The sequence below is a fragment of the Glycine soja genome, chromosome 17, assembly GCF_004193775.1.
Source record: "Glycine soja cultivar W05 chromosome 17, ASM419377v2, whole genome shotgun sequence".
Taxonomy (NCBI): Eukaryota; Viridiplantae; Streptophyta; class Magnoliopsida; order Fabales; family Fabaceae; genus Glycine; species Glycine soja.
The window spans coordinates 38,754,958-38,824,724 of NC_041018.1; the positions used below are offsets into that span (position 1 = coordinate 38,754,958).

At 32.7% G+C, this 69,767-nt stretch overlaps 8 protein-coding genes and 1 pseudogene across 14 annotated transcripts in view; 4 read left to right on the forward strand and 5 right to left on the reverse strand.

Moving 5' to 3' along the window:
* Nucleotides 1-3,674: 3,674 nt before the first annotated feature.
* LOC114392335 (uncharacterized protein DDB_G0287625-like) lies at nucleotides 3,675-12,870 on the forward strand. Of its 4 annotated transcripts, XM_028353424.1 has the most exons (8): nucleotides 3,675-3,872; nucleotides 3,974-4,084; nucleotides 4,163-4,379; nucleotides 5,471-5,740; nucleotides 5,852-5,922; nucleotides 8,905-9,250; nucleotides 12,464-12,556; nucleotides 12,675-12,870. In XM_028353424.1, exons 4-8 carry the CDS (start codon nucleotides 5,471-5,473, stop codon nucleotides 12,723-12,725), a joined length of 831 nt encoding a protein of 276 aa, XP_028209225.1. In that variant the 5' UTR covers nucleotides 3,675-3,872; nucleotides 3,974-4,084; nucleotides 4,163-4,379; the 3' UTR covers nucleotides 12,726-12,870. The 4 variants fall into 4 exon arrangements, with proteins under 4 accessions (XP_028209225.1, XP_028209222.1, XP_028209224.1 ...); XM_028353421.1 differs by having other exon boundaries at nucleotides 5,471-5,922; XM_028353423.1 differs by having other exon boundaries at nucleotides 5,471-5,922; nucleotides 12,464-12,541.
* Nucleotides 12,871-20,132: 7,262 nt separating this feature from the next.
* LOC114393985 (glycosyltransferase BC10-like) lies at nucleotides 20,133-24,440 on the reverse strand. The gene is made up of 2 exons (XM_028355518.1): nucleotides 23,300-24,440; nucleotides 20,133-21,022 (listed from the first exon to the last, which is right to left on the reverse strand). The coding sequence occupies exons 1-2, from the start codon at nucleotides 23,801-23,803 to the stop codon at nucleotides 20,381-20,383; spliced, it is 1,146 nt and encodes a 381-aa protein (XP_028211319.1). The 5' UTR covers nucleotides 23,804-24,440; the 3' UTR covers nucleotides 20,133-20,380.
* Nucleotides 24,441-28,391: 3,951 nt separating this feature from the next.
* On the reverse strand, nucleotides 28,392-31,350 carry LOC114392228 (CXXC motif containing zinc binding protein-like). Its single transcript, XM_028353281.1, has 4 exons — nucleotides 31,080-31,350; nucleotides 30,870-30,977; nucleotides 29,825-29,992; nucleotides 28,392-28,725 (listed from the first exon to the last, which is right to left on the reverse strand). The coding sequence occupies exons 1-4, from the start codon at nucleotides 31,179-31,181 to the stop codon at nucleotides 28,603-28,605; spliced, it is 501 nt and encodes a 166-aa protein (XP_028209082.1). The 5' UTR covers nucleotides 31,182-31,350; the 3' UTR covers nucleotides 28,392-28,602.
* A 1,108-nt stretch (nucleotides 31,351-32,458) lies between these two features.
* LOC114391743 lies at nucleotides 32,459-40,060 on the reverse strand (annotated as a pseudogene). Its single transcript, XR_003662171.1, has 13 exons — nucleotides 39,678-40,060; nucleotides 39,285-39,376; nucleotides 36,709-36,764; nucleotides 36,434-36,490; nucleotides 34,794-34,870; nucleotides 34,627-34,711; nucleotides 34,418-34,514; nucleotides 34,108-34,204; nucleotides 33,552-33,623; nucleotides 33,315-33,381; nucleotides 33,103-33,228; nucleotides 32,878-32,932; nucleotides 32,459-32,720 (listed from the first exon to the last, which is right to left on the reverse strand). The product of XR_003662171.1 is annotated as a phenylalanine--tRNA ligase alpha subunit, cytoplasmic-like (transcript).
* Nucleotides 40,061-40,964: 904 nt separating this feature from the next.
* LOC114393884 (pyruvate dehydrogenase E1 component subunit beta-3, chloroplastic-like) lies at nucleotides 40,965-44,717 on the forward strand. Its single transcript, XM_028355362.1, has 4 exons — nucleotides 40,965-41,333; nucleotides 41,674-41,774; nucleotides 41,872-41,918; nucleotides 43,442-44,717. Exons 1-4 carry the CDS (start codon nucleotides 41,243-41,245, stop codon nucleotides 44,412-44,414), a joined length of 1,212 nt encoding a protein of 403 aa, XP_028211163.1. The 5' UTR covers nucleotides 40,965-41,242; the 3' UTR covers nucleotides 44,415-44,717.
* A 937-nt stretch (nucleotides 44,718-45,654) lies between these two features.
* LOC114391744 lies at nucleotides 45,655-49,502 on the forward strand. The gene is made up of 7 exons (XM_028352702.1): nucleotides 45,655-45,804; nucleotides 46,053-46,139; nucleotides 46,276-46,593; nucleotides 47,432-47,593; nucleotides 47,870-47,923; nucleotides 48,135-48,281; nucleotides 49,081-49,502. Exons 1-7 carry the CDS (start codon nucleotides 45,655-45,657, stop codon nucleotides 49,456-49,458), a joined length of 1,296 nt encoding a protein of 431 aa, XP_028208503.1. The 3' UTR covers nucleotides 49,459-49,502.
* Nucleotides 49,503-50,244: 742 nt separating this feature from the next.
* On the reverse strand, nucleotides 50,245-55,079 carry LOC114392288 (protein EARLY FLOWERING 3-like). Its single transcript, XM_028353357.1, has 4 exons — nucleotides 54,675-55,079; nucleotides 53,024-53,898; nucleotides 51,654-51,705; nucleotides 50,245-51,516 (listed from the first exon to the last, which is right to left on the reverse strand). Exons 1-4 carry the CDS (start codon nucleotides 54,882-54,884, stop codon nucleotides 50,512-50,514), a joined length of 2,142 nt encoding a protein of 713 aa, XP_028209158.1. The 5' UTR covers nucleotides 54,885-55,079; the 3' UTR covers nucleotides 50,245-50,511.
* Nucleotides 55,080-59,490: 4,411 nt separating this feature from the next.
* Nucleotides 59,491-66,721, forward strand: LOC114394124 (egalitarian protein homolog). Of its 3 annotated transcripts, none has more exons than XM_028355702.1 (10): nucleotides 59,493-59,668; nucleotides 59,950-60,125; nucleotides 60,827-60,958; nucleotides 61,142-61,192; nucleotides 63,899-63,995; nucleotides 64,154-64,200; nucleotides 64,581-64,797; nucleotides 65,621-65,753; nucleotides 65,866-65,908; nucleotides 66,306-66,721. In XM_028355702.1, exons 1-10 carry the CDS (start codon nucleotides 59,605-59,607, stop codon nucleotides 66,378-66,380), a joined length of 1,035 nt encoding a protein of 344 aa, XP_028211503.1. In that variant the 5' UTR covers nucleotides 59,493-59,604; the 3' UTR covers nucleotides 66,381-66,721. The 3 variants fall into 3 exon arrangements, with proteins under 3 accessions (XP_028211505.1, XP_028211503.1, XP_028211504.1); XM_028355703.1 differs by having other exon boundaries at nucleotides 65,624-65,753; nucleotides 66,306-66,570; XM_028355704.1 differs by lacking the exon at nucleotides 61,142-61,192 and having other exon boundaries at nucleotides 59,491-59,668.
* Nucleotides 66,722-67,863: 1,142 nt separating this feature from the next.
* Nucleotides 67,864-69,767, reverse strand: part of LOC114394123 (clathrin interactor EPSIN 1-like) — an 8,394-nt gene continuing 6,490 nt past the window's right edge. Inside the window, exons 10-11 of the mRNA XM_028355700.1 lie at nucleotides 68,862-69,249; nucleotides 67,864-68,386 (exon numbers count right to left, since the gene is read on the reverse strand). Of these exons, the coding sequence (XP_028211501.1) occupies nucleotides 68,157-68,386; nucleotides 68,862-69,249 (618 nt within the window). The 3' untranslated portion in view covers nucleotides 67,864-68,156. The remainder of the gene's footprint in view (nucleotides 68,387-68,861; nucleotides 69,250-69,767) is intronic.

Consider the following 69,767-nt stretch of genomic DNA (forward strand, 5'->3'; position numbering starts at 1 on the left):
AAAAGCTTGGTGAGTGGCGCGGCCAAAGCAGCATACCCCTTGATGAACCTTTGGTAAAATCCAGCCAGCCCGAGGAAACCACGCAAGGCTTGTGGTGACCGTGGTGTTGGCCATTGTTGAATGGCTTGCACTTTTCTTGACATCGGTCGAACTCCCTCTCCTGACACGAGATGGCCGAGATATTCAAGCTGTTGTTGAGCGAATGTACACTTTGAAAGTTTAAGGGAGAACTTGCCATTCCTGAGAACCTGAAAAGCGCTTTCCAAATGCAGGAGATGATCAGAAAAACTTCTGCTATATATCAAAATGTCATCGAAGAAGACAATGATGAATTTACGCAGGAATGGCTGGAACAATTGGTTCATTGTAGCCTGGAAAGAAGATGGTGCATTACATAGCCCGAATGGCATTACGCGAAATTCGTAATGTCCATGGTGAGTGCGGAACGCGATTTTGTTGATATCTGCTTCGTTCATCAGGATTTGATGGTATCCTTGCATCAAGTCGAGTTTGGAAAACCATCGAGCACCGCCGAGTTCAACAAGAAACTCGTCAATGGTGGGTATCGAAAAATGGTCGTGCACAATGATGGTGTTGAGGGCTCTATAGTCTACACAAAACCGCCAAGAGCCATCCTTCTTCTTCACTAATAACACTGGTGAAGAGAAGGGACTTGAACTTGGTTGAATGAAACCACTCGCAAGCATGGAAGCCACTTGATCTTCAATGTCTTGCTTCTGAAAATATGGGTACCGGTAGGGACGCACGTTCATCGGAGTGAAGTTTGGAAGTAAGGTGATTGTATGGTTAGTTGGGCGAGAGGGAGGCAAGGTATTCAAGGGTTGAAACAGGTCTGCGTATTTAGTGGTGAATTGGGTAATGGCTGAAGGTGTAGACTCGACTGTTGACTCTGAGGTAGTGGGTGGGTCAAGTCGAATGTGGAAAAAGGTACAGGATGTGTTGGTGTGAAGCAGCCGACGAAGCTGCGAGGGCAACACTAACTCAAAGTTCTTTTCACGATCCCTATGCAACTCGATTAATTTACCCACAATGATGAATTTCATAGTTAAAGTTGTATAATATGTAAGGACCGGGCCAAGAGTCTTCAACCATTGTACCCCAAGCACAACATCGGCATCGCAAAGGGGTAGGATATGGAAATTAATGGTGAAGGAGTGGTCCTGAATTTGGACCGTAACCGCTTGACATAGCTGATGACAGTGAAGCTCATCGCCGTTGCCTACTGTGACTTTGAATGGAGTGGTCTCTGTCGGAGAAAGGCCTAGGGTGAGCACCATGCGATGATGGAGGAAGTTATGGGTGTTGTCTCCATCGATCAGAATGCTGATTGGTTGATCCTCAATGATGTCGGTCATGCGTAGTGTTTCCGGTGCCAAATGGCCGGACAGGGCATGTAGGCTAAGCTGGGCTGGAGGAGGTTCTGGTAGAAGGTCATGAGATGGCGATGGTGGGTGTGATTGAATTGAGTCTAGCTGTAGTTCCTCGTCATCAGTGACCAGGAGGAACAGGGAGGAAGCGCACTTGTGGCCTCTGGAATATTTCTCATCACAATGGAAGCACAATCCCTTTTCACGACGGACGGCGAGTTCCTCCGGCGTCAGTCGTTTAAAAGGTATGGACGGTGATGGGTTACAGGCGGGTGTTGGAAGAAGAGGTGGAACCGAAGGTGCAGAGGGAGCGCGCGAAGCCAGAGAACTAGAAGCGGAAATGGCCGACTGATATGTATTACAACAAGAGTCGAGGATCTTTTCCTCCTGAAGGCGAGCGTACGCCACTGCCTAAGTGAAGGAAATGGGCTGAAGAACTTGAACCTCTCTGCGTATGGCGGGACTCAGGCCAGATATAAAACAACTAAGCAAAAAAGGAGCCGGAAGACCTATTATACGATTAGTTAGAGCCACAAACTCCGACAAATAGACATTCACCGAGGAGCGTTGCGTAAGTTTGCAAAGTAGACCTGTTGGATCTTCATAAGTGGAGGAAGCAAAACTAGAGTGCAGAGCATGGAGGAACGCAAACTACGACGAGAGCTGAGCATTACGGTGCATCCATTGAAACCAAGCCAAAGCTGATCCCTCCATGTAGAAGGAGGCGATGGTTAAGCGTTCCTGATCCGGTGTCGAGTGGTACTCAAAAAACTGAGTTATCTAAAAGATCCAGCCTGTAGGATCGATGTCGTCAAAGCGAGGTACGTCCAACTTCATACGGTGGTTGGTGTCGGCCATGGAACCAGCAGAAGGCCCCGACTATAACGAGGACGATGTATGTGGATGGTCGTGTGAGGTTTCGAGTTGTGACATGCGATGAAGAAGATCATCGACTTTGGAGGACATGGAGAGGTGAGAAGCGGTGAGTTTAGCAATAGCCTCCTCCAAGTGATCGGAGGACGAGGAAGATGTTTTAGAGCGGGTGGCGCCCGCTATGGCAATGAAAGCACCAATGATACACTTGGATTTCGAGGACCAAGTACCCTCCCAGAATTAAAGATAAGAGATAGCTGAAGGAGTATATTATTTCTGATGAGAAGCACTTATTACATGAGATATTTATAGTGGTAAGGATAAGGGACATGGACCCGACAACACGAACGGAAAAGATAGCTATATCAAGGAATTATCCCACACTGAAAGATATTCTTTGATATTCTACTAATGACCTAGCTACACATTACAATCCTAGCTACTGTTACGTGCTTCTTGCATGGTGCATGACACTCTACACGTTTCGCACGTACTCCTCTAAATAGGCTCGAATCCTTTTCTTCCTTTTGGGCCTTGTCTCACCTACTTCTTACACCTCCATTGTTTCCTCTAGACCCTTATATTCGTAAGCGTATCATCGATCTTACTCAAAACCCTAAAAGAGTTATCTTCTTTCACCCATATTAATCTATAACTATCTTTATGAAACACATATAGTCTATTCTAATTATCAGTTAGTGGATGAGATCACACTTTTAAATTTTTTTATATATTATTTGTTGTTTTATATAAAATTTATTAAAAAAAACTTACTTTTAATGTAATTTGTATAAAATATTTTTATTTAATATACGTAGAAATGACTGTATCAACACATTTATTCTTAACTAAAAACATCAATTTATTTATGAATAAAAAGAGAAAAAAATAACATAAATAATATTTTCCTTATCTGTTATTATAGATAAAAAAGACTGTATGAACATCATTGCTTATTATTATAATCAATATTAACTTATGTACATAAAATAAGTAAAAGACCCGACATATGATCAGTGATCGCAGAAAATGGAGACCAAAGAGAAACAAATCAATGTTCTGGTGGTTTAGTAAATGGTGATGATAAAACTAACCATCATCAGGTTAACTAACCCTAGTTAACTTGCTATACCCACCATCATTTCTAGGCGCGAGAAGTAACCAATAAGAAAGTAAAATAAAACAAAAAATAGTTTTAAAATAGAAGTAATAAATAATCAGGATCTGACGGCTCTGCAGATTCCGTCAATTGGAGTAACGCCGTTAGACAAATTAAACGGCAGAAATAAACGACGTAACGGGTTTCTATGTATGGTTCAAGCGAGGGTAAGCGAGAGCCGTCAGATCAGAGATCAACGGTCAACAATTTCCGGAGCGTGGCAGAAGATGTATATAAACAGAGAGCATTTCGTTCTATCACTGAGAGCAAAGACGAAGAAGAAACACCCAGTACCCTTCTTACATCTTAATTTATTTTTCTGAAGACTTTTTTTTTTTTTAATTTCTTCATTTCCACCATTTTCTGTTACGCCAAGCTGCGTCGGCGACGCGAATTGTGATTACTGAACGGTGAATTTTGAGGATCTGCTACGTTTTTCAACATTGAATAAGGTTACTGCAATTTGTTGCTATTTTTTCGTTGTGGATTTTGAGTATAATCGAATCGCTAATCTTGACGTTGTTTTTTTCGTCTCGTTTTTTTCTATTTGCAGGTGTATGTATCAGACAAGTATTTGTCAGAATCACATTGTTAATTCTCTTCTAAAGATTTCATTCGTTCATCTTCGGTATTTAAAGGCGCTCCATAATTTCTAGTTTTGCAGGTTTGTTTCAATTGTTCCATTCTTCTATTTCATGTTATGTGCTAAGTTTTTTGAGGTTTTCTGTTTTCGCATCTGCAGATACATTTTTCTCTGGAAAAATCTCTGAATTTCGGAACTCTGGACTATCTGCTAGATTGTGCCTGAGTTTGTACTTGTGGCCATGGTTGCAGATCGAAGCTCTGAAATGTCGTTATTAGTTGGATTTTAGAAATAGATTTGCATTTTTCGAAGCTTCAGAACTGAAACCAGCGAGCTTTTGTGAGCCTTGGGTTTTGACGGAATCGGATTAGTTTAGGTGAGAAGTTATGAATTTACTTGCCTAAAATCGGAACTAAGGTTATGAATTTCACCGTAATGTTAATCCAATTTCGTTGTTCGTTTTCAGTTCCTTGATTTTCCCCTGCCTCTTCATCTCTTTCTGAAAATCGAAAAACTGTCTCATTTTTCTTGTGGTTTCTAACATCGTGCAAGTTTTCTGGAATGCGTTGATTTTCATCCCTTACGGTTTCAATTTCATGATTTTGGATCTCTTCCCCTTGCAAATGTTTTGGTTGTTTTTTTTTTGTTCTTAATTTTTTTTTTCTATCGCTTACAAATATAGTGGATTTAAGTCAAGTCCTCTGTTTCTCTCTCTATGTTTCGGTTATGACTCTTTCTCTATTTCTATTTTCAATTCTTCTTTTTCTCCTCTTTCTTTCGGTGTTTATGAATCAAATTGTTACTCAATTGGCTCAAAGAGCAAAACCTGAACAGCAAATCTTACTCAACCGTTGATATCTGCAGACTCAAGCAAACCAATTGAACAATTAAAGAGATAAATAACTGCAAAGTCTAAGAAGAGAAGCCATTCAACCTTCCAAGCTCTCATGCATTTTTTTATCAGTTTTTTTTTTTTTTTTCATTTTTTCAGTTTTACACATATCATTCCATCAAATCATGGTTGAAAATCTCGCAGTCCATGTGCAGCAAATTGAATCCAATTATAAAATCGCTAAAACCCAGTTATCCCTCACAATTTTCATCACCCATTTCTTGTCTTCACCTTGGAAGAAGATGCTCACACCGCGCGATTCCCATGGTTTTCATTTTCATCTTCCTTTTCCCCTCTCGAAAACCGTGGACCCTCCAGCGCACCTTCGTTATCTTTATTATTACTAAAATATAGTAAGAAGCTAGTAGATGCGTAATGCATCATTAATATATGAAAAAAAAACAATAAGCTTGGATGGACACTAAAGCATGCCGTGTTGTTACGGTAGATAATACAAATCCAACACCAATTTGAAGTTAGTTTGTTGTATGTATGCATGTATGTAATCATATTTTTTTTTTGTTATTCCAGTAATATCCCTAGAAACTTAACCTCATTAATTGTGATGATGACAGATGGATAAAGAGTCTCATAACAATGGCAATAGCGTTAGAGAAAGAGACAAAGTTGGAGGAGGAGGGGATAATAGTAGTGGGGCCGGGTCGTTGTTGCTGAGAGGTGGCTCCGATGGAATGAGGCAAGCAACGACGTCGGATTTGGGGCTGCAGTGGGGTAACAGGAAGAGACTAAGGTGCATGAAGGTGCAGGTCAAACACGACTCTTCTTCTTCAAACAACCCGGTTCAGAGGACAACCACAACAACGGTTCGGGTGGATCGGAGAGTGGTTAGAACCGAGAAAGATTCTTCTTCAAATATTATTAGTAGACCCTTACCCACTATTAACAACATCAGCAACAACATTACTAATAATAACTTTCATAATAATAATAATCAGAGTAACAACGGGTATCTGAATCTCCGTCAACGCCCACCTTCCCCGCAGCAACCTCCTCCGCGAATTCTCAGGTATTTTTGTTTGCATCTTCCCTCGACTTTTTTTATTCTTACATTTATTTGTTTGTTTATTTATGCTGATATCAGTTAACCCAAAAAACAGTGTTGAGATCGTTAAAAATTCTAAATTATCTATAAAAAAATTAAATTAAGTAAAAAATAAATTGTGATTAAATTATAAGAAAGTTGGGGTGTTGGATTTGGAAACAAGTAAAACTTGGGTGGAAATTACATGGATCTAATATTGAATTCAAACAAAACTGATTTGATTTTTGAGGGGTTTGAATTAGATCCCTTATTTTGATTTTTGTCTTATTTTTTAAATATGATTTTAATTTTTTTAACAAACAAATTAATTTTTTTACAACAAATAAATTTTATCAATTAAAATAAGTGTGATATCCTAAATTATAATAAATTTTTATTGACTAGTTTTTATTTTAAAAAATAGTATTTAATGAATAAAAAGTCAAATATATAAGATGTATATTTTTTTTTTGTTAAACAAGCTTCATAAATCACAAGTGGATTTAAATTATTAGTTACAAGATAAAATGATTTTTAAATATTTTTTTTCTAAACATACAAAATAATAAGATTATTAATTTTTTGGGATAAAAATAACAAAATTAGTATGAGTTTAATATGTTTGCAATTTGATTTGATTTGGTTCGAAGATCGAATTGAGCTGAATAAAAGATACTTTTTTTTAGTTGTTTCTTAATTTACAGTTTGTTCAATGGTACGGGGGTATGAAATGATTTTGCTTGATTCTTGGACATTTTCAGAAAGATTTTTCTTTGTCTAATCGATGTTTCCGATAATGGAAATTTAATTTTTGATTTTATTCCTATCCAATGCAATGTTTTTGCTAATGGGTTCAGATCTAGTCAAATATCCGATAAGCATGTAGCAAATAAATTATTATTCGTATAGGATTTTGTGTGGAAGTGGTGGATTCATGTCTGCCACGAAATTTTTTGTGCGTGCGGGGGCCGACTAAATGCGATGAGGGCAACATGTAAGACTCTTGTGTCAGTCACAAAATCTTCAGCTTCAAATGGTATTGTGAATATTAAAAATTGGGCATTGAAGGGATATTTGCTGCATTTGGGCTGAATATTTATCATGACCCATCAGATGAGGCTTATATTTTGTCCACTCTCCAATTGGTTAGGTCCTCGTGGATGACGTCTCATCCAAATTATAAAGAAGAGCTAACGGTAAGTGCACGTGAGGTCGTTTGTCTTCTTTTCTTCCCTCAAAAATCAAAATTATTCATTTGGAAATTTTTGTTATTACTAATTTAGGAAGCTCGTATTAATGTGCAATGAGTAATGATTACCTCACCAATTTCTTCATATTGATTGTTTTCTACTAGAAGTGTTAAGGGTTAGTGATATTTAGACGCAAGTAAAGACAGGAACAGGCAACAGGCAAATGGTTGTGCTAGTTCTGAGTTGTGTGGGTTGGGCAGTCTTTGGTAACAAATTCTGATAATCTAAACTATGGTGAAGATCTAAATCCAACCTTTCCTTTGAAACAGATATGTTATTTAATCATAAAATTAAGAGGAAGGGATAGCGATCAGTCTAAAGATAGGAAAAGGTTTTAGGTTTTAGATTCAAAGAGAGAGAGTGTTTGGAAAGATATTTATAGTTATCTCACCCAAAAAAGACAAGTGAGACTTCAATTTGCTATCTGGCAAATGTAAGACTTTGTCTTAATCTATTCCATCATCCTCGATGTTTTTGCAACAAATTTTTTGATATTTCGTTGTTGATATTCATGATATATGACATTTGATATTTCATTGTTGATATTCATGATAAATGACATTTTATGGGTCTATGTATTCTCTCTGCAAATTGAAGTTTTATGAAACCCTCTCAAATCTTCATCTGGTATTTTATTTTATGATGTGTATTGGTTTTATCTCAGCTTTTTTATGCTTTTGTCTCACTGTGTATGATTGATATACACATACCAAACAATAGGATATGATGTCTCATGACCATGGAGGGTGTCCTTTTAGGCTTTGTTTGTTTTTAAAATGAAAATAATATTTTTTTTTAGATTTACATCTTTTATATTTTATTTTAATTTAAAAATTTATTTTTATTTCTAGCTTCTCAATTTTCATTTTCTAAATTTATCCATCCTTGGAGAGATCAAGTTTGATGACCTTGGAAAAGTAGCACTAAACTTAATCCTCCGTCATACCAGATGTCCAGATCATATTATAACTGCATTGCACTTTGTGGATCTCTAGGTCTACAATAACAACACAGTACCGGAACCCATCATTATCATGAGTATTATTACTCCTAGTCCCTAGTCTTTGTCGGGAAGATGGAATGGAGGGTCTCCTTCCACGTGTCTCTAAAGTCATTTTCTATAAGAAACCCCTTTTGTGGCCGTTGGATGAGGCACCAGGTGTCAGATCTGGTACGTCCCATTCTATACTTCAACCACGTAGGAAAGTAAATAAAATAGCCAATAAGCATTCTAGATCCAATGGCCCCTAACTTTCCGTGGAACCAGCTGTGTCCGTTATAAGGAATCAATGCACAAATCTCGCAAATATTCATCTAAATCTTTTCATCTTAGGAATAAAATAAAATATAAAATTAAAGACACACACCAGCCCCCGGTTTCTACAAATACCCCACGAAGAAGCCAAAAATCATCCCATATTTTACGCTATTCCGTTGATATCCCAACCTCTTCAAACCCTGCGATCTAGATCGACCCACAAGGTCAATTTCGTAAACCCACTACTCTCTCCCCTAAAGTTTTAATTTTCTTTTTTTTATTATTTTTATTATTTTTTTCAAAAAACAAAAAAATACTTCTCAATGCATATTTGTTTGTTTCCCTATTTATCACGTCGTGTTTCGCGTTCTTACGGTTAAGAAAGAAAAACATATGGGATAATAATCATATGTGGGTTTTGCTTTTGTTTTTTATTTTTTTATCATTCATCTTACTTAGGAATTCGGAGACTTCAAGTGCTATGAGAGGAGGCCAAAGCAACGGGAGTGTTAGGGGAATTGCCTCACCGGACAGGGGTGCGCACGATAAGAAGGGGACCCATAACAACCACCTTAATGACAATAATAACAACAAGTCTGTGGTCTCATCAGACACCGCGCACGAAAGCAAGAAGGGTGGTGGCTCGCCGTCCGGCAGTGGTGACGTGGCTCCGCCGGTGTGGCCGCCAAAGTTCGTGATTGCCTTGACGAACAAGGAGAAGGAAGAAGATTTTCTGCTGTTGAAGGGTTCAAAGCTTCCACAGAGGCCCAAAAAGAGAGCCAAATTCATACAACGAACCCTCAATGTAAGGCTCCACTAACCCCCTTTTTTTTATTTTTTTGCTTTACGTCATTTCCACTTTAATTTAGTTATTATTATATCTTCTTGATGAAGTTTTTCTACATGGACCATTTCCTAAATCATAGATTGCAGAAATCGATGCATTAGAAATATTTAAACGTAATTGATTGTTGATTGATTAAGAAAGCAAGGTTTTTTCACGTGACTTCAGTTTAGAATTTTGACTAAATGAAACGCTTTGTGAGAATTGCTTGGACAATGAACAAGAATGAATGATGGTATAATTTTCCGAAAAAAAAAATTGGGGGACTTAATTATAGTTAGCGCGTAATGTTTTAGTGACCATATTATATTTTGTGAAAAAATTGTTTTATTAAATTATACAAATTTTAATATGATTCATCTATTTAATTTCTAAGAAAAGAGAGTTAGATACACAAAATTCACTTGTTAATAATCAGACTAAAATTCAACATCAGGAAACGCTTCCAATTTATGAAACATACACTCCATTGTGGGATGTATGAAAGTGGAAGGAAGAGAAAGATAAAAAAAAAGAAATATAAAAAAGAGTAGTGATACTTGGAACTTGGATAAAAATCAAAATTCAAATATTCTATCAACAATATTTTTTTTTTATTTTTCTTTCTATCAAACTATATCAATCAAATCAATTATCTTTTATATATTTATCATTTTTTTATTATTGTTTTTTCTCTTTAGGTATATGTTATCGTATGAGGTGTCTAAGAAATATTTTTCTAGGAAGTATCATATGTATTAAATTATTATTTGATTGAAAAAGAAAAAAGAAATTAAAGTAAAAAATGATAGATATAATAATTGATATGATAGAGGAAAAAATACAAAGAAAATGACATAAAACAGAAAGGAAATACAGGAGAATAATTATTTATTCTGGGATAGAATGTGGCATGCCATTTATTTTGCTTCTTTTTTAAAATAAAAAATATTCTGTGGCTCTTGTACGGTAGTGCGCGTCCTTTCTTTCTTTTACTTTTTAGACTTCTGGCTGGAAAAGCTATAGACAGAGGGTTGGCAAGCTGTGGATGGGTTTACACGCGTCAGCGGAAGCTTGTTTCACAGCGAATAGTGTGGGTCCAAAAGTTCTGTTACGAGAACTCAAAAGTCCAAACTCCTAGGTATTTATTATTTAAACAAAATAAAAGTTCCTAAAAATTAATGATATTTTTTTTAATAAAAATCACGAAAATAAAGTTATAATAAAATGTACTAATTAATAATATTTTCCCTCAATTACCATTTTCTCAAAAAAAAGAGTAAAAATACTCTATTTACGATAACCTACAAAGCATTTATACGTAGTTTAATCTCACAAAATTTTAAAGATAAATTACTCTATTTGGTTCTTCAGGAATAATACGTAGACGTTGAAATTGTTTTTTTTTTAAAAAAAAAATTTGGTTATCCAACTAGTTTTTTTTTTTAAGATTTAGTTTGATATTATTATTTTTTAAAATTATACGTAGAAATCAATAATTATTTCTTTATTGAGTATGAATACGGTGATATTTTAAAACTTTGATGAACCCATTTTTTTAAAATATTTTAAGTATTTATGTGATTATTTTAATAATAACTTTTTTTAGAAATAATGTAATAATGCCTATAACTTAAAAAGTGACGAAGGTTTTTTTGTAAAAAAAAATATACATATAATTATTTTAAATTTCGTTCATGTTATTTGTTGTTATTATAACATCATAAAATTTATTTATCTTAGACTATTTTTTTATATGAAGAATAAATTAAAACAAGGAATACATATATAATCAAAATGATTTTAATCTTAAAAGAATTCTTATATGTTCAAATTCAAGTCAGAAGCCGATGGTTAAGAACCTGTCTAAATGCTAGCAAATCTAGTACTGGCGAAGCTAAGGATGAATTTTTTTTTATAAAAAAAGGAAATATATCCTAAAATTTGTGTCTTGCAAAATAGTAATTAATATCTTGATTCGGCATAGAAGGAACAGAAGACGCACTTAATTAGGTGCCACGTCCACATCCAATGGGGTGTGATCAATGTGTGATGCTGACCGGGTTTCTTTTTGTGGCATACATTTTGTTCATTTAAAAAGTTTGTGGTACACTAAATTAGGTGGGGAAATCTTATGATATTCTAATACTCGAGTATAATTAAAGAAAGGTGCTTTTTTTTTCTTTTTTTACACAAAAGAAAGGTTTTAAAAGGTACAGAACAATTTTCATAAAATTTACACAACCATAATACTAGTAATTCTTTCGAGTTTGTTGCAGGTATTCTGTTCATATGTTTATTTTTTCTCAACTAATAGGAAAAAAAAAAAGATATAAGAGAATAGAAACAAAGTCAATGTAATATCTGCTGTGATAAGAAAGGAAGACAGATAGATAGAGAAAAATAAAATGAGATATAGGGAGGATGTAAAATATGGATGAGAAAAATTCAGAACTTAATAAATTAAAGCTGAATGCAATTATTATTATTATTAAGAATAATTATATATGGATAACATATTATTTCTCTTTTTTCATATTATATCTTATATTTATAGCTCTCTTTTTTTTCCCTCTCTTTTAAGATGGCAAATAACAGGGTGTTCATGCATCTTTATCTAAGAACAAAAATATAGAAAGGTACAGGGAGTGTATATAAAAACGCAAGAGAAAGGAAAGTGAGAAAATCATAGTTGCTTGGTGTATTATTATTCACGCTATTTTGAGTTGGGTTTCTTGTGGGTTTGTTCATAAGGCTCTTAGTTTTGAATGTTCAATAAATAGACTTTACATAAACCACCAAAATTGAAGGTGGGCAACACCAAGAAGAGGGTACTCCTTGGTCGTGTTCAGGTTCATATCGTGACCTTGGGGTTTGGTTGCGTATGTTGAAAAGCAGGATTGGAAATGCTGGAATTAATGTCCTGTGAGTTGTGATAGGAATGATATGGGTTGTCCATAACAAGTAGTCCTTCAAGTTGATCTCTGAATGTTAATAAAATATATCAACATAAGGACTAAACCAACAATATTTCAGAGATTACTTATATAAGTTTATTACTTATTTTGCATTTGGTAGTATGACTAGTATCTTATTCTCTTGTTTATGATTCAGTTTTCATTTTTCATTGATGGACTATAGTCTAAACTTAAAATGTCCAACTAGCTGTTTTGTTCATTTTGGACTGTGTTGCAGCTCGTTAGTCCAGGTACATGGCTGTGCGATCTTACTCTGGAACGATATGAAGTTAGGGAGAAGAAGATATCCAAAAAGGTAGGAGAAAAAAAAGTAAGGACTTTAACCTGCTTCTGCTGTGTTGTGTATCATATCATAAGTGGCTAGCTAGTGTTTTTGTTCTTTTTTGCACGTAAATAAAGAAGCCTAATTTGGATTTTTTTTTATGCAGAGACCAAGAGGGTTGAAAGCAATGGGCAACATGGACTCTGAGTCTGAATAGAAAGAAGCAAGGCAATGAGTAAAGTTGTTTTATTTTATTTTTTTCTGTAGTCTAAGGGGTGTGAGAAATGTTGAGATATTGTAAAGCACGGCAATTGGCAACCAAGAAATCGAAATCAAATAGTATAAATTACTTTCGCTCTGATGACCCTGATTTTCTCATCTTTCTTCCTTTTTGGTCTAACATGATTTTCTCACCTTAATTTGGTGTTTTTGGTCCAAGATTAATTTTTCCTCGCAATTACGACAGGGGACCCATCTTCAGCTGAAGGATGACTTCCAGCTATGGGGTGTCGGTTTCCCACCTATTGGTGGACCCTCAGATAGGAGTCTAAAATAAAATCCACCGTAGGAAAAGGAAAGCCTCAAGAAATGGTTTTTATTAAAATTAGTGTGGAAATCTTGGAGGATGATATGAGTTCCAACCATGTTGACACACATGCCAGACCCCAATGACACCAAGAAATATAACTTTCACGAATGAGAAAAAAAGTTAGAGCAGTGATATCTCTCTTTATGTCACATTGAATACATGTTATATCTTTTTTTTTTTTTTACTATTTCTTTCTCATTCTAAGTATATATTAGCATTTGGAGTCACAATAAAAAAAAATATTAACTTATGGGGTGTCCATTTAACATTTTCAAAAGATTATTCGTGGTTCATTGTTTCATTCAATGTCACAACTTATGAACAGGGTGATAATTTTTAAATTATTGCCCTTTTAAACAATAACTTAATTATTAATGAAAACTTTTCTATAATTGAACTATTCAATAATGTTTACTGCTAATTATAGGTGTGGAAATGGCCTGAATATTTTTTATTCGGCCTTAAATTTGTGTGTTTGTTGTTGGATTGCAATTGTTTTAAAATTTCACATCTCTCTGACAATGATTATCCATGCTATGTAGTTGGTGTTAAAATAAACAAATATGCATTAAGACAAGGGTGAGTAATAAGGATTTCGTTTCTTTTTGTGGGCGGGGGCAGAGGTGTTAGTATAATTTAGGAAAATACTTGAAGTGAAGTAGGATTGATTGGGAATCGAATGAGTTTGAATTCTCAAGTGTGTGTAAGGATCAAAGAGGAAATTGAATCATCAAAGGACTGAAACATATTGATTTTTTTATAGGTGCAAAAGGCTTAGTGGAGGAGATATAAGGTGGATTGGGTCATGGCTGATTAAGGGAGAAGGAAAGTGGGAAAATTTTGATTAAAGAAACAATAAATGCATGAAACAATTTGGATGGAGTTTTTTTTTTTTTTTTTTCTAAGGTGGATGGAGTCTTTTGAAAATGGACCAAACGAATTTATCAAAAGGTTCTTGTATGGAGGAACAAAAGTAGCAGATAAAAGATATATTAAAATATTCATATTACAACTTTAACAAAAAAAAGGAAACATTAATTAATTTTTTAAAAAAATTTGTCACCATTTTTTTTATAAAACCAGTTTTTTATTCACCAAGAAAAAGGAACCAGTATAGTATTTGGTGTATTCATAGATAGTAAACGAAAAGAAGTAATGTTATATATTTTTACAAATCTTCTTAATATTATAAGGTTTTAAATAAAAAATGAAATATATTTAATGTTTTAAAAATATAAATAACATTTTTTGGTACATGGAGAATATTGTTGGGAAATATCTGGCAATGGAGTAGGAAAATACACACAAAAAAAATAACACTTATAGTATAAAATCAGTAGGAGAATATTGTAGGAAAACTTGGAATTATTGAATTAAATGTTGGCAAAAATAACATTGTGAGCATGATAGATGTCTACTGGTTTCAGTGTTGCTCAGTAAAGCCATTAAGTTTTAAGATGTAACGGCAAGTGCTCTAAGTAGACAAAGGAACATAGAATTGAGGTTGTCTGGAATAAAGTTTAAAGGGGTTCATTTTATAGACTCGATGCACATGATGCCTACGTAGGCAAACCATAGACCACTACTTGTTCTGTAATGCATCAATTATCAAAGACAAATGGGGCAACTGAGTTTGTAGGAGCATGAGGGATATTGGAATTGACTTTAGCTTTGTTGCGGATTTTAAAGAGTTAAGGAATGAGCTGGTCTTTATTTTATTTTAGTTTTTTCCAACAAATGTTAATTTTGTTAGCAGAAAATATCAAATTTATATAAAAAAAAATATTTCTTAATTATCTAACTCATCTTATGTTTTCAAAATTAGCTGGTCTTAGTTAGCTCTCCAAAAGAATGGCCGATCAATTAGAATAGGTAGCAAAGATTGCCCCAGTGAACGCACTCTTCAAAATTCAAAGAGAAGTTATGGAGTTGCTTTTTAAGATAAAGAAACTACTTCGCAAAAGTGAAAAGAATCATAAGAAATGTTTGTACTTTTAAAATGTTCTTATAATCACTTTTTTTTTTTTTGTATGCATAACACTTTTTCTTTTTTTTAGTATCTCACAACAAAGAGATTCCCTTTTTAAAGAATGGTTAAACACATGATTGTTGGTTTAGGGGCAAGATGCCGTTATTCCTTCTTGTGATCATATAAAGACAGCGAAGCATGGAATAATTTCAGGAATTGATTCATTATTCATATTGGGTACTTTTTCTTCTTGGTATGTACACCAAACGCTTAATTTTAGCAAAATGAATCCTAGCACTGATTAATGCTATCACTTTTTACACATTTTCTTAATAAAAATATATCAATAAAGTATTAAATGAAAATATGAAAATTGTATTCATAGAATGTCTTAAAAATATATTTATAAAAAAGGCCAATTGTATTGAAAGAATACTAATCAAACCCTTTCCATTTCCAAAACCAAAGTCTTTCCAATCCACTGAAGTAATTGGGGGTTATTTTATTTTTGTTGGAGTTGCTTTCAGACACAAGTCTTACTACATAGGAAATGACACCACGTCTCTCTTTAGTCCTCACTGCCAGATGCCAATATTGTTTTTTAATTCATAAAAATGTCGATATTGTTTTACCAACGTGTCGCAATTTAGCTTTTAATATGCAAAAATTATTTTCTAGTTTAGATTAAAAATGTAAGAGTACCACCACATAAACGTCTGGTTCAAACAATAAAAATAGCAGTTATGGGCTCTTTACTGTATAGATTCAATATAAAATAAAATTAAAAAAATTTAGTAAAACATGAATTTAGAATTATTCTTGGTGTAGTAATTGACAAGCTTCCGTTCAGGAAGGGTCAGGCTCGCACGAAATTTACTAAAAGATAAAGGTCAAAAGGTATATTTCAAAGAGCTTTAAGAGCACCTAAGAAAAAAGTGGCCACCAACTCATTCTATTCTATTCCAAGAAACGTAATTCAGAAGATTTCGTTTCAATACTGTTAAGTGCCAAATAATTTAATATATGATTGTCATCTTTGCAAAACGTGTTATTGTGTATAAGTACTATGCTTCCTTGGTTCTTCATGTTTATTAAGTAAAATAGTATATAAATTAATAAATAAAATAGGAGTATTACTTAACTATTTAAATGCTCAATATTTTCTCAAAAAAAATAATAGTTGAATCAAATCACATTCAAATTAATTAATTTATTAAAAATAACTTTTGATACAAAAAAATACTGCTAGTAAGCTACAATAAATATAGTTTCTTGCTATTTTAAGATAAAAACTAAAAGTCCGGTGTTATAAAAATAAAAGTGATACTCTCTAATTTCAATTAATTCTCGTGTCCAAAATAATTATAATTTTGTTAGCCGAAACAAACACAAAATCATAGCGCGTGGTCAATTACACAGATCCAACGGTTTGATTTCTTTTCGACAAACATTGAATCGAATTGAACTGAAATCTTCGACGAAGAAACCACGTTTTTCAGAGACATTTCAGTTTCAAATCTACGTCAAACCAATTCATCGCTACCAAAATTAAAGCAGCATTCACAGCAAACTCGACAAAATAATTTTAGAAAAAAAAAGGAACAAATAAAACAAAGAAATCAAGCTATTAAAACAAAAACGAAGAACAAATTTGAATATAAAACAAATCGATTATGTACTAGAACCAATGATAACAACAATAAGAATACTAGTCAAACCATAAAAGCAATATAGATCCAGAAATCAACATATCTAGCAATAATCGCTACATAGCAATATCAATAGAGAGAATTATATACTAATGCTACTCAAATCTCGGCTTCTACTAAAAATCCACAAATAAAATCCATGAGCTACGCTCAGATCCGGAGTGTAGATCCGAACGCGAGAGCGGCTCCGGCGGCGAGAACACCGGCGACGAATGACGGCGACACGGCGGCAGCGGGAGAGGTAGGGCTCGGAGCCGGAGCTTCAGCGGCGGAGATGACGGCGACGAACACCGACATTACGACGGCGAGGAACAATGCTTTGGAGAAAGCCATTGGTGAATTTTGCTGAAACTGTTTAGGGTTTGGGGTTTGTTTCGTTGGGGGCAGTGAGAGTTCTCTTTGAGAAGAGGAGAAAGCAGAGGTTTTATATAGAGGGAGAGAGAGAGGAGACGTTACGGGCAGTTCGGGTAGCTGCCCGCCTGCCCGAAGTACAGACTGGCAATAGGTCCGTTGCCAGCTGCATCTACTTCTGAGAAAATCAGATTTCACATGACTGTTTATTGCAACGACGTCGTTCCGAATGAAATCCTTGCCGCACTCCCACTCGCCCCTTCTCACTCACGCACGCACGCGCTCTTTTTCATTTAAAATAATTAACTTTGATTATCGTTTCGGCTATATAAGGTAAGATTCCTTTTAAAGTAAGTAAATAAAAATATATATTCTTTACTTAGTTGTATCGAAACTTACAAATAAACATATTATTACTTATTTGATTTCAAAATAATTTAACTTTAAATTATTTCCTCTATTTTATTTTTTCTGTCGATTAGATTAGTGTACACATTTGAATAATGATTAATTATATTAATTATCATTAAAATAATATATTTCAATAAACCATATTTATTTTATAAAAAATTAAATACATTGTACAGTTACAATTATATGTTTCTTAGTATATTTATTTCTAGCAATAAATAAAAATATTTTAAAAAATACTTAACTCATTTTTAATATTTGAAAAATAATAAATATTTTGATAAAAATATTTTTAAAATGACACATAAAAGAACACAAAAAAAGAGTATCATTATCAGTTTTTTACATAAAAAATAAAAAAAATAAATATTTATCCAAATAATGCAATCCAAAAAATATTTACCCTAATAATATAAAATACTATAGGAAGTGAGAAATTAATTCCCCTGAACCAATTTCTCACTTTTTTTTTTAGTACTTAAGAAACCAATTTCTTAGGGAATCGATTTCATAATACTAGTGTTTTTTTCTTTGAAAACTATGTTATGAAATCACTTCTCCAAGCAACCGATTTCATAACTAGTTTTTTATTTCTTTTAATTTTTTTTGTTTTTTTATTTGTTTATCTAAACTTTTATTTATTCTTCAATCATGTAAAATATCATTATATCCACAATTTTTTAATGACAATAAAATGAAAAAAAATAAAACTATTAATATTATATAATTTTTTCCTTTTTCTTTCCATTTTTATTTTTTTAAAATAATATTTTAATATTTCTATAAAAAAATAAAATTTATTTGTTATTAATAAAATTTATATTTTACGGACAATATATTTAAGGACTTCACTAACATTCGATTGATAAAATATCATAAACATGAATATCTGTTTATTTATCTAAGTCACCTATTCTAGATAAATTTTCTTTACTTATCTAAGTCTTTTTTTTTTCTTTTTGTTTACTTCAATTTACATGAATTTAGTTTCATTTAAGAATTAATTTCTTTTTAAAAATATTATTCTAGATAAATTATTATTTTTTAATTAATATATAAAAATTAGTAAAATAAAAAGTTAACACAAATCAAAACAAATAAAAAAATTATTTCAAAAAAACACTTATTAATTGATTATGAATTGTTTTTGATTTATTTGGTATTTTGACTCTATTTCTTCTCTTTTTTTAGTTTTGTTATCAAAATATTTTATATAGTTTTATGCGAGTAATTTTTATGAATCTTTAGTTATTATTGTTAGTTATTATTGTGTTTTTTTAAAAATTACTACCAAATAAAGATATAAGGAATAAAAAACATGCTTAATTTCATATTCTTATTTTTTCAAATCAAAGATATTTCATCACTCACTTTTAAAAAGGATTTCAACTCTTCAAAAATATAAAAAATATTAAATAAAATTAAAAATAAAAACATACATAAATTCGTTAATAATTAATTTAAATAAAAATATTTATGACTTTAAAGTTGTAAATAATTTACGAATTCTAATAAAAATATAAAAATTTAAAATACTTAAGACTTTAAAGTCATAATTAAAAAAAATATGAATTATATTTTTTTTGACTTCAGTAGAAAAGAAAAAAAATAATTGTAAAATAATTTATGATATTCAACTTCGTGAAAAATCTTATGACTTATTTTTTTTTGAGTATTAATTTAAATTTTATCCCCATTTGATAATTTAGAAAAAAAATTACTCCCATTTGATCGTTTTGCCTAGCACACTCAGGGAATAGGATAAAGGTTTAACTTTATATAATTAGAATTTATAATAAAAAATAGTTTTAATGAATAAATTACATTATAGTTAAAATTTATCACAATTTTTTTTAAACATATAAATTATATTTTAAATTTATATATATATATAATCTATATTGTGATTCGAGACTATATGAATGAGGAAGAAAGTTTTCGGACTAATTGTTAAATTAAATTAAATTAAATTAAATTAAAATTAAAATTAATAAAATATTCAAAATAATAAAAAATTAGAACCAAATTTTCAGTAAGACTAAGACAAAACATATAAGTATGTAACTGTGGAAATAACTCTTGAAAATGTTTTTGTTCAAGAATCTAAATACGTTATCATTCATATATACGAATTTAAATTTTTAATATAAGAGTAGATATCTCTAATCATCTAAACTGTTTTATATTTTTTCTTCTTTCAAATGGTTATTTACTAGTAAATATTTAACCAGTCGTATTTTCTTCTTTTAAAAAGAAAAGTTTGAATGTAGAACTGTCAAATTAGTATGTCTATGTCCATCGCAAATAGTATCTAACATGAAGTCCTTTTTCATTGCATGACAACTGTCATTTTATACAAAATAAACATAAATATAAACTTAAAAGTATAAAAAGAAAATTCATAATCAATTACTCTTAACATGAAGTCCAAAAATTTCCAGCCACACTTAAACTTTTGTTTCGTGAGAATACCTTTTGTGCCTCTATTATTTCTCATATTTTTTGTTTTTTGTCATATTAAGGACAAAAGTTATGGCCACTCTTGCTTCACAACTTAGTCATAACCTTTATAAACCTTAAAAAGTAAAAAAGAGATAAAAGAAAATATCCAAGCAATTAATGTTAAGCAAAAGTATGATAAAATACGTCTCCTTTGTACATTCAAAAATGACTCGACGGTGTATATGAAATGGGGTCACTCTACCACCTAACACACTCTCAAATCAGGCAATTATCATATCATGCCATGCCATATGATGAATTTTACTAGTATCTAAGACTTTATTCTACATCTATATTTTCCCAAAGTTGCAATGGAAAGTAAGTGAGGATAAAAATATTTGTCAAAAGTCCAAAACCTTTGAATCCACCATATGTAACAAAGGTTCCAAAGCACTAGGAGCAAATTTTCTGGCAAAAAGAGCACAAACTGAAGAGTTTCTATTGTTGTATAGGCAAGTGTGACCTCTGCGAACTCGATTGAAAAACTCCTCAGTGATATCATTTCTTCCAAATGTAGCAGGGTGAGCTCCACCCCTAGACCAGTCCACCCAAGTTATGCTCCTGTTCGCCAACACATTGGCTGCTTGAATGGTGAGCATGGTGGGGAAATAGTGCTCATCAACGTAACAAGCCGGCCTACAATATTGTTCAAATATTGGATGAAATGTAGTGTCTTCAACTATGGTGATGGCGAGCTTCCGGTTTACTTCGAACCATTGAGAGCCCTTGCGCCACTTGGTGACATTCACCAGAGGGGCCATGTGCTCGTTGTAGCGCCCTCTTCCGTATGGACCGGGATCATCAAATGCACCCACGAAGCTGTGCTTGGATTTCATTATGTAGTGGTAGACAAAGCTGAAATTGTAGAGGGGGATGCATGATTCAGACAGCAGAATAAACCACTCGTTGGAGATATCAAGCAATGCATTAGCAAGGAGTCTTCTTTCAGCATCGCACATGCTCATCCTTCCCCACTCAGAAACCTGTACATGAAACACCAAAACATCATCATCAGAGGCGTAAATAAATTGGATGAATGTTCGCAAGAAAATTCCAATGCTCACAAGAAATCATATAAACTGTTGCACAAAAAACTCATGGTCACGAGTTAATGTAAATTAGAAATCAGTATATGCTTTCATGTATGTTAAATGTTTAGAAGAAAAGCTCAATGCTAAGAAACATGTAACAGAGGTTTAAGCAAAAATAAGAGACATAAGAATAATCTTAAGGTCTGAACTCCAAAATGCATCAAATTCATGGTGTAAAGTAAAAATTCATGAGCTCGTAGGTTCAAGATATTTATTTATGATACAACTGAGTGTATATAATATGGACAAATGAATCTATACATGACCCGTGTTAACACCTAAGTAAAAGCAATGTGTGCAACCACTACAGATCTGCACAAGACACGTGTAAACATAGCTTCATACTTATTTGAAACTGAACCATCTGGAATAAATTGACAATTTCCTAAAAGAGATAACAAAGACTCATAATGACCCAAAGCACTAAAATACAACGAAAAAAATACTGGCTATGTTATCCTACCTGTTTACAACTTGTATCTTCACTAATTCTCAACATAAAAGGATCATTTTTAATGGTTTACAGTTTACCATCAGTTAAATTAATTGTAGTTCATGTTTGTTGAAGGATTTTGAGAAATTGTTTTTATCATCAGCCTTTGAGCTCTAAGCTGCTACCTAAGTCAGTGAGTTCCCTAAATCTTACATCAATTTCCATGGATTACAGTAGTCGCCCTGGTAATGTGGAAGCTTACATTCAGGGAGTTACTTTAACAAGAACATCAGATATGTAAGGCTGTGAATCCATAATATGAAAAGCAACAACCAACAACAACAAAAGTCTTATCCCACTAGATGAGGTTGGCTATATGGATCACACAATGCTATTGGTCTCAGTTAAAGACTAAATCCTGAGAGATATTCACCATATGATCGATCTCTCTTAACAACTTCCTCCAAAGTCCTTCTTGGCTTCTTTCTCCCCTTTTCATAGGACTAAAAACCATGCAAAATATGAAAAATAACAACCCTTAAACATAAATTGAGATGTAAAACTAATCTTATACCTTCATCTGTCAATGTAATCTTTTAGGAGAGTTAGTCCTTTATATAATATTAAAGCCTCCATGACCAAGTGATTTGGAGCTAGATCCTTTCGACCCTTACTCTTCATAATTAAGTTGAGTTTTAGCACAAAATGGAGTGTTTTCGGTGTATTGTTTACACCTTAAGGGCAAATGGCTGTACAACCAATCTTGTGCTTTTACCTAATAGCTTAAGCTTTTAGAAAAGTAAACCTTTGAGCTTTGACAAACCCTGGTTAAAATTGTGCATGATGAAAATTTATTGAGCTAACTTTTCCATTTTCCTGTAAAATCCTAAATATGTGCAGACCATCCAGTAGGACAATATCTTAACCCTGGCTACAGACTTATCTTATGAATTACAAAAGGAAACAATGACTAAACAATTGTCAATTACTGCCATACCTCTCCTAGGAAGCAAGCTCAAGCTTAAGCCCTGGATAATCTTCTTTCTGTCTTTCCCATAGAACTTACATAAGATTTGCAGATACAATGATATTTTGTGAATGAACAACTCTGAACTTGTAACAAGTTATAGATGATTAGATAGAATACTTACTGGTTTCTATGTTCTCACCATCTTCAAGGCTGATGCATACCACAACTCATCTCCATGTAAACACATATTCTAAAACCATCTTTATCTTCTCAGTAAAATTTAGAATTCTTCTAATCACACTGCTATTGAAAGATTACTAAACTTGACTCAAGCCTATTAGAAACCTAAATTCACAACATGGTAAACCTGTGTGTTTTGCATCCCCTAATCAGACTCTTCCTGAAGTCCTTACCTTAAAATCTAGCAACCTGATGCACTAACCAAGTAACACTGATAAGAAAATCAACATTACCACCACCAGACAGAATTCAGAAAGTAAGATGTAACAATAATCAAATGCATAGATGCCTCCATCAGTCCATCAGCAATAACTAAATTCTCATAAAAACCTTAAAACAAGCACAAACAAGGCCTAAAAGAAGACAAGGCATTTGAGAATAGAGATGAACTACATAAAAGTTAAAACTACTAAACTGTCAGCAATTAAGCATTTGCAACATCAGATCAAAGGGGTGTCTAGAAGGGAAATATTAAGCATTAGCAGTTTCATAAACAAGCAGCGGCATCAGATGGATATGGCCATACCTGGCTAGGGATTTGCCTGCTGTAAAAGACAGATGAAGGAGGAAACTGAGGTTGATATGAGGGCAGTGAATGAATATATATGGAATAAAACTTCTCATGCCCCTTGAGAAACCTCTCCCAAAGGGGTGCCAGAGGCAATGGTCCCTTGGTCAAGAACATGAATGCAATCTTGGGAACTCTAGGATAAGGGTAACCCTTGATCCTTGGAACAAAGGAAGCCCTCCAAAGAAGCTCTTCGTCACTCATATTGTGGATCAGGCTTGAAGGTGGCCTAATCCACTTATCCAAACCACCAGGTTCCTCATAATAACATGGCTGAAAACTAGAACTCATTGTGGTCACCACACTCTCAATTCCAAAATGCTTAACAGTGTATATGCTGATCACTGAGAACAGAACACATAGAGCAAAAAACAACACAAGTAACCGCACTGGTCTCAAAGGCTTATTAGATTGGTTGATTCTCTCCTTTCCCTCTTCAAGGGTCAAAACCCTTGATTGCATCTTGTTAACAAATTAAAACCAAAAAAAAAAAAAACTTCTATGGCAACCACCCTCTGGTTTTTATGTAATATCCAATTTTGAATACAAATGAAGTCACCCAGTAATACAAAGGTGTGAAATTCATCACATGGTCATCAAAATTTCAGAATTTTTTTGTGACACAACATAAACCACCCTGAGATCTAACAAGGGTGCAAACTGCAAAATCAACTTTCGAACATGTGATGTTGGGAATAACAAGAATATAGCACATGGGGTATTGACAAAAAAGTGATTTTCTCAGGAACAGAAGCAAAAGGTAGGATTTTTTTTCTTTCCGTTTGTTGATCTTGCCAAACCAAAGATGAAAGGAGTGGTGCTGGTGCTGGGTCAGTGGAGTGAAGGAAGGAGTGAATAGTCAGAAGAAGAAAAAAGCGGTACTGCCACACATGGTAGTATTGACTAGTAAGGATGGATTTTGGAGATAATTGATGAAATGAATGAATGTGTGAATCTGGATTTGTTTTTTTCTGTTGTCAAGTGTTGCGTGTTTGTTCCCACGACTTCTCGTATTCAGAGTTGCAACCTCGTCATGTTGGGAGTGTGTGAGGGGAATAAGGATAATCTTGAAGCGGGTCTCAATTTTTTCTTGCTTAATTTTAATGACATATATTTTGTACTGGCACATTAATGCAGTATTTATTTACAGTTTTTGCATGAAAGTTTACCGTATCCATCAGGCATCTATCTGATTTTGTAACTTCCATGTTCTTTTCCTCTCATATAAGGTAGGAACAGTATTTTAAGACCGCTAAAAAAACAGTGTTTTAAGACCGCTAAAAAAACAGTGTTTTAAGAAAATATTTAGGATAAATACTTATTTTATTATTTTATGAAAGTTGAAATGATGATAAAATCTGTTATTTCTCAAGATAGGAAAGATTCAAATTTATTTTTGAATAGGTAAAAAATATGATAAATTTATCTGAAGATAATTTAATGTTAAATAGGTCATAAATCATACCACATATTATCATGATTATTCAATATCATAATTTAATGATAAAATAATCTCACTAAATAATGAAATAATCAATTTATCATTATTTTTACATATTTAAGAATTAAATCTGAATCTTTAATTATTCATATAATAAATGCATCTGTTATCTCTCAATCCTAAAGATCAAAATGAATATTTATTCAAATATTTATAAACTTTTTTTCGGTAAAAGTATTTGCTCAATGCTCATCCGATTTTGAAGGATTTTGTTTAGTAAAGTTTTGCATTGAAGGGTTATATCATATTAGCCGTTTACTTTTCTAACTTACCGTATTCATTTCCTTTGTTATAAGGAATAGTCTTTTAAAAAAAAATTAATAGAGTTTAATTTTCAACCCTATTAATGTAAAAATGTTCTTCATTGTTAAATCAATTAATTAAAAATTATATTTGATATGATTTTAAAGTTATTTTATCATTTACTATGAAAGTCAACAAAAATTTCATACATAACATTTGAAAATTCGTGATTGCATGATAGAATAAATAATTTTACATCATTATTCTATTTAAATTTAATTCAAATTCATTCATTTATTTTTTATAAAATTTATTGTGGAAGTCAACACAATTTTTATACATGACATCTGATAATTTGTGATTGCATGATGTACAAAAATCCTTACATTATTAGTCTATTAAAATTAAATTCAAATTAATTTATCTATTTTTTGGTTAAATATTATATTGTATAGCTTTGAAGGATTTTGTTAACTTCAATTTAAATATTAGTTTTATGTAGTAAAAACTAAAAAATATTTTCAAAAAAGTATTTATTATAATAGAAATATGAAAAATATAATAAATTATTTTTTAATAATTTTTTATTTTTAATCTCAAAGAAATAATCTTAAGTACTAGTAAGTGGTTTTTTTTTTCTTATTTTAGTGACAATAAGTACTTTTTTTTTTATGAATAGAAGACAAGATAAGGGATTTACTAATATCTCATTAATAAGTGACTGGTTTGAGTGATGATGGTGAAGACTTTGAATTCCTTAAATATCTGGTTAAGGATTTAAATTTAAACCCTAAAAAAAATCATGTTAGAAAGTCTCAATAAATGACTACAAATATCAAAATCTTAAAGAGTGATATTAAGAAATCATTTTTTTAAAAGGATATTCTAATTTTTTTTTTAGTTTTTCTAATTACTATTGTTATTTATAATATCAAAATCTTAAAAAGTGATATTAAGAAATCAATTTTTTTTAAAAGGCTATTCTAATTTTTTTTTAGTTTTTCTAATTACTATTGTTATTTATAATTGTACAATATTTTTATATTGTTCTGTTTAATAATATTTTATATTTTAAGTTATTGCAGAAAAATTTATTATATTTCACTAATTTATTGTTACTAAAGTCAATTTAAGTTTTCATGTTATTTAGAGAAAATTACACTGATTATTTTTAAAGTTTATGAAATTAAATAATTTTTTGTATTTTTTTATATTTACAGCAACTTCCCCTTATAAATATTTTTTAGTATTTTTTTAAACAATCTAATTTTTTTTAAATCCATTTTTAGTTGTAGAAAAAGGAAATACTTTAGTACAATGAAAATGTAGAAGAATTTGGAAATATTTACAGATTTTAAAAGTAGTCTAATAATACCTTGTAGTTTACCTACTACAAAAACTTTTGGACCATGCGTTTCGTTTATTTTGGTTTTAGAAATCGTTTGTGCTTGACTTTTCATCTGTAATAAGAGAACGTTCTCCATTCATAGTCAGACACCAGCTTTGAATTGTTAACGCACAGTCTTTTTAACCAAAATCAATCTTTCATATTTGTAATTTTCTAGAAATAAGAGTATGTTTGGACAGAGAATTTTAACTGAGGAAAAAATTTAAATTTCTGTAATTTAGAATTTATTGTTTGGATGTATTTTATGAAGAATTAAAAATTTTGAAATTTTAAAACAGAATTTTAAACAACTAAAAATCTGGAATTTCAATTTCCAACTAAAAATGTGAGAAATTGAAATTCTCTTCTTACATTCTTTTTCAAGAAACACCACTTGAGCTGCTTTTAAAATATGCATCGGATATGATCACAGAAGAACACGTATAACTAGTACATCAACTATATCTTTTCTTTTTTTCATCCTCATAATTTTATTTTTATCCAAACATAAAATTTTAAAAATAAAAGAATTTCAATTAAAATATTTAAAATTCTTTGAATTTAAAATTTCTCCATCCAAACACACTTTAGCAGTTTCACCTTACCATATGCTCAAAGATCATAGTGTGATACATAAAATAAAAGTGTGGCACCTGCCCCCCTTCTAATTATCGTTAGTTTCGCCTTGTGTAATTTGTATAAACCGGGGACGGCGTAAGAGACCAAAAAGAAAGTCTGCCTATAAATTGTTTTTCATTCATTAATTAGATTTATTCCGCTAAAGAAAAATATTTGGCAAAAAAATTGACAAACTATACAGCTTTTGCCTATATATCGATATAGGGTTGTGTCTAACTGAAAGCAATACTTTTCAACAAAGTGACAACTATAGTAAAATTTCCTCTTAAAAAAAAAAGATACATACGTGTACAAATTTATGCAACTATATTTATAATAAGAAGAAATGGAAAGTAACATTGTTTAATGAATTAAGCGAAATTATTTTGATGGAATTGTATAACCAACTACACAAATTACACAAACAAAATTAATTATCTTGCTTTTAGATTAAAAAATTTCAAAAGGAAAAAAAAAACGTACATGTAACCTAACTATCAGCACAGAGAGCACATATATTGCTGAAGACCATTTGGTGCATCGTGCAAGTTAAACTAGAACTTTCCGCACCAAATATTTCATTTCATTCGGTTTCTTATTTTTCTTGCTAAAGATCATTTAATTTGGTGGACATGAATTTGGACTTTCTTGCTACTATGGCAACTTTAACAAAAGGATCCATTATGAGTTTATGAAGTTTCAACTTAATAGATACACTCTGGCAATAAATTTGTCTAAAAATGCATTTTTAGTGCGTAATCATAAAGGATCCATTATGATTTTATGAGTTTCAACTTATTTGATACAACTTGTAATTACTCACTAAAAATGCATTTCAAGTTGTAATTACAATTTAAAAGATTTAAGGTGAATGAATGATTAAGATGAAAAAAGAATATAAAAAAGACTACAGATTCAATTTTCTCTATTAACAAAAACTAACAATATAACAATGTCTAATTCCTAGCTTAAAAATTCAAATTTCATTTTTATAAAAATTTTAAAAAATATGAATTATCAATTTAAATTAAAAGATACAAGATTGATTTAATAATAATAATAAAAAAGTGTCACATGTTCGACTCGGCTAACAAAAACTAGTAATACTAACAATTAACATTTAACATTTGTTGATAAAAAATACCAATTTAAATCTTTTATAATCTTAAGAACTCATTTCATTTCATTTGAATTTTCTCTTATATAGCGTATATTTTAGACATTATCCGTGTAACAAACAATTGTATCCAGTTAGAAGGTAATCTATAATGGACAAAGGCATTGAAACGATACACATTACAAAGCATGAAATGAAAAGTGAACTTCATCAATCACATGGAACTTGGAAGCTGTTTTTTCCTCTTCAATACAACAAGGTTAACATGTAATGTTAGAAGATCCCACAAATTTCTTGCCTAATTATGATGCAACCCAGAGCTCAAAAGCTCATCTAGGAAGAGAACAGTCAATTTTATACATCAAGAAAATATTCAAACAGTAAACCAGTTCTCTCTACTTTGTCACTTCAAAAGTAGCTCGAAGATTGGATATCATTACTGGGCACTCTCCCTTCTCATCATACTCGGCATATTCTCCACTTGACAAGTCAACATTCTCAAACTTAGTTCCCTCCAGCTACACAAGTACAAGTTGCATCGATTAGAAATATAACCAACATACAGAAAATTTATAAAATCACCAAAATTTCTACTGCATGTTAAAAATATATGGCAATCAGGTGAGTAAATTATAGAATCAGAGGATAGGTGTCACAACCATTCAGTAAAAAAATACCATAGACAAGAAGGATGTAAAAAAAATGTTACAGAAATCACATGGAAAAGAAGAAAGCTAATACCAAAAGCTAGAGAACAGGTTTCCGCACCAGGAAAATCTAATACACACTGTATAACCTTCGTACGAAATCTGATTCAAGACTAATCAAAAGGGCTGCATATCTTGCAAATCTCACCATAATTTAGACTTGCAAATTGTGATAATCAAAATTATTTTGAATTTGTTCACCTTTTCATGTATATGATAATTATTGGTTTAATTTTTAAAGATTGGAATAGAAGATATTGAAATTAATCACATCAAATTCATCCCAGTCTTAAGTTTATAGATAAACCTTTTAGACATGGTTTCCAGTATTGATAAGAGTGACAAAATCAATTGAACCATCAACACTAAGCATCAAACCAAATCAAAGGAAGCATGTGATTATTTGTTTCAATAGATAAAAGTGGGTATAAGAGCTATGTACCATACCCAACTCATATATCAGCAACATTGACCAATCAAAAGAGATCAAAGACATGATGCCATTAAGCACATGATTATTTGTTACAAAAGACAAAGGTGGGCATATCTGTATATGGGCTATATACAATACTCACTACACAGCTTATACATCAGCAACATTGAACAATCGAAAGAGATCAGAGACAGGACGCTATTAAGCACGCGATTAATTGTTTCAATAGATAAAAGTGGGTATATGAGCTATATACAATACTCACTACTATCAGCAACATTGAACGATCAAAAGAGATGAGAGACATGACGCCATTAAGCACATGATTATTTGTTTCAATAGAAAAAAATGGGTATATGAGCTATATACAATACTCTCTCGGTTTATATATCAGCAACATTGAACAATCAAAACAGATCAGAGATATGATGCCAAAAATAATGGAAACATAGCATAAAAAATAAAAAGTATACTCACTGATTCAACTTTCCATCCATCACCGAATACAAAATCTACTGGCTCATAGCCCCTACAGTCAAATAACATCAATGGGGCGTACTTCCCTGATTCACTGATTTCCTGGGTGAGTGGTTTACCTTTGCCTTCAATCATGGTCACAGTGCCATCCCTGCCACAAAATTTGCACTGCATACCAAATAAAGGATATTAAAAAACCACCAGCTGCAGGAGCAAACGGTTCAAAGAATCACAAACGAATGAAAACTAATACAAGTAGGAATCATAATTTAAAGTTTTGCAGCAGAATCACATAAAACTTCCAGAATCTTTCCTCCTATGTCAGAGACAGAAAAATAACTACATAAGCAAAAGGGCATATCATGCCAAACAAATAGAATTCTGCTCAGTTGTAAGTTGTAGCACGTAAGTGAGCTTACAAAGTTACAAGTCAGACCAGTAAAATTTAATTTCAGTTATAAAATCGCAAGAAAATAACGAGCTCCATTTCCTTTGTGTTTATGTAATGCACTTAGGCCCTTACAAGAGAAGAAAATAAGAAGGTAATTGAATTAAACTTCTCGCATAAGCTAAAATGAACTTATACATTTAGTTTTCATAGAAGCTCATTTCATTTACCTTCTCCAAAAGTTAAGGTGCATAAGTGGATTTTAGATTATGAAGAAACTCAATACACTTTATCTCTAATTTTCTTCTAAGTGCTTATGGATAACATGACCTTATTTCACCTAATTGAAAAAGAAGTCGATGGAACATAACAGTCAAGATTGCAAATAATATAGTGAATAATTTCACTTGCCTTTTCTACCATACATAGATACATACACATAATGAAAAAAAAAAATCAATGAATAAAAGGGAAACACTGAAATTATATACCCCTAAAAGTAAATACATAGCATCATCAAATTAGAAGGATGAAAATCACGACAAGTCTCAAATTAGCTCCTAACGCTATTGATTACTAAGAAATACAAATTACAGAGACTATTGAATCGATCGAATTAGAATTGAACAAAGAAACGCAAAGGGCATTTTAGGTAACCTTTTGAATGAGATGAGTGGTGCTCTTGCCAACGGGGAGAGGAACGGTGTCGTTTAAGACGACGCAGGTTTCTTTCTGGCTCAGTTCTCCGCATCTCCCGCATTTCAACTATCACAACAGAGAAAAAGAAAATTGAAGAAATTAAAAAGGAAAAATTAATTAAAGAGATGTTGAATTTTGAATTTGATTTGGAAAGAGAAAGAAAGGGACTTTGAAGAGGTAGGAGAAGTTGGGGTCGTCGCAGCCATCTTGGGGTTGGAGATTCGTGAGGTTCTCAAGCTCTGCAGTAATCATCAACATGAAGTTCACCATTTTTTTTTTCTTCTCTCTCTCTCACCTTAGTAACACTTTAGTTTTGCGAATTTGGTGCTTTGGATTGAAATCAAGAGAGGCTGAGAATAACAAACTCCTTCTAACACTATCTCTAATGGATTAAAAGTTATTACAAACTATAAAATTAAGAAAAAAGAAGATTAAATATGATACGACACTCATCAAATTTTTTCATTTTAATGAATTTCATCATATGAAAAAGAAAAGTATTTGTAAGAGTCTGTTAGAGAAATATTCCTAATATTTTTCATTAAAATAATGGATGATTCGGATCGGTGTATGGATTATTATTTTGATTGAATAATTTAGTATTTTATTACGTGGATTGTGCTGGATATATTATTTTTTTAAACCTAAAATATATTGTTGGTCTTTTAAGTTTGGGCTATTTCTCTTTTTTCTTTTCAATTAAATATATTTTATCCTATCCATAGAAATTTAAAATAACCATATTTATAATAATTCATTCACTTTATTGAATTAGATCCCCCATAGTGTTTAAATATGTTTCTAACTCTTATATTATATATTCATTTTGTATTTTTGATCTTATAAGATTGACGAGGAGTAAGACTCTTGTGTGTCTACAAAACAACGATTTATGTAACGAGTAAATCAGTAAATTTGTAGCAAGTCATAAGACAATTTTTTTTATTTGCACACGACTAGGGTCCCAATGTTGTAAGATATATCACCCACTAGACATCACAAATTTATGCTGAGTTTGAGATAGTAGAATCATCTGTCTTTAATTTAATCCATAAATAATAAAGTTGTCGGTTATTTAAATTATGTTATTAATTATGCATTAGTCTAAATTGTGTAAGAAATGGATGAGTGTCTAATATATGAAGGAGTTGTTCATTTTCCCATGCAACAAAGACAAGTCATTATTAAATACCCTGTAGAGCCCTTGATCCACAACCTGTGCTAAAATCCAAAACAAATCACTTGCAAGGTACCTTAATTTCCAACAAATAGCAATTGCTCCTAGTTGGTAACATGTAAAAATAGTTTGTAAACCATAGCCAAGTCAATTGGATAAGTTTGATTTATCGTTAGGTTAAACGAACACATTTACATACATATTTTGTGAGAAATAATATTTGCTAATAAAAAAAATTACCAGAAATAAAAATTCAAAACTTTTGATTCTATGTGGTGTTTGAAGCATCCAACATTAAACCAAACATGTACTATATTGATATGCGTCCTACCTAGGAATGTGATAACTTTTCTTTACCATAACATTCTCCAAACCACAAGAAATTGAAATTTGCTAACTTTCCCGTCAAATTTTTCAGAACATAAGAAAAATAATCACAAGGGCGTAACTTTTTCTCCCGTAATTCTTCATATAGAAAATTGAACTAATAAACTACAGATAGTGTTTGATCTTAAGAGGCAAAAGAAATTATAATTTATTTATAAATGATAAAATACAAGACACAAGTGTGAATCATTTTAGTCAATTCCAAGACGACACATTGGATTTTTCTTTATAAGCCCAAGATCTACCTGCAAAAGACAAGAAAAAAATGAGATAATATCACTGCTTATGTTTAAAAAACTTTTTTTTGGTACATTTGCAATTTTTCTTTTTTTAAAAGAATCCATAATTATAAAGGACCAAAATACATATGATGATCTTTATATTTATCCTCTAAAAAAATACCTTGTGTCCAAAGAGATCTCTGATGCTATCTATCCCATACAGTATCATCGTTGGCCTGTTTCCACGTAAAATAACAAGTTAAAATCAATTTACAGTATGTTGCATCACAATGCCCTTATAGTTTCACTAGATTTGTTCAGCAAAATAATAACAGGAATTTAAATTTTACAAATTAGTTTATTTTATGCTCAGTTTTGATTAAAGTGTTCTGAATTTTTTTCTCACCTCTCAAGGGAAAGGCCCCACGCAATAACTTGGACATCTTCAGGAAGTCCCATTGGCTGCAACATTTCAGGTCTGAACATGCCAGAGTTTCCTACCTCTACCCATTTTTTAAAACCTTCATGGTAACTGTTAGAGTACTGGATTAATATGTAATCTCAGGATACGCAACATCAAGATCAGACATGCCTGATAATTGTTACAGAAAAACTCACCTAAAAATCTCCATGCTAGGTTCAGTGTATGGATTGTAAGCTGGTTTGAACTTCAGCTTGGTCATGCCTGAACTCAATAACGAAATCACTTCTATTAGCTAAAATCAATAATAGATTAATCACACTACTAAAGCCTGTCCCCTATATAAACTTGGATGTGGATCATATTCCTTGAAGTCTCCAACAGTCCAACTTACAGTCCACATTTAAATCTTTTTCTTTACAAGAGAACATTACCTAAGCGTGAGAAGAAATCGTGTAGAACACCTATTAAATCACAGAGAGTGAGTCCACGATCGCATACAAGACCTGAATTGAAATGTAAAAATGTGATCATCACAAAAATCCAGTAAATTTATTGATAAATTTTAATGCCAAGATTAAACATCTAATGGACCAAACCAAAAAAGATATTCCCTCTGTTCCATAATAATTGTCGTGTAAGAAGAAAAAATAAGTCCCAAAATAATTGTCATTTTAGCTTTTCAATGTAACATTAATTACTTTTTTTCATTTATATTCCTTATTAAAAAATTAATGATGATAAGATTAATCTTGTAAAATTGTCACTCTTTCATCTATTTATTAGTTTTTCTTGATCTATGTAAAAACATCTAGGACGACAAATATTATGGGAAGGAGGGAGTACTGAATCGTCTGTAGTCTATTGCAGTAATCCCCCCATCCCCTATCTAATATAGGAACATCAAAGGTGAACCCTTTTCATTTCCAAGATGAACAGTTTGTAAAGAATTAAAGCCACAGGCCTAGTAACTTGTTAGATCTCACATACCTTCTATCTGGTGGAACTCAGCAAGATGTGTCCGATCAACTGCTTCATTTCTGAATACCCGATCTATAGAGAAATATTTTTTTGGGGCAAATGGTTTCTGCATAGACATCCAAATGCAGGGGAAACAAAGAAAGATGTAAGCTATAATTCAGAGCTAGAACTTGAAAAGCACAATCACATATTATCTGTGTCATAACTTGGTCCAGCTGAAACCAATAAATATACATTATATAGAACTGAATGGCACTAAACACCATGCAATCATATGCACCAACAAGACCATGATACCAGCAAATTATGACACAAATACCTGTGCCAGTTGGTAAAGCATCCTGGAGGAAACAGAAGTTGTATGGGTTCGCAGGAGGTTTTTATTTGCTTCCTCTCTCTTCCAGTCATATGCATATCTACCAAGGAAGAAATTGTAAGGTTTATTTCAGAAAACATTTTTGGAAATTATCCATCTATCAATAGTAAATAGCCTTTGCTAAAAAATGTTGAGTTCGCTCATGATCATACCCTCTAGACCCATAACCACCAGATTCATGAACTTGCGTAACTCTCAGAACATAATCTTCTGGCAATATCTTAGTTGTTGAAGGAGCTGCAGATATATGTGTCACATGTTCTCAGAATAGAAACAGAGAATATAAGATTAGCAAGAAAACAATCAAGGTTTTACTAACCTTCCAGAAAAAATGTATCATGTGAATCACGAGCTGGGTGTTGTTGGGGCTGGAACAAGGCATCGAAGTTCCAGAAGCTGCCAATCAAAACATTCAGATGTAAAATTTAGGGTGAGAGCAGACATGTGCTGCTACTTGCCAGTTGCTACACACAGTGAGTAAAACCTGTTGGATTCAATACTTTTAAAGATAACTCTATCATCTAAATAGCCTATATAAGAAAGAATCAAGGGATCATGCAGATTAAGTGATTAACAATATGGTTTGAGATTTAGAAAATATATATTTTTTAAATGTCACTTTATTCATGATGTTCTAATGCACTGTTCAGAATTTAAAACAAAAGTTTCTTTTCAAGAACGATACAAGTTACAGAAGACAATACCATCTTCAAATACTGACAAAAAACAATCTAAAGCTATATTTTTCTTTTATAGAAAGGGGAAATTTTTGGTTTCTGAAATTAAATCTTAAGGGCTGCAATATCCAAAGTCTAAGATATTTCTTTGATTTATAGTTATACTAAAGATTTGTTACAGGCACCAGCCTGCAAACACTTAATAACATTTGTTTCACCTGCTTCCTTGAAAGCATCAGCAAAGAGCAGAGCTATTCTATAAATTATGTACCATTTTTTAAAAGAAAATTCCACACATCATGTACTATTTTTTGACAGGACAGGAAAGCAACAGAACCTATCTGAATCTCAAGACACTAGGAAGGCATTGATATGGAGGATGATTTTGAAATACACTTCAACCAATGGTCGAGTAATCTAATGGAAGGTTTTGTGGTCAGTAGAGGGTTGCAGATATAGGACCTATAGGAGAATATATATACTGCAGGTATTATAACTGTGATCCCTCCTCAGACTGATTCCAGTCTGCCTAGAGGAGCTATGTATCTAACAAACACCATCATGTATCTTTAGTACCTCTGGTACTCATATATATATATATATATTCTTACTTTTGCTGAGCAAAAAAAAAAGTTATTTATTATTGGAAACTGGAAAGAACATCCATATGTCATTTTGTGAATTGAGAACTTGATGACAGAGATATAAACTATAAAGAACTTGATCTAAGTTTTGTCCAAACAATAATTACCTGCTCTCAACAAAATTATTTGTCGGAGTAGAGTGCAGGTGAACAACAATAATCACTCAAACCAAATAAAGGACATTTTTCACTTTCACATCATTCAGAGTAGAGTGCAGGTATACCTCATAACTAAAGTGATCGCAAATCAAATCCCCGCTTCCTACTTCATGTAATCATCTCATATGTTTGAGTTGAATGCTCTATATAAAACCTTGCCATTTTCCCAAATGTATTATTGCAAACCCAAGTCCTATCTTATGCGCATATAGCCAAAACACTCCATTTAAAAAATGGGCGATACCAACTAATGAGACTACCTTGTTGTCAACTCAACCCAATAAATAATTTTACATAGCTTGGTATATCTCTACACTTCACCTCCTCAATTTTCATATATGTTACTATTCCTAAATTAATAGAACTTAATGACAACCCCCTCCCCACCCAAGAAAGAAAATAATCTCAGTTCTTCAAATTGCCTCCTGTTAATGTAACTAATAAATTTACTAACAAAAATGTTTATATTAGTACACATACCAGCCCCTGTTGTATTTGAAGAAGAAGATCTTTGACCTTATCATCAACATGTTGGACCTGCAGCATGACAGCCTTGTTAAAAATACTCGGTAAATCATGAAAACATGCCCATCTCAAAGGACAAAGTGCACTTATCCATTACATGCAAATGCACCTCAACCAACGTACTAAAAATCCTTTTTTTTAAAGGGAAAAAAAAAGGATTTTATACATAAAAATATTGTTGGAGCACAAGATGCGTCCAAATATATACATAGCTAGTACAACATACTTACAATGCAATACACACAGAAAAAATGCAACTATACTTGCGTTGTCTTCTAACAGCTACACATCAAATATGACAATATCCATCATACTTTGATTTACTTATCCTAGAACACAAATCTGCAAAATACAAAAATTGCTGCATAATTTTCACAGAAACTGCATAAATCAGTATTCCGCATAGCATTTATCTCCATTACAACAGCTCCAGTATTTTGCCAGCAGGATGTTTTGATCAAGATGTGAATGAATTCCATTAATCCATAGCTAGACAGGCTAGTGGATTGGAATGCCAACAATACAGTGCATATGTAACCCCCTTTTTCCTAGCTCTCAGCCAGCTCCAAGCTGTAATCAGGGCTGCCTTTAACACTTCGTGTGGCCTTACAGATTTTGCTAAATGGAAATTCTCTTTTGTGACGCTGACATGATGGATAATTGGCTATTTCATCTCCAATACACCAAGGTTATAAATTAGAACACCTAAGCACCAAAACAAACTATACATAGTGTTGCTGTGATTCCCTTAAGCATCTGAGCATGTGAAATATGTTTTGCTGCTAATTTATCCTGATCAATTCTTTCTGCCTTCCAGCTCTTCCTACAAAGTCCTCCAAACCCGAGCATTCAAACCACCTATTTCCTTTCGATACACTTTTATCATACGATATCAAATAATAGCTATCCTAGTTACAATTCAGATTTTACCACCACATTCCAAAATGCATGTGCACCCTACCAGATATGTTCCATTTAACAATCAGTATTGCATCACCAACAAATAGAATAAGCACTATACATAGAACAAAAATTGAGCAAACCATCCCACATCATGCAATCGGCTGCTATCATTCTCAACAATGTTCTCACATTTACTGTATGTCACCACCCCTCCCAATCATATCTTGAGTTCGTAATGCATGAAAATACTTTATGAATTTAAGAGAGAAAAAGGGTCAGAAACCAAATTTCCTAATGGCTTGACTCATACGGCATAAGCTCTGATAGAGTGACCCATACAATATTAAAATCTAAAACCCAATTTTCCTTCTTAACAAAATATTAATTAGGGTTCATTTTCGTCCCTGAAAGTGCGTGACGCTGACAAATCCATTCCTGAAAGATGAAAAAATAAAATTTAGTCTCCGAAAGTGTAAAAAGTAAGACAAATTTGTCCCACCATTAACTTTCATCTGTTAACATCAGGAAACTTGCCTATGTGGCACATAGAGACGAAAATGTCACGGAATTGATGCTTGCATGAACATAGGGACTAAAGTTACTAACAAATATGTCCCTAATTTAACAACTTATTGACAAACATATCCACAAAATATATAAACCTAATTAGTTAACATCAATAACAAGATACATGCACCGACAACACATTAGACTTAAAACTTTCTGATTTTGTTATTCCAAATATTTATTATAATGTATTATAATTATAAATATATTTATAATGTCAACTTATCACACAGAAATCAAGATTCAATAGGAGGTGAGGCAATGATAGGTTCTCAAATAAAAAATTAGTTTATCAAATCTTAAATGAATGAGGGCGAGCCCTGGTGCAGCGGTAAAGTTGTGCCTTGGTGACTTGTTGGTCATGGGTTCGAATCCGGAAACAGCCTCTTTGCATATGCAAGGGTAAGGCTGCGTACAACATCCCTCCCCCATACCTTCGCATAGCGAAGAGCCTCTGGACAATGGGGTACGAAGTTAAATCTTAAATGAATCATCCACAAGTAGAAGAAAACAAACATGAGAGGTCTAACAACCAAAACTAAAATGATTTTATAGCTTCCCCCTCAGTTAGTGATCACCTATATATTAACCTATATATTTATAATAAATGTAAAAGAAAAAAGTGAGAGTAATATGTCCCTAAAAGTATAATCTGTCACTTTTTTCTTTGACGTCTATTATAATTATATAGGTGGTCACTAACTAAGTAGGAAAACTATAAAATATAGTAGTTTTGGTGGCTAGACTTCTCATACTTGTTTTCTTTTACCTGTGGATGATCTATTTAAGATTTGAGAAACTAATTTTTTATTTAAGAACCTAACCTACCCATGTCTTACCTCCTCTTAAATCTTGATTCATCTATGATAAGTTGGCATTATAAATATAATAAATAAAATTATAATAAATATTTGCAATAACAAAATTAGAAACTTCTAAGTCTAATGTATTGTTGGTACATGTATCTTGTTACTGATGTCAACTAATTAGGTTTATATATTTCGTGGATATATTTGTCAATAAATTATATAATTGAAGGACAAAAATGTCAATAAGTTGTTAAATTTAAGAATGTATTTATCAATAGCTTTAACACATATGTCCACATGGACATCAATTCTGTGACATTTTCATTCCTGCGTGTCACATAAGCAAGTGTCTTAATGTTAAGAGACAAAAGTTAACATAGAACATATTTGTCTTACTTTTTACTCTTTTGAGAATTACATTTTGTTTTTTTTCATATTTCAAGGACGGATATCTCAACATTGCACACTTTTGGGAGGAAAATGATTATTTACCCTATTAATTAAAAAAGAAACCAACCCATCCTTACCTTTCTAGTAATTAACTGTTTCCCATCTCCACCCATTTTGTCTTCGCAGCCTGAGCACAACCTATCTTGAAGACAGAAGGTTCAACCTTTTTCTACAACCACCAAAGAAAAACAATTAAACTTATAATAATTCAAAATGAATAAGAAATTATTACAGAGTTAATACATAAATAAATGAATGAATGGAAAAAAATGAACAAATAGTTGATTTGAGTGGTATTGGACTTATCCCCCATGTAAGGTCTCAACTTCGAGCTTGTGGATAAAGAAAATACGATTGAGAGGAAAGAATTTCACTAAAGGTGATCAGCCAAATTCAACGAGAGAGACTAGTCATCCACAAAGTCAGTGATACTCGATACCAATAACATAGTTATAAAAAAAATGAATAACCTGAAGGTCTTGTTTGGAGATACCCTCCTCTGGGGGTATGGCGAAGAAGAGTTGCACTTCAGGGGATCCTACGCTGGAATAGGTTTTGCCCTCATCAGTGAGTACCCATGTTTCCCTCTTGATGTCTTGCGCGTCAACGTATCCGAAACCGTGCAAGCTCTTAATCACGTTCACGATCTCGTTGTGGTCAATGCCGAGTTCAGCTGCGAACTCGCCCGAGTCTCGAATCTCCGAGTTTTTCTCAAGGTATCCCAGAACTGCTTCTTCCGCCATCAATGAATCAGAGACTCCTCAGTCTTTAGTCCTCACTCACACACGCACACTCTCACTCTTGCTTTCCTTTGCCGCAAAGCACAATTTGTTTCTAAAAAACATCCTATCCAACAAACTTTTGTCCATATATATATAGATGAATAAATAGTCTTCCTAAATGATTTAAGAATAAATAGTCAAATTATTTAAGTGTGATATGATGATAAAATAGTTATGAGTTGAAAAATATAAATTTAATCTCTAAATATGAAAAAATGTTATGAGTTCATCATGTTGTTAAAATTTGTTAAGAATCAATTTGATAATAAATTATATTTTTAAAATTAATTTGACATTAAATTATAAATTTAAGGAATTAATTTATTATTAAATTATCTACAAAATTAATTTATTATATTTTTTACGGACTAAATTTAAATTGATTATCTTTCATTGATCAATTAGTCAAGAGAGATAAATTATTTATTTGAGATTTAACTTGGGGCATTTACTTCCTGCACCGCCTAAAGACTCCAACAGACAAAAATATCCCTCACGAGACAACCCTTACTTCCAAGAAACCCTTGCAATCAACCTTCCCAATTGTGTTGGAGAGTGTAGGTCATAGGGTACAGGGGAAGGGTTGAGTTCGATGTCCCAAATGGCGTAGGTGGTGGCGATGCACTTGGGGTCGATGTCAGAGTATTCTTCGATGAAGCTTCTGAGGGCGAGACAACACCCTATTATGGAATATGATTTTTCATATTTTGATAGGTATTTTGGAATAGGTTTTCAAAAGAGTATTTCTATTATGAAATAGCTATTCTAGAATATGATTTTTATATTTTAGAATATCCATTCCAGAGTAAGAATAAATAATCCAAAATAACTATTTTGAAATATGAACATTTTTTCGGAATGGTCATTCCATAATAAAGGGAGGGTAATATTGGAATTATGAAGTTATGGAGGTGCAGGAAGTAAAAGCCTCAACTTGAACCTAGTAAACCTGGGTGTGTCCGTAAACACAGCGTCGACATCAGTAAGGACTGAAGCGGAGGTGCTGCGGGGAGTCGCCGGGAGTAATTTTCCAAGGGATCTCAGCCATTAATTTTAATCTACGGTGGAGATTTATTTAAATTCACACTCTCAAGTTTTCTCCTTAATTTCTCCGAACGCAACACAAACTCACAAATTGTGTTCTTTAATTTCTCCGCCCATTGCATTTTGCATTTCCCTCCTATAAATAAATTCCCATTCTTTCCGTCTGTATCTTCATTTTCATTTCCATCTTTCTTGGGTGATACGATCCAATGGCTGCGACCCTTTTCCAGGGATTGGGAGTTGTGACCCCATCATTCTCTTCTTCCCACTCCAACAAGTTCATGCTTTCTTCCCTCTCAGGTTCGCTTCTTAAATTTCTTTCCTTTTTTTTTCTTCAAAATTTTCGAACTGCTTATTGAGAATTTTTGTTTTGGATACGTAGTTCCTATGGCTAGTTTTCTTTTTTAAATCATATTATTGGTAAGCAATTTTATCAATGACTAATCTCAGTCGGGGACACGGGACCTTGATGGCCACCTCTAGTGAGGTTCTCCCCTCCCAAGTACATTTTTTCCATCCACAAGGCTCAAAACCGAGACCTTACTTTAGGGACTAAATTCAGTGCCACTCAGACCAATGACTTTTCGGTTAAGCGCTAGTGTTTTTTGACTTTTAAATGTTGTTTCTTTGATTGGTTCAGAGAGGAAAGATGGCATATTTGTGGTCAGATCTGATGCTGATGCAAGGATTCTGAAGACTGGAGCTCGTAAGCATGAATTGTTGGTTACTAATGCAGTTGCAGTGAGTTATCTCATTCCATTCCCTTTTTTGCAGTTTGGTTTGTGATCAATGCTGTCATCAAGTTTGTAAATTGTGCTTTTTGGCTGTTTATTTATAGACAAAGGGAGCCAGTTCTGCGGCTTCTACATCAAAATCTGGATCTGGGTATGTCTCTTTCTACAATTACTGTTTCCATGTTATACCCTTTAGAGTGTGTTTGGTATAGATGAAAATGGAAGCATTGTAAAGAATGTGGGAAACTGGCTACTGCTTCATCCCATCGTTAGCACTTTGATAAATGAGATGAATGTAGGTCCCGATTGTTGTTACTATCTTCTGGTTTCTTATAAATGCTTCTTCAAAGTACAAAATGATAATGGACAATTTCTATTTCTTTCACTTTAGGTTTGTTACTTTTGTGATGGATATACGACACTGAAGCAAAAGAACAAACATGCTCTATAGAATTGACTAAACAAACCTTTCCCTGTATGCCATATTAACACATACTAAAGACATCCTATTCCTATGTTGTTAAAATATCTAGAGGACGTCTCATAATCCATATCAAATAGGAAACAAATATGAAAACCACTCCTAAGAGATCATCTTAGATACTTTAAGATACTTTATTATAATGATGTTATGAGATATATCCTAGATATTGTAACATGTTAGATGCAAAACCATCCATGTGCTTCATCCTGTAACTTAAGCTTTTGAGGTAGTTGGTCAGTTACATGATATCAAGCTTCTTTTCAAGTGATGAGTTTGGTTCCTTCTTCTAAATAGAATTTAAATTTCAGTGGAAGGTAGGGTGGCCAGTCTCATGGGTTCCTGCGTGAACTAACAACTTAGAATAAAAAATTTCGTGTGTTTTTACCCAATATTTTAAGCTTTTGGAATAGCTGTGTTCATGTCACCTTTCAATTCATTGCAATGCAACAACTCATCATCCCATGATACCCACAATACTTCACATTCTTGCTAAGATAATACAGATATCAATACAATATTTGTCGTTGTTTTCAAGACTCTTGCCATTTTTCTTTCACTATACCAAATGTCTACAAAAGGTAATCGAGGTATAAGGCACAACCTCCCAGTTAAGAGACAGGCTTGACTGACTGAAACTAGGAACTGGCAAACAAACATGAGATGAAATAAGATAGACGAAAAAATAATCTGGACTCCTTTATTCAATGGCTAAAACAGATAAGAATGTAAAAAATGGTTGCTGTGTACTTTAGATAGAAAGATGAAAAAATGAGATAGATGAAATAATAATCTAGACTCCCTTATTCAAGAGTCAAAACAGATAAGAATGTAAAAAATGATTGCTGTGTACTTTAGATAGATAGATGAAGAGTCTGAATTGGTGGGCCCCTTGATGTGGTACTTCAAAACTTTTGTGTAGAAAGCTGTAGGCAAACTCCCTGTAAAGTGTAGACCAAGATTACCCTGGTTACTATCAAAATTTAGGGATGACAACTTCTTTAGGTATTAAGGAATGCAGTAACAAAAAAGAGTTAAGGTGCTGATGATTGAAAACTTTTGGGATATTCTAGTGATGTGTAATTCAAAATAGTCAATACATGAAGTTGCTAAAAACATTTTTTTTGGTTTCCTCCTATTGTGAGGTATGCCCAATAATGATGGAATTAACCATGTATGCATTTTATTTTTAGGCATGAACTTCTCCTTTTTGAGGCCCTACGCGAAGGTTTGGAGGAAGAAATGGAGAGGGATCCTTGTGTATGTGTCATGGGTGAAGATGTAGGTCATTATGGAGGATCTTATAAGGTGACTAAAGGCCTTGCCCCAAAGTTTGGGGACCTTAGAGTTTTGGACACCCCTATTGCTGAGAACGCCTTTATGGGGATGGGCATTGGAGCTGCCATGACTGGTCTGAGGCCAGTTGTTGAGGGCATGAACATGGGATTTCTACTTCTGGCATTTAACCAGATCTCTAACAATTGTGGCATGCTGCATTACACATCAGGAGGGCAGTTCAAAATACCAATTGTCATTCGTGGACCTGGTGGAGTTGGGCGGCAACTTGGAGCAGAGCACTCGCAGCGATTGGAGTCTTATTTTCAGTCAATCCCCGGAATCCAGATGGTGGCTTGCTCAACCCCTTACAACGCCAAGGGCTTGATGAAAGCTGCAATCCGAAGTGAGAACCCCGTGATTCTCTTTGAGCATGTTTTGCTTTATAACCTCAAGGAGAGAATTCCAGATGAAGAGTATGTATTGTCACTTGAAGAAGCCGAGATGGTTAGGCCTGGGGAACATGTCACGATATTAACCTATTCCAGGATGAGGTATCATGTCATGCAAGCTGCCAAGACACTGGTGAACAAGGGGTACGACCCCGAAGTAATCGATATCAGGTCTTTGAAACCGTTTGATCTTCACACAATCGGGAATTCGGTGAAGAAGACACACCGTGTGCTAATTGTGGAAGAGTGCATGCGGACGGGAGGAATTGGTGCTAGTTTGACGGCTGCCATTACCGAAAATTTCCATGACCATTTGGATGCTCCTATAGTATGCTTATCCTCTCAGGATGTGCCGACTCCTTATGCTGGAACATTGGAGGAATGGACAGTAGTTCAACCTGCTCAGATTGTGACTGCAGTTGAGCAACTCTGCCAGTAATTGCTACAAAACACTACCAATTGTGCTTGTTAAATTAAGCTAGAAATTTTTATCATGGTTTTCTCTTTACCTTTTATTTCTGAAGTCTAAAGCCCATAAATTTCAATTGTTATTTAACTTCTGTTAAACTTTGCAAAAAAAAATAAATTATTAAAAGAATATAGTAGCTATGGAATTGCACTGCTGCTAAATATTCACCTGCACAAGACAAACCAGCTGAATTTTTTGTGTTCATGTAATATCTTTATGCGTATTTATCATTTTGTGACGATATCAATTGAGGAAATTCAGTTGTTGCTATTATTACGTTTCAATTTTTCTTATTATTTCTGCAGCTACTTACTGGTTTTTAGCATCGAGTATATGTCCATGAAAATTTTATCGTTCATAGGTATTAAATTCTTATCGTACAGCTCAATTCTTAGATTCATAATTTTTTTTTTTGACAGATCTTAGGTTCATAATTGATTTAACAAAAGTTAGACTTTCTTGCTTATGAAATTGATTCTAGGCGTGAACGTATACATTTTTATAAAACCCACTCATATTATATATCAAAAGTAATACTTAATCATTCAAATAAAACTAGTTCTTTTAAATTAATTTTTGAAGTCCTTTGATTCTATTCACTGGGTTAATAAATTTGTTTGCAAGTTTTTACCTTTCCGGTTTCTACCCCCTGGGGATCACTTAATTAAGCATCACTTTAGTGGTATGGTCTCCCCCTAGTCCTATAGTAGGTCTAACATAAAAATTAAAAATAAGTAACTTTTGAGTTATATGTGTAAATCAATTCTTTTTAAGATCAGTTTTTAAAATTACTTAAAATTTAAAATATGAAAAATAATTTTCGATTTAAAAGAAATCTTGAACCTTTTTCTTTTTTTTTTTGGTTTATTAATAAGGTTTTCTTTTTTTCAATTTTTGGTTGGGTAGGAGGTGGCTGGTAAATGAAGCATGCATTTGCATTTCAATGATCAAGTCATGATGTAAACAGAAGTTGAATGACATATATAGACGGTAACTCATGCAGACATTGCTAGCTAACTTATAGTTAAGCAATGTCTATAATTCAGGACTTCATGACTCCAATTTAAAGGGCATGTTTACAATATCATCTAAGTGTATCTTTGTCTTCCATTTCAGTTTTGTGGCCCACTTGTTTTGTGTCAAAAGGAATAAAAAATAGATTACTTTTGTTATTAAATTTTGAATGGGAAAGTTGTTGCACTTTTCTGCCATGGGATCCACAATCTTCATTCTCTTGGGGCTGGTAGTTACAGTTTACGGTTTTGTGGACTATGGTAGTAGCTCTTTGTCAAGACTCAAGGTTTTGGAAGTTGAGAGAAAATTAAAGCAGCTTAGAGGACATTCCTTAAAAACTATCCAGGTAATTAAAATTATCTTAATCATAGTTTTATTGGGTTAAGTTCTTAACTCCATTATTCGTCGGGAAACACCTAATTATTGGTCCTGTAATTTTACCCATATCAATGAAAATAATTTGAAATTATATATACTAGAGAATATCAAATAGTATTGACTATTGAGTGAGAATGTTTTCTAATTGGTCGTTTCTATAGAAGCTTAAATAATTTTATGGTATTACTAAAAAAAATTCTTCATATATGCTTGTAGAGTGAAGATGGGGATATCATTGATTGCATTGACATTAATAAGCAACCAGCTTTTGATCATCCTGCATTGAAAGGTCACAAAATCCAGGTGAGTCACATTTGATTCTTTGTTAATTTATACCATATTTAATTATTTATGGTTATATATATATATATAGGGATAGCTTAATTGCTAGACTAATTACAACTATTCTTTGAATTTGTATATGTATACATATAATCAGATGGCTCCCACTTATAATTCAGCTAAGAAGGACATGACAATAGGGACCAAAACTACTAGAACTAGAAAAAATGCAAAGAGTGGCAAAATGATGAAGCAAAGGGATGAAGGGTCATCTGTGACTGTTACTTCCCAAGTGTGGCAGAAAAGTGGAAGATGTCCAGAGGGAACAATACCTGTTCGAAGAATACAAGAAAGAGACATGATAAAGGCTCATTCAATTGAAGATTATGGAAGGAAGAAGCCAAGCTTCTCTCATCAACATGTTGGTCAACTGAATAATAATCTCGACTCCTTTGTACAACTGAAAAACCACTCTGTAAGTAAGTTTGTGTTATAGTACTAGTAGCAGTTTTGAATATAATAAACCTGGTGATAAAATTATCTATGACTCTACCTGGTGCATCTTATGGACCAGTTCAGGTTATACTTTGGGTGCTTTCAACTCGGTCCTATATCATATATTCTTTTAAAAATATATATTTTTTAAATTCTTATATAGTAATAATATATATATAGATAGATAATTACTTAAGTCAGTAAATAGATATTATAAAATACATCTTAATTGCAATAGTATAATATTAAGATTAATATATTATGTTAACAGGTTGTGTTAATTTCATATTTATTGAGTCTAAGCTAGTCGAGTTAGATTCGGCTGAATGTGTCTCAACCCATCTAATGATGAACACTCCTGTTAATTCTTATTAAAAAGTAATTTCATAAATCACTTTCATAAGTTTAAATAAATTTTAAGATACCCTTTAACACATATTTTATTATTAAATAATATATCTTCTTGCTCCTAACACATATTCCCCGTCCCATTATCATTATCACTGTTATATAATAACAAAAAAATATCTCAAAATAATTATTATTTTAATTTTTTAATGTAGCATTAATTATATTTTTACATTTATATCTTTTACTTATAATATTAATGATGAACTATAAAATCTATAAGTAAATTAATGATGATATAAGATTAAATTTATAAAATTATTATTTTCTTTTATTTATTTAATATTATTTTTTTAGTCTATATAAAATAATCTAAAATTATTATTATTTTAGGAAGGAAGGAATAATTTTTTTGGTACTTGTAAGAACTAACTCTTTTGCTTGGTTGATTTGACATCTATGCGGAACAGAAAGCAATAGCATTGGCAGTTGGGTTCCGTTACTTGGGAGCCAAAGGAGACATCAAAGTGGACAACCCTTCTGTTGAAAAGGATGATGAATACAGCACTTCCCAAGTATCTCTCTTAACAGGGCCATACAATGACTTTGAGTGTGTTGAAGCTGGTTGGGCGGTAAGAAATTAAAGTATCTTCTACTTCTACTTTTTTTAAGCATCAGAATATAACTTGTGCTTATTACTTAAACACAAAGTTATTGTAACATTTTATGAATGCATGATGAAAAATGCACTCCAACTTAAAGTATCATTTTCTAAATGCTCTTATGTATAGCTCCCTCATGCTTCAACTTGTACTTATATATTGTTGCACATGTTTTAGTGTTTATTGTTTAAACCTTTTTCAGCTTTGAAAAATTCATTATCTCTTTGTGCAATAAACTTGCTCCAGGTCAATCCCAGTGTGTATGGAGATAGGCAAACTCGGTTATTTGTTTACTGGACGGTAAGTTTGCAATTGCATCAACCTTGAAATTTAATTTAATTATGTACCAATGGGACATAAAGAAGAGGGAACCAAATTTTGTGAATTACTAATTCTTAGTCTAATTAATATATGTATATGCTACATGCATGATATTTAGATTTATTGTCAATTTTTATTAATTTGTTCTAATTTTTGGGGGGCATGGTTATTGGAACACCAATTTTTGCAGGCTGATGCTTCAAAGAAAACGGGTTGCTTTGATCTGACTTGTCCTGGATTTGTTCAGATTAGCAATGAAATTGCTTTAGGTGCTGCAATTTATCCGATATCAATTCCTGGTGGGCTTCAATACATAATAACTATTTACATCTATAAGGTGAGATTATTTTTCTTAAATAAGCTGAAGTGAACTTACATCAGATAGATATATAAATCTAGATGGAGCATAATTTCCAGTCAAAAAAAAAAAGATGGAGCATAATTCAGTTAGATTTCCATTTTAAAAAAAAAAATAATTAGAATGTACCAATAGTTATAAAAGTTTCACTATTACATAATCCCACATTAACATGTATGCATGATAATTTTATAGATTTTTATAATAAATACCTTAGGTCATATTTATGATTATTCTTTATTAGTTGATCATCTAAAAAAAAATTACATGAATTCTTGAAATGTAATAACTAAAATTTCCATTGATAATGATGATCCACATAAAAGAGTTACATAACCCGATATCATCGTAATTACATGCATCATTAACTATTGGGACCGTAAAGCATGTACTAAGATTACGGATTTATGTGTTTTGGTTAAAAGATCCTGAAAGTAGCAAAGTCTTGGGTAAAAATATCATTTGATGTGATTATTGTATTTAAATAATAGTTTTTATTCTTTTTTAAGCAAGGAACCATATATATAAAAAATGCAAAAATTCCATGAAAGAAATATTAATTATTCATATAAATCACTAAATGGTAAATTGGCTAGAAGAAATCTTACGAGTAACTAACAATTTCGTTATGCTAAAAAAAAATTATTATCATACCTTTTACGACAAATCATACGATTCTATGATTTCATTGAGTGATAATAAGGTTATCGACTACAATGTATTAAAATTAAACTCTTTTATTCTAATTTCTTTTCTCTGTCATTTTCCTTTACATTAGGATCCCTATACCAATAATTGGTGGGTGCAATATGGTGAGAATACCAACATAGGTTATTGGCCACCTGAGTTATTTGAAACAATACGTTACAATGCAGAATCTGTGGAGTGGGGTGGTGAAGTTTACAGTTCCACTATTGGGCATACTCCTCACACTGCAACACAAATGGGTAATGGACAATTTGCTTCAGTTTTTGGTGAGTCGTCTACAATAACAAGAATGAGAATTCATGACAACTCTGCAGCCTTGAAGATCCCAGAATATGTTGCTGAATTCACGGATGAATTTAACTGCTATGATGTTTGGTATTTGTCAGATTATGTTGAAGATCCTGAGTTATATTACGGAGGGCCTGGTCAAAATCCAAAATGCCCTTAAACCCCCTTCGTTTGCATAGCAAGAGAGTAAAAAAAAGGAGTGAATTGCATAGAAAAAAAAGAGTGAAATAAACACTAAAATTATATAAAATTCACACATTTACTCTATTTCAATTTAAAACTTGCATCTTAATTCACTTTCATTATATTTACTTTTACTCTACCGAATAGGTACATAAGTGATCACTAACTAATGGGTATCAATTATAATTTAGAACTAAGTGGAGAGAGAAAATTTCTTGAATTATCATTTTTTTAAGAATGAATTATCATTTCTTGTTTCTTGTTTGATGGCATATTTTGGGGTTTCTTGGTTTATTAGAGGGAAAAGACTGTAGTTACTAGTTTATAAATTAACAAATTACAATTTGGCAGAAAAAATGTAGGAGTTCTATATTTTAGTTGCATTATTTATCTACGAGGTTTAATCACTATGTCATTGTTTTAATATCTTCAACTTTTGTTTAATATTTAAAGGGTAATGTTTTTCTTTTTCTCACATCGGTAAAAAAGAAGAGAGAGAGAGATTAAACAGGAGGAAAAATTAAAGGAAGAAAATGAGAGAAGGAATCGATAATGTGGTAGGAAAAATAGAGAAATAAAAAATAATGTAAAAAGTGTGAAGAGAAAATCAAAATCCATACTTAAATACCATCTGTTAATGTTAGAGTGTACTATGTTTTAACTACTTATGGAGAAAAAATAAAGCGTATATTTTGTCCAAAATAATTCGTTTCATGTATGCAGTTTGTCTTCCGACAACAATTTCTCTACTAGTCAAGCAATATACAGGGGTTGAAACTCAATTTAATTGAGCAAAATGAAAATTATCACTATACACGGAGACACCATCCACTAATATTACATTTGATGAATTTTAGCATTCCATGTAGTAGTTTTAACAATATCTACATTCGAATATTTTTGCAATAAAAAGGACAACCAAAAGGAAAAGTAGAATAAAACGGCAAGATACATATTATCAAACAACAAAGTACAAGACTTGACGCATTGTACAAAATCAACCCAAATAACTCCACCTCCACAAACAGCACTAGACCAAATCATGCTGTTTTCTCTCTTCTTGAATGGATTGAAAAATTCTAGCTGCTGATTCCGTCGCGGATTTCCGGTTATGGGGTACAACTTTGATGGCTTGTGTTTGCTGTCTGGTTTCAACAGCGTGAAGAGAAAGAGACTGTGCATCACTTCCGTCAGCAATTTTCCCTGCTCTGATTCCCTGTGCCATTTCACTAGGACTGCTTCTTGTGCTCCCTTGTAACCCTCTCTCCTTCAGGGCCTGAGATTTTTTAACATGTAACCTAGCTCCATTCTTCTGAACTGGCAAGTTAGATGAGCTTTGGTTATGATGAGTGTTAAAATCGGCTCCCTCTACAGATGAATGACCATTTTGACCATGAGAACCTTGTGCAGCAAACTGGTTCACCTGTTCAACGGCTGATCCTGATGTTGCTTGATTCATTACCGGCATGCCAAAGGGAGCGAAGTAGGTGTGACTGGCCGGAGGGACAAACGGTGAAACCCCAACTACTGGATGAGAAGCTGGGAATTGATAGGCGGGATTCATGAAAGTAGCACTGAGAGGTGCTTGTCCGAATGGCCCGCCGCATCCTCCATGCATTGTTCCCTTAAATCCGGGCCCAGGATATGGCTTGTAGACAAGCCCTTCGGAAGGAGACATGACAGGAATTAACCACTGATGTCCAGGTGTCTGATTGAAACACCAGGGACTTGTTTTATTATCAGAAGCTACATTTGCCTGGTGTGGAGTTCCTGAAAAGGGGGTGTGATTTGCAAGGTGGCTACCATTTTTCGGGGACGAAAAAGATGTTCTTTTTGCAACTGCATTCTCAGCTGAACATTCTGTTTTATGGTTTAGCTTTTCAGAATCGTTTTTCCGCTTAGGATTTTGTTGCTGAGGCTCAACAACCACTTCCAATGAGATATTTTTAGGAGGAGATTCCGTCAGAGGAAATTTTCCCATGAAAGCAACATCTTCAAGCAAAACATCCGGTGATGCAGCAATTAGCTGTTGGACCTGTTGAAAATAAAAGAATGAATGTGTGAGTGTGAATGAACAGACTTGAAGAGTGAACCTCCAAGTCCATGTGCTCGTGCTTGAGGGAAAAGTTAACATGACTCTCCTTTTGGAATAGCACAAGAGATCCTTTTTACCTTAATCAGTCTGTGCAGTTCAAACACTTGGACTGCAAACACACTCTGTTGACTGTAGAGAGGAATGGTAGTTCAATCAAGAAAATTGCACAATACTCATCTAAAAGGTAAAAGCACCTCTGAAGTAAAGTATTTTTACACACTTTCTTACTTCAAAGGAGCCAAGTAAAAGCTCATACATATGCCAAATAAGAATATAGCTCATAGCAGAAAAACAAATTATATAATTCATATGAAATACTTGTGCATTTTTGTTGTTCCTTGTTCAAAATAAAGACTAGACTCAAACAGGAAGCATAAAGCAAGCAATTCAAACATGGACTGGGTATGTGTATGTGGACTATTAAATGGTGCAATACCAGAGTAAACTACAGTTACAGTGTGTACCATTATAAAGAAAAATCCTAATCACAATCCCTAAATGTCTTTTAACACAGAAAATTAAGACACTAGAAAATGGGGGAAGAAGAAAAGACAAACTATCCCTTTGTTGTAAGCCATAACATCTATTAACAACTCATCAAGTCATCATCATATACTCTCCAAGTGTCCCTGTACTCCATGAGATCATCCTGCATCATTCGGTCCTTTCTTAGCCCAAGTCCTTCAGTGCAGTAAGGGCAAGTAGTATAGTAAGGGAACTTGCCCTAGTGGTCTCATGGAGAATCAAGTTAGAGGAAACCAAGAGAGGAATATTTCAAATAGTGACATGATCTGCTGTCACAAGGGTACCCCTTCAACACAGTACAATATTTTAAGACTGCTCATCACCCTGTTGTAAGACGATCCAGTATCCACCATTAAAAAAACTATTGAGGACTTTGAACATACAAAAAACCAATTTATAAGGGACCCAAAGATGATAAGATTTTCTTTCTTCAAAGCCACATATACAACTCCTCAAATGAAAAATATTGAGGGCATTTACCTAGTATAGTTACAATGCATAAAAGAAACCACTGCAGCTCTACATTTTTAGAAATAGGAAAAAGGGAAAATACCAACAGTAAATGGCAAAAAGGCAAAAGTTTGACATATTTTGCAAACCACACGTCATATCCAAATCAAATATGCACACAAAAACATGAAGGGGATCAAAATAAGGATAGTCAAATCAGTAGACAATTCAAAGTTAGGGTTTTTATTCTAAAATTTTGCACACATGCGCACGTAGGAAACAAGTTTTATGACTTTTCATGACAAAAAATTATAATATACACAAAACTCAAAAATTACAAAATACCAGTCAGCTGAAACATCTAAGAGGAACCACTTACCACAAATCAGTAAAGGATTTCACAGATAAATAATTCAAGTTTGATAACACCACACCACAGAAACACCTGCTACTGACAATCAACAAGACTTACTTGGCAATTTTTCTTCTTGCTTTCCAGAAATGTTTTTGACCTAATATCCCTACAACATCATCAGGAGAAACAATCAGACTTGATAAATTTGTTACAGTGGAGATCTTGGAAATGTTGTCCCTTTCATCAAAATTTCCCTTCTGTATTGGGCCTCCAGTCCCAGTATCGTGATATTCAGCGTCATTGGTAGCCTCAAGTGGACGTGTTTGGTTTGCTGCAGAATGAAAACAGCCTCTTGGTACAAGGGCATTTCCATTATCAATATCCCTTGTAGAGTTCAGGAGATCATCACCATGCTCAACGTCATTGGATTGGGACCCAGCCACACACTCCTTCTGTAGGCAAGTATCATCCTGATGTAACCTGCTTATATTTGGCACAGAATAATCTTGATCCTCTAGATTTGGAATCACCTTGGCTTGCATCATTAGACTGTCGATAATTTCTCCACTTGAATTGTTTTTGACCGACATTTTTGGTTTCCGTCTACTAGAGCTTACATGTGGATTAGCCTCATTCCCATTCCTCACATCTTTTCTCAGATCAACAGGAAGGGAGCAGGAGCTAAATTGTGTTGGATCCTTGTCACCATCATTTTGCACAGCAACTGAATAACAAAAATTCCTAGCACCGAAAGGAGTGAATTTTTTCCCATCTACACTTTCCATCGTTTTATCATTAGATTGATCAATCCCCGAGCAAGTGTACACGTGAATGTCATCATCTACTTTTTTTCTCCGTTCAAGTTGCACCAATGAAGTGTTCGACCTTGATCCATCATCAGATTGGCGAGAAATATAACTTTCAGCTCGATGAGTGGGTGTTTGTGAAGAGAAACGAACTGGGTAGACATAACTTCTCTCATGGCCATTTCCCTGCAAACACATCAATTCATGTTAGAAATATACATAAATCCATTCATAAACCTTCACCAAACAGCTTAAATTTTCAGCATAGTTACTCATTAACATGGGAACTGACTAACTGAGCCATCACAATGAATCAATTAAGTACTTCAGTCATCACCACACCACTCTTATAAATAAAAGTTGGATTAAGAATACAACAAGAGTTAACAAACAATCCATACAAATTATCCTTGGGAGGGATGAAATTATTTATATGGTTTTGGAAGGGTAAACTTGTTAACAACAAGTTGGTACAATCAGCAGATAACCATGTCCATTAAGCATATGTGGTCAGAGGTTCAATCTCATCAGGTCTGTAAGTATGAAATAACATCTGTAGGGAGATGTGGGCCCTTTAAATGGATCTCAGTAGCTCAAGAAATTAGTCTCTAACCATGTGGTCAGAAGTTCAATCTCATCAGGTCTGTATGTATGGAATAAACATCTGTCGGAAGATGTCAGTCCCTTAATTGGATCTCAGTACCTCGAGAGATTAGTCGAAGTCTTTGACTCTCGACCAAACCGAACGATTTGTTTGAAGGTTCAAAGCAACACAAGTTGTACAAAATTTATATTAAATAAAAACAACAAACTCCAGGCAGAACATAAAAAAAAAAAAAAGGGTTTAATTAAGAATCCCCTAAAATTGCTAAATTCAACTAAACCAAACACAAAACATTTTTCTAGGTCAAACAACTAAAAGAGTGAAGCATAAAGCCACAAAATTAACCCCCAAGACTCACCTGGGTTGGGGGAGGAACTATGTTAGAAGAAGAATTTGGTTTTCGTGGAAGAAGGCGTGGATTGAACTTCTGAGATGGAATACTGAACTGTTCATAAAGAGCCATCTTGTTCCTTGGTGGTGCTCTTGGCCCTCCTTTCTCTGCATCATTCACATGCAGCCTTGGGAACATGGGCCCCCCCAACTTCTCTTCCTCGTTCCCTCTCTTCATCCTAATATCTTTCTTTTATTTTATCTTAATTTGCACAAGGAGATGGAAGAAGAAAAAGCATAATCTGAATCAAATCTGAAAGGAAAATCTAAGAAGAAAAAGAAGGAGTTAGGGATTCTCAGAGCCTCGGACAGGGCTCCGAGGTAAGAGAAGATAGAAAAAAGTGCGGTTTTGTGGGGTCCACTACGACATATCTCTACACATGTTTAGATTTTCTTGCTCAGATTGTTCGCTTCGCTTTCCTTTTCTTTTCTTTTTTTTGAGTAATTATCAATAAATATTGTTTGTAGTATTTTTTTTAAATAAAATGAAGTAATATTTTGTGTTACCAAAACATCCACGCGGAATTCAATGGGTAGCTCGGAGTTTGTGAGAGAGAAAAAAAAATTTAAATATGACTAATTTATAAATCAAAGATTAATTGTATAATTAATCAAAACTTATGAAGATATTTTAGATTTCACGGGAAAACTACAAATTCTAATTATAGTTTTTTTTAAAGCTCCTAATGATATAGTTACCAAAAACGCATCCGTAATATCGGTTGACTTGAAGATTGATTTATGTCAAAAAAAATTGTTAGTAATTTCTAATTGGATTTATCTTCCAAGTTACATAATAAAATACTTTTCTTAACGATTGATTTTAAAAACATTGTGTATTGTGTTTTAAAGTTAAATAAAATTAGTTTTAAATCATTCAATATGCTTAAAATATATATTTAAATTAATTTTAGATTTTTAATTAGAATATGTGAATAGTATAAAAAATTACAATCATCTAATTACAAATTACAATGATAAATTGTTAGTTTTTATAATATTTTTTCATAAAAAATTATTATTTAAAAAATTATCTAAAAGGATTTTTAATTATTGATAATGTAAAAAGATATACTAATCAATGCATCAAATTTAGAGTCTTAATTCTGATACATTTTTTCATTATAAAAAAATATAGATAATTGTCAAATGAACACATGTTTTCAAAGGTTACCAACTACCCATTTGTAATTTCCGTACCTGTCTCTTTATTGCAAGATAGCTAATCACCTAAACCTAATTAAGATTTTATTTTTCTTTATGTTTAGTTGGTTGTATATTATATATGAGAGTTATTATAAATCTTAATATGGAATTTAATTTTTATGATAAAAATAGAAAATAAGAAAAATAAATTGAATTTATTTTTTTTTCAAAATTTAAAATCAGTTTCTGTACTTTATATAAAAAAAACTCTTTATTTGTTTTTAAAAAACTCTTTTCGTTTATAAATGCTTAAAAAAATGTCCAAAACACATTTTATTCTATCCCATCATCTATAATTTATAAAAAAATTATTAAATAAGTTTGTGTACTAAACAAATTCTTAAAACAACTTATAAAATCTTCAAAAATTTTGCCAAACATGTTATCCGGATAATATGTTTGCCAAACATCTTAAAAATGTGTTTGGTAAAAAATTCTACCTTGCTGCTGTTTGTCTCTTTCCATTATGTGCTTAAATTTTCATTTTCATTAAAATTAGACTAGATTGCTTTTTTATTTTGTCCACAAAACATGCAAAAAGCACGGATTAACTGTTCTAATTATGAATAAAAAAATGACTCTAAAGTTGCGTAAATGTAACTAGTCTGACAGTTGTACTAAATAAAATTAAGTCAAAAAGTTGTTCTCGAAATTTTTTGTCAGCAAAATGAGATCTCCTAATTTCGAAACCAATTATAATTATAATAAGAACTGAGGTATAAGAAATATTATTGACATATTTTCTAACGCATCTTTAATGATATTTAAAGATATTTTCATTTATATTTTTTTAATGATATTTTCTAACCAATTAATGACATTGTTAATTAAAATTTATAGAAAATATGTCTTACTTTTCATTTCATTTAATGATATTTTCATTTATATTTTTAATTACTTTTAACCAATAATAAAATATGTATTAAACATATTGAATTAGGAGAATACTAACACCCCTCTCACTCATGCATTTAAAAAAAAATACTCCTCTCACTCTCAACGTTGGAACTTGGAACTATCATAAAATGGATCCTGATAATCCGTCATTGGTTAATCAAACTTTCAAAGGACCACTTATAAAATAATGTTTTTAGAATTTAGAAGGATTAGATGTTGTTTTAATTTAATTAAAAAAACAACTTAAAATAAAATTAATCGTTAATTTGGTGAATATACAGAATCAAAAGAAGATTAGAAGAGGGATGCATTTGCTCATCCAATGGTGTTGGGCTCTAATCTTTGAGTTGCATTTTGTGTCCTTCATTCTCATGGAAGCTTCATCGTTGGAAGGAGTGGGAAGAGCACTGAATAAAGCAAGATTCGATATGATTTTCACTCGTCACTATGATCCCATCAGGGCCATCACCATGCAATTACAGAATTACTATATGTTTGGATATTACTTTTTATTTATAAAAAAAAAAAAACTAGCTAGCAAATTTTGCATACGTTGTATAAGTAGTTTTAAATTTAAATAAAATTTATTAATAAAGAATTAATTTTATAGTATATATGTTTGTTATTATTAATAAATATTTAAATATATTAAATAAAATTAAAATTAAAGAAAGGTTTGAAAATGAATTATTAAAATCAATAAAATGTATTGATATAATGAGACACATTTTAAAAAATTAAAATTATAATAATCTTAGCATTTAGTTTATTTAAAAAAATCATTGAGTTTATATAATTAATATATTAAATACTTAAATACGATTTTAGTTGTTTAAATTTGTGTCATTTTTGTTTTTGGTCTCTCAAATTTATAATTATTTTTTAGTCACCTAAATTTAAAAATATGCTATTTTTAGTCTCTCTTCTTAAAAAAAAAAACATATCGATCATAAAAAAATAAAAAAACAAATGCAGCTTGTTCAAGACTACTATAGAAAGATGGGTTTGGATCGCTTCCTTTAACTTAGATTCTTCCATTGTTTCTGTTCCCAGTGAGAATCCTTTAGTATTATTTTCAAAAAAGGGGAGAGAAAAATTCAAAAAAGGTGAAGCAAAAAGAAGATCAAGATCAGCTGAAAGATGAAGTATCATCCGAGGGGGAGCAATCTTAAGATAAAAAAATAACATCATATTAGGGGAGTGTCTAAATCTTATCTTTTATATTATTGTTTATCTCATGTACATAACAGACCACATCGTTTGATGTGAAAATGTTTTATAAAATGAGATATATATCATCCTCTAATTATACCTTGTGTGTCTCTTTGCTCTTTTATAACTTTTTGATATTTATTGATACAACTTATATTTATGATTTGTTGTCTTTTTTAATCAAAATTATTAATATAATTTTTTATTTGATGCGAATAAATATGTACTAAGTTGAGCTAGTTGCATCAGAAATGTCAACATAAGCATTGTCTTTGCCTATGATGGAAAAGCACGATAACAAATATACAATGGTTTTGTAAAGCATTTAAGACATAATTAATCATTTGTTCATGTGATCCATCGTGCATAAAATGTCTAATTATTCTTTTTAAGATTTGTTGAAGTGAAAAAAGTGAAAGAAAAGTAAAGTTTTAAACTTCATTTCACATAAAAAGACGTGTCATTATTGTATGCGCAAAGATGCTTTAAGCAAAATATTATTTGATAATAAAATCAACTAGAGAAGTGTTACTCAAGAAAGATAAACATAGTGTTTTATCAACTCAGACTTGACATGCATTTAATGCTTCAAAGACATGTGCTTCTAATGATTCAACATACGCAAAAAGAAGATTATTTACACACAACAATTACTAGTTGAAGAAGCCTATAAAAACCAGAAGTTTTTGAAGTGTTTAAGCTATGATTTTGGAACAAACTATCTTCTTTTGCTTTAATTTTTTTGTATTCATATTTTTATAGGATGTAAAGCTCTCAAATAAATTTTGAGAGAAAACAATTAGCGAGCTTAACTTGTAAATTTGTCTATAAGATGATAGTTGTTGCTTGTACGCATCCAACCTTAAACAATTCTTTTGATTTATTTTAAAGCTAAAAGTGATTTGATATGAAATAATACTTGAATTGTAAAGCTTGTGGAAGCTTTTAGTAAGAGTTATAAATGTCACTAAATATACTTGTAACTTTGTTAAAAATGAGTAAAATTTTAATGGATTATCAAAAACTTAATAGAATGAAGATAGTATAAAAGATATATTCTTTGTGATTTATGTTGTTAGCTCACATTCAGTTGTGATTTTGCTTTTAAAAAATCTATTTATTAAAATATGTCAGAATGTTTCATATTACATAATAATTTGTAATTTTTTTTTATAATTATATTACAGATAATAACTTTGATCTTAAAAAAATAATTTGTAAACAATTTATAAATTACAATTCAACCCTTCATTTTTATAATTTTTTTCTTTACACAATTCAAACTAAATCATCTTTTTGGAGTTAGATTAAGTTTTTTCTAGACTACATATATATTCTACTAGAAATAACATATCTAGTACTCAAACGTGAATAAACACACTAACTCGGGGATTTTCTTTTTCTTTTCCGAAACATGGTGTTAATTAAAATTAAAAAGTGTTGAATATTGAACGGAAAAAAACAGTGCCCAATTCTTGTGTAGAAAAAAAAAAAAAAAGCGAGAGAAGAGTGCAGAGCAAGCTTAGAAGAGCAAAGTGTGTGTGTGATGTAGTTGGACATTCATTCAGTTCAGTCTCAATCACATGGCTTCTTCTTCTCCCTCTCACTCATATCTCACACATCTTCCTCTTCATCCCTCTCACCAAGGTTACTCTTCGCACCACCTTCATCTATTTTCTTCTTCACCGATTTAGGGCTTCTTTTTCTTCATTTCAAAACTTAAAAAGAAAACAAATCCGATAACTCCATAAATTTTAATTTTAATTTTCAACTATTCAACACTTGGATCGTTTATTTTTATGCCATAATAACAACAACAACTCTATTTCGTTTTTGAGTTCGTGTTCGTGTTTTTGTGTCATCGGTTACGGTGGAGAGATAATTGAAATTGAAAATTGACGAATTCGATTTGCGATTGATTGAATTAGGTGATAGTGAGAAGCGCGTGGAGGACGATGAATCGCGCGTTCCGATTCACATCGTGACGGCGGCGTCGCAACTTCCCGTCGAATTTCTGGAACCCTCGCCTCAATCGAAGCTCGTCATCGGCTTTGACTGCGAGGGCGTTGACTTGTGCCGCAAAGGCACTCTCTGCGTAATGCAGGTCCATTCATTCTCTCGTGTTAGATTTCGGTTTATAATTATGTATGTATTATATGCTGAAATTGTAATGTTATATGTTAATGTAAGGAACTCTTTGCTATTACTTGTATCTAAGTTAATAAATAGGAATTAACATATATGTGGGTAGGAGTAAGTAGTAATCTATTACTGCTCTGTCGTGTCTGTGATTTAATTGTGTCATCCGTGTGAGTGATCTTTGGCTGGTAATTGTGTTGTTTTATGTTTTTTAATGTTTTTGTGAGTTGAGTATTTGGTGATTTACTTGTATTGCATTCTTGCCGTAGAATTTCAATTGAGTTTTGTGTTTCTGCAGCTTGCGTTTCCTGGTGCTGTATACTTGGTTGATGCGATGAGAATTTTTAATGTTGTATGCTGAAGTTGGAATAATATTATTTGCTAATTTGGAGACTCTTTGATATAACTATTATCTATTTGAATAGGAATTTACATATATGTAGATAGCAATAAGTAGTAACCTATTAATGCTCTGTTTTTTTTTTTTTGAGAGGCACCTATTACTGCTCTGTTGTGTTGTTAATTAATTACCTATTGTGATTTTGGGATGGTGATTCTGTTGTTTTTGTGATTTTTTTTTTAATATTTTTGTGAGTAGACTATATGGTGATTTACTTGTATTGCATTCTTGGCATAGAATTTCAATAGAGTTTCGTGTTACTGCAGCTTGCGTTTCCGGATGCTGTGTACTTGGTTGATGCGATTGAAGGGGGAGAGGAGCTTATCATAGCGTGTAAGCCTGCACTTGAGTCTAATTACATCACAAAAGTGATTCATGATTGCAAACGGGACAGTGAGGTCTCTGATTTATTTGATTGCTTTCTTCCTTGCTTGCTCTGGCCCCTCTTTTGTATATGTTGAAATTTGTGGAATGTTTATTCAAAGGAAACAAAGTGTTTGAGTGGCTTGACTTGTGGTATTAGGCATTTACCATTTTGTCTGGCCATTTAAAGCTCTTATAAACTTCTTGTTGTTTACTAGGCATTGTACTTTCAGTTTGGCGTCAAGTTAAACAACGTAGTGGATACCCAGGTGAGCTTTCTAGTTACTAGGCCGCAGCTTTCCCCATTTTTCTTTACTATTCTTATATGTCCTGTTAAGTTCGCAGAATGAATTATTTCCACTTCCAAAATAGCACATATTTCTTATTATATGAACCCAATGCAATTTTCATCGAGCAATGATTGTTGATATTGGAATGCAACATTGTATATCAGCTTATGGACGTAGTAAAAATGATACTAATTAATATTCTGTTTTTATGATTTTGCTGCCTAGATATGTTTTTCTTACCATTTTTATTAACTTGATTCTGCTCATAAATCAAAATTCAGGTACTTTGTCCCTACTTGGATTTGATGCTTTTAACAATGATATGATTATTATCTTGCCAAAGTGTATGAGATTTGTGTTTTTCCCGTAGTTTTTAGTCTATCTTCAATATACCGGACGTGCCTATCAGCCTATCAACTTTACATGAGTTTACTTAATAATTTTGTTTCAGATTACTCATTTATTCAGTACATGATTAAATCTGTCCTTTTGTGTAGCATCAATCATGCATTTTGTTTTATTAGAATATCAGCATTTATGCTTAGAATATTAGTATTTATTCAACCGTATTTTATTTGATTGCTGCAAATTAGGCAATTAGCCAGTAAATTACTCCTTGATTTGTAGTACTTATCTCCTTAATTGATCATATTCATACTAAATACAAGAGATTGGTGTGCTGTGTGCTAGCATATATATGTACTGTTTCTCACAAACACAAATTTTCAACTTGGTATCAATGCTCAGAGTGCGGGTACTGTGGTACCATCTTTGCAATCTAATTCTGTAACTATCATGCTGCTACGTTCCTAGAAAAAAAATAGGACTGTTAACCCATATTATTTCTGACCTGTGACCATCTCATTCCCTGTTTCTAAGCACCAATTCTGACTTCTGGAACCGTACTTTTTCTTCCAGTCCTTGGCTGGTAAGCATCTTTGCAGCCAACATGTGTATGTGCTTTTTCTTCTTCTCCACATTTGCTAGCCATCAGTCCAGATTGGCCTGTCTCCTCCTTTGCAGCCAATCCCCAGCCAGAATTTGCAACAGTTCAACTTTCCCAGTGTGTGAGAGCTCCTCTCAAGCTGATATCTTCATGCACCACTCCAGCTTCACCATTCATCTCCAGCTCAGGTCCTTCCTTCACCTTAGGTAGCAATAGTAAAACATTGGGTTCTCTTGGTGCTTTATCTGCTTGACCTGCTAGCAGTCCATGTTCAACTGTGTCAATGTCAAATTCAATGCCTGCACCCAATCCTTGGGGGCAAACTCAGACTGCAAACAATAGTACATCTGCTGCCGAGGTTACAACTGCCAATGTTTCTGCATTATAGTTATGATTAGGAATTAGGATGCTTCAAATTTAGTTGCTGATTATAATTTATAATCTCGAGCAGACTATTAAAGGAATTATGTACATGGGCAGGGCATTGGCAAAAAATGTCCTTGTAACTTGGTGGCAACTTTGATGAGAAAGCTCAATGAAAATACCAGTTCACTATGGCCAATGTGTAGATATCCAGTGTGCCAAGATTCATGGGCTGGGTGGAGATTCAGCTCTCTGGGATATCAGCATCATCAGGTGTTGATGATGGAGAAATGGGCACCTTGCTTCCCCATCCTTTTTCTGTTGTAGCCACAGTTGGAGAAACACCACTGCCCATAGCTGAAAATGCATTAAGATGAACTTTATGAAATGGAATCAGAGTCTCTGCTAAGAGGCATATGGTGCCACTAAGGAGTTTTTGCTAATTGAAACTTGACTTGGACTCCTTAACTAGGAAACCCTTTAGTCTTAAAAGCAATTTGTGTTTTTTTTTTTCCCTTAAAAACAATTAGCCCCATTATGAAAATGAAACTCAGAGCAAAGTCTGCATTAGCAGTATTATTTGGATAAGATTTGTTATTTTGTTGATTTGTTCCTTTTTTGGTAGATATTATAGAAGGTTTGGTTGGACAAATGCAATGGGCAAGTTTGTTCATATTATCAAAGTCCTTGAAGATAGAAGGAATAGATGATAGAAGGTGCTAGAATTATATTGAACGTTAAAGCTTTGAAATGCTTCTGGTCTAATGGTGTGTCCTAACTATCCACCAATATATAATAATAATAATAATAAATGAATTTCATGAAATGGAACATGGTGGAAGGGATTAAAGGGAAAGGCTAGAGATTGTTTGAATGTCAATCATAGATGCAAAGGCATTTTTTACCATTAAATTAGTTATGTGCACATAATGTGTCATTTTTTTTGTTGGGAATTAACAGTTTCTGTAGTAGAGGGTGTGCTTTGCTGTCTTTTGCACCACTTATAAACATTAGGGAATGATATACACTTTTTCAAACTTTGAGAATCTTTTTGTGTATGACCTACACATTACCAGGTGATGTGTATTTTTCCCTCTAGAAAAGAGTCGTTCTAGAAGTTGGACTTCTTTGCTTGTCCCTCTAATACAAGTGATACATTTGAATTTAAGAAATGTCAAAGGTTGGAAAGAGGTGGAAATTATAATACAATTAAGTTTCCTTAGAAATTTTTGCACTTCTATTTTTCTTTTTTAGTGTTACTAAATACTAATGATTTCATAGAATTCTTGCATTTGCATATTAAATCTTTTGTACGTCTTCATCCTTGTGTTCTGTTGATTGGTTAATCACTTAATCATACTCCTTGTTTGGTTCAGATTGCTTATTCACTTATAGAGGAGCAAGAAGGACGAAAGAGATTGCGAGATGACTACATTTCATTTGTTGGCCTCCTTGCAGATCCACGTTATTGTGGTAGTGTGGTACTATGTGTCGTGGTATCCATTGAATGTTTTTGAAGCCATGATTTTTATAATGACCTCATTATTCTAAACATAATGATTAATAATTCCTAATAAGTTCCTTTGAGTCATTTGGTTCGTCCCTTGTTAACTTTGAGGGTTTGCATGTAGGCAAATCATATGATGAGAAGGAAGAAGTTCGTGTCCTCCTTCGACAGGTTGGTTTTAGAATAATCTTGGTTGAAAAGAATAATCTAATTTACTTTTGTACTAAAAAGTTTAAATCGTTGGTTCTGCATGCATGTTTGATTTGATCTAGTGATATTATTATGCTAGAGGTTTGATTGATACCAAACAGAACAAAGCATGTAATTGAAAAGGGTTTCTATTTGAAAGAAACAATATAACACCATTAATATTTATGTCATGTCATTTTTGCATATCATGGTTTATGAATTTATTTATCCACCTGTAGATATTGATTTGTATGTTCAGGTCAAGGTCAATGAGACGAGTTTCATGGGCTAACAAAGAAGAAATATGAATCATTTATGTAATCTCTATCATCTAGTGATGTTATTTGTAAATGTTTTGTCAGGACCCCAAGTTTTGGAGACACAGACCATTATCTGAACAAATGGTCCGTGCTGCTGCTGATGATGTTCGTTTTCTTCTCTACATTTATCACCAAATGATGGAGAAATTAAATGAGCGGTCTTTATGGTATCTCGCAGTTCGTGGTGTCTTGTATTGCCGATGTTTCTGTTTGAACAGTAACAATTTTGCTGATTGGCCATCTCTACCTCCGATTCCAGGTCTATAAAATCTGAAAGAATCTCATAAAACATATTTTCTTATATTATGAAACTAGATGGAATGATGGATACATTAGGGGGTGTTTGGTTTGGCTGTTTTTTGTTTTATTTTCACTGGAAATAGAAAATGGTGATGGAAATGCATTTGGTTGGATTTCTGTTTTCATTTTCAGTGAAAATATTTTCTCAAACGAACCAAAAACTGGAAACAATAAAATCTCGTTTTCAGTTGAAACCAGGAACCTCATTTTGGGTAAAATGAAAACGCAGTGGCAAGGAATGTAATTTTAAACAAATCTCAAAATACATTTTCTTTTGAAAACACATTTTTAGTGTTTTTATTTCTTGAAAGCAGAAAACAAGAAGTCAAACCAAACATGTTTTTAGAATTCTAATATTTTGAAAATGAAAACAGTTTTCAGAAAATGAAAACAGGAAATGAAAACAAAAAATGAAAATGCAAACCAAACACACTGTTATATTGCCAGTTGCCTTTAAATTTTCCCATGCTTTCTGCCAGCAGAGTTTGATTTAAAATTGAAATAGTATGATCTATGATGTCATATTCACTAAAAAAATAAAAAACTAAAGGTTTATTACATAATTTGGTAGTTAAAAGTTACTGCAAAAAAGTGAACATGCTACTCCTAGATAAGAACATAAACATATGTTACTCCTCTTGCACTGGTTCATGCAAAATGAAATTATTTAGTGAAACTTTGGTCCACTTTGTTTATTAGATTAAGTTACAGTTGACAAGAAGTATTCCATTTTGATTGATTCATGCTATTGATTGTTTAAAGAATGTCCTTCTTTCTTGTAGTAGATAACCTGAATGCTGATGGAAGTGATCCCAAGGAAGAAATTCTTTCAGTTCTTGATATTCCCCAAGGAAAGATGGGACTTGTTATTGGGAAAAGAGGGGCAACAATTTTGTCAATTAAGCAGTCTTGCAAGTAATAATTTGTCTCTCTCCCTTGGTTTAGTAAATACATGCCTTTTTTGGTATATCAGTGGATCCATTGTTCCATTGTCTGTTTTAATTTTCAAATGTGTTTGTGTGTTCAGTGCCGAAATTCTCACGGGAGGTCCCAAGGGCCCACCTGACAAGGTTCGTATATCAGCATCATGTACCATGTGATTCATAAGCTCCAGTTTCTTTAGCTACTTGAGATTGTTTTTAACCTGCCAGTTGGTAGTTTGGTATTTTGATATATTAATATATCTATATACTTTTTTTTGTCTCTGGTACTTTCCATACCAGTATTCTGAATAACTTGCAGAAAGTGGTCTACATTATTTTATTGTTTTACACCTGTTGTCAATGTTGTATCTTTGACTTGTAACCAATCTTGTTATCATAGATTTAATTTAGAATCCTTATGATCTCGGGAAACCTTTCCTTTAATCTGTTATTCAACTCTCCATTTTTTTGTTTTCAATTTCAAACATGATTATTTGCATATGAAAACACTGTTATTTGACTAAGTTTTCATGTTTTTATTTAGGTCTTCATCATCGGACCAGTGAAGGAGGTGAGGAAAGCCGAGGCCATGATACGGGGTAGAATCTTGGATATATAGTTAAGATATGTGTTATTTCTCTTTCAACCTAACTTTTGCAATAAATCATTTTTCTGATCCAATAGTTACTGGCTTATAGGGGCAGGGGTGTGTTGTTCAATACTTAAGATTCCTTTTCCCATGCTTGTATCTACTGGAAAAGAAAAAAAAAAAGTTTTGTTATAAACAAAACTGAATAATATTTGATCTGGAAGGATTTGTTGGACTTAGAAAATAGACTTGCCTAAATGGATTGCCTTGAAATCAATCATTTTGGAGCTCTGATGTTGTAAATGATAAATCAGATTGTGAAAATGAAAATGGGGATCTATCATAGGGTGCTTTTGAAATTTGATACTCTAGATTATGTTCAAATTCTGTTAATCTTTTTCAGAGGCACTATTAGAGAGTTAGTCAACGTCAATGATATCAATTCAATAGGATTGGTTGATGGTTAATGGTTTAAAAGTTGAAAGAGTGCGGTTCATCGGCCTATGATAAGAAGCAGTGATAATGTAAAGTATTTTTGAATCCGCTCAAGTTGTAGAAAAATTACTCAAAAAGGCAAAATTATAGACTGCAGAAGAATTGTGAAACATTTATTTTGAAATGAGAATTTTGACACCGGGTATTATGATGTATACATTCTTTAAAATGGAAAATTACTGGACCTTATCTCTAAATTGATTTTACTTAGAAAAATCAGAGTGTAGGAATCATTTTTGTTACATGTGCTTTCAAGTTTAATGTTTTGGCCCGCAAGTGTGAACAATTATTAAACTAATTTAATTTTTACTTATACAGATAAATGTTATTTGTACAATACATTTGAGAGAAAAAGAGAGGAGAAAGAAAACAAAAAAAGTATTAAATGTAATTAATAATGTTATGGTGAGAGAGAGAAAAATTACTGTTGTACCAATAACAATATAAGAGTATTAGATTAGATGTATAAAACAAAAAGGTTTGGGCTCAAAAACCGCGAGGAAGCAACCCGCGTTATAACGTCTTAAGAAAACGTGTGCTTTTCTTACGGAATAAATTAGAACTTATCCAAAACTTTTTCTTCACATCGTACTTCTCTTCATTTTGGTCCAACGACTCATCACTCGAAGATATTCTCTGTTCTTTCTTTTACGACCTAAAATCAGAACTTCGAAATAAACCAGACTTTTTCCCTCGAACCATCAAACAATTGGCACAGTACAGTCCTAGCATAGATACAGGCATTCAACCCAGATGGTATTCCAGCACTTACATCCAAACTTCCACAAATATCCAAACCAAGATTTGATCGGATTAAGATATAAGATTGAAAGTGCCAAGAATCAAATAGATTATTATCTAACATATTTCCACAAATATGTCCTCAATCTGCTGTTTAAATCCCGCATGTCCACTAATGCAAAGCTCAAATTCTGCTATACTTTCAAGTTAAATGAGTAAAAGCCCGTTAGATATTTTTAGATGACAGCATCGACTAACTTAGTACCGCTTAAGCAGCTTAAACAATTTGACATTAACAGCAGCATAAAGAAAGCAAGACAGAGGTTATATGTTGAAGTTAGGCACATGGGAACAACTCAAAGTAGTGCCACGCTGCCACCATACATTTCGGCACTTTAGTCCGCAGGATGTTTGCAATCGGTAGTAGCTTAATATTTAAAATAATATAATCACAATATTAGGAGAAATATATATGAACAAAACCATGCCAAAAAGCTTAACAAGCTTGGTAATGCCGACACACAAAGAATGGGTGAAAATGTGATGGGAAGAGTATAAAATCTGAGAATTTTACTTTTGGAACCCACCAAATTGATATTGTTGGTTTCCAAGGTTTGAGAAAAAGTCGTCTCCAGCTATTGGCTGTGAAGGAGTGAATCCAGACCTACCCATTCCAAGACCAGATCCTGAACCCATAGCTCTCCCCATGTAAAATGAAGGTGGAGGGCCTTTCTCCCTTTCATCGGATCCATCACTCAATCCACCCACAATTCCAACATCCACAAGGGATACTTTTTTAGCTGCAAAACAATACAAGAAAATTACTGAAGCTACTAAAAAATTGGCATATTTGGGGGATAAAGCAAAATTTTACATAAATAGGCAAAGAAATGGGACAAATTGATCATTAGAGTACATTTATTTCATGAGCGCATTCATCATAGTGCACATGCAAAGTGAAGCAAGGGGGAAGGGAATGAATACACCAGTTTACTGAGATCATCCAACCCAATTCATGTACCGATGTGCATATCTTTTGGCAAGGGATTTGTGCCTCTTTAAGATATAATATACAAGAATGCAATACATTAATCTCTGTTAGAGGCACAATATGGTGTCCCAGAAATGCTTGAACATACTCTTGGACCAAAATGGACCGTAAAACAACAGATAATTTATAGTAAGCACTAGCAGATATAGGAAATAAAACATTGACTTATCACAAACATATTATGCTGAGGAAAGCCGACAAAGTAGTCGAGATAATTAACTTACGAGCAGTTATATTGAGATCAATCAGTCCACGGCTTAGTGAATCAGCCCAGACGCCAGACTTCACCTGAAAAGCATCCTTTTTAGGGGAAACTTTAGAGTCTGCTAAAGATTTACCAGTCACATTATCATGCTTGCCATCACTGACAACATTATTGGAGGGCTGTGAAGACACAGAATCAGATTGAGAAGTAAAATCACCAAAAATATCAGATCCATCAAAATTATTAAGAGGAACAGCAGCAAAGGGATCGATAGTGCTGTTATTCATAGGAACAGACTTCTCCGACTTGTTGTTTGGCTGCACTGCCAGTTCAGGAATGGAAAACAAGTCAACTGTAGGTGTAACTGCAGGAATGGCTGGTTGTGAAGAAAATAGATCAACCTCAGCCTATACACACAATCAACAAGACACATGGAATTTTAGCAGTGACAAAAATGTGGAGAAAGAAGGTAAGAATATAAATCCATTGTTCTATCCCGTGAGTAATTCACAATCACCTTTTATAAAGATGAAGAATTTTTCTCATGCAATTAACACACTTCAAACCATGTGAGAAAGTTGTACATTGCTAATATTGCAATTGGTTCAACTTGCCCTCCGGTTTGATTCCCCCCATGACATTTAAGCTTGCCAAACTTTTACAACTTACCAGAATTATATCTCAAAACAATTTTCGAAATGAAACTGACTATAATTTAATACAAAGAATTTACTTCAATGAAGCACAGTGAAGTCAAATGAACGTATTTCAGAAATATTGGCAAAATTCTCACTTTTGGGGCACCAATAATCTCAACACATTTGAGCTTAAGATGTAATAGTAGAGAAGTGATCCACCATTCCATTAAACAAGTGGGTGATTGGAAGCTGGAGAGAAAAAAAAGTGTAACACTAAAAATAAAGAA

What these genes read in the sequence shown, in the direction of transcription:
- LOC114392335 (XM_028353421.1), top strand. Translation starts at nt 5,471, where the DNA reads ATGGATAAAGAGTCTCATAACAATGGCAATAGCGTTAGAGAAAGAGAC. An exon ending in CCTCCTCCGCGAATTCTCAG is followed by an intron (nt 5,923 to 8,904) that starts GTATTTTTGTTT and finishes CATCTTACTTAG; the next exon opens with GAATTCGGAGACTTCAAGTG. An exon ending in AAAAGGTAGGAGAAAAAAAA is followed by an intron (nt 12,557 to 12,674) that starts GTAAGGACTTTA and finishes TTTTTTATGCAG; the next exon opens with AGACCAAGAGGGTTGAAAGC.
- LOC114392288 (XM_028353357.1), bottom strand. Translation starts at nt 54,884, where the DNA reads ATGAAGAGAGGGAACGAGGAAGAGAAGTTGGGGGGGCCCATGTTCCCA. An exon ending in TAGTTCCTCCCCCAACCCAG is followed by an intron (nt 53,899 to 54,674) that starts GTGAGTCTTGGG and finishes ATGTGTTTGCAG; the next exon opens with GGAAATGGCCATGAGAGAAG. An exon ending in GCAAGAAGAAAAATTGCCAA is followed by an intron (nt 51,706 to 53,023) that starts GTAAGTCTTGTT and finishes TCCTCTCTACAG; the next exon opens with TCAACAGAGTGTGTTTGCAG.
- LOC114392228 (XM_028353281.1), bottom strand. Translation starts at nt 31,181, where the DNA reads ATGGTGAACTTCATGTTGATGATTACTGCAGAGCTTGAGAACCTCACG. An exon ending in ACTTCTCCTACCTCTTCAAA is followed by an intron (nt 30,978 to 31,079) that starts GTCCCTTTCTTT and finishes CTGTTGTGATAG; the next exon opens with TTGAAATGCGGGAGATGCGG. An exon ending in ATGGATGGAAAGTTGAATCA is followed by an intron (nt 28,726 to 29,824) that starts GTGAGTATACTT and finishes GTACTTGTGTAG; the next exon opens with CTGGAGGGAACTAAGTTTGA.
- LOC114391744 (XM_028352702.1), top strand. Translation starts at nt 45,655, where the DNA reads ATGGGATCCACAATCTTCATTCTCTTGGGGCTGGTAGTTACAGTTTAC. An exon ending in TACAACTGAAAAACCACTCT is followed by an intron (nt 46,594 to 47,431) that starts GTAAGTAAGTTT and finishes TATGCGGAACAG; the next exon opens with AAAGCAATAGCATTGGCAGT. An exon ending in GGTTATTTGTTTACTGGACG is followed by an intron (nt 47,924 to 48,134) that starts GTAAGTTTGCAA and finishes CAATTTTTGCAG; the next exon opens with GCTGATGCTTCAAAGAAAAC.
- LOC114393985 (XM_028355518.1), bottom strand. Translation starts at nt 23,803, where the DNA reads ATGCAATCAAGGGTTTTGACCCTTGAAGAGGGAAAGGAGAGAATCAAC. An exon ending in GCAGGCAAATCCCTAGCCAG is followed by an intron (nt 21,023 to 23,299) that starts GTATGGCCATAT and finishes TTTCATGTACAG; the next exon opens with GTTTCTGAGTGGGGAAGGAT.
- LOC114394124 (XM_028355702.1), top strand. Translation starts at nt 59,605, where the DNA reads ATGGCTTCTTCTTCTCCCTCTCACTCATATCTCACACATCTTCCTCTT. An exon ending in GCACTCTCTGCGTAATGCAG is followed by an intron (nt 60,126 to 60,826) that starts GTCCATTCATTC and finishes GTGTTACTGCAG; the next exon opens with CTTGCGTTTCCGGATGCTGT. An exon ending in TGCAGATCCACGTTATTGTG is followed by an intron (nt 63,996 to 64,153) that starts GTAGTGTGGTAC and finishes GTTTGCATGTAG; the next exon opens with GCAAATCATATGATGAGAAG.
- LOC114393884 (XM_028355362.1), top strand. Translation starts at nt 41,243, where the DNA reads ATGGCTGCGACCCTTTTCCAGGGATTGGGAGTTGTGACCCCATCATTC. An exon ending in TGGTTACTAATGCAGTTGCA is followed by an intron (nt 41,775 to 41,871) that starts GTGAGTTATCTC and finishes GTTTATTTATAG; the next exon opens with ACAAAGGGAGCCAGTTCTGC. An exon ending in ACATCAAAATCTGGATCTGG is followed by an intron (nt 41,919 to 43,441) that starts GTATGTCTCTTT and finishes TTTTATTTTTAG; the next exon opens with GCATGAACTTCTCCTTTTTG.